This window comes from Dysidea avara, chromosome 2 (assembly GCF_963678975.1).
Source record: "Dysidea avara chromosome 2, odDysAvar1.4, whole genome shotgun sequence".
NCBI lineage: Eukaryota > Metazoa > Porifera > Demospongiae > Dictyoceratida > Dysideidae > Dysidea > Dysidea avara.
Window position 1 is genome coordinate 17,793,022 of NC_089273.1, and position 60,352 is coordinate 17,853,373.

Consider the following 60,352-nt stretch of genomic DNA (forward strand, 5'->3'; position numbering starts at 1 on the left):
AACACAAGCTTCACCACTAGTAGTATAAACATCATCAGGATCCACTAGTATGTCTACCCAGCCATTCTATACTTTGACCCTATAATGTACAGGGGTATATTATAAAGAAGTTAACAAACAGTGTTTTTAAAATAAATGCAAAGGTGACTGCTCTATTAGAGTATTTCTATCTTCTCTTCCAAGCATTTTCCAGGGAGTAGGGAGACCATTTCCCATTTTCAACACCTATGTAATCAAACAATATCATACAGAGAGAAACAGCTTACATGCTTACAAACAGCATGATTATAGACTGTATACTCTTGACTGTATGAAGACATTTAACAATCTAACTACTGCTTATACTACCTAGCACAAAGGCATGCCTCCGTTAAGAAACCTGGCTATCAAATCTTCCTTCTTGCTTTTCAATGGAGTATATACCTCTACAAGCCAACCATTACTTCAATTCAGGAATTTTTAATTTGCTAGACTCACGATCACACAATTAAGCACCAGGGATGCCATCTTCCCAAAGTTCCATTTCTAAAATTTTCCATAACAAACCATAACACTCTACAGTCTTGGAAAAAACAATACTACCACATCTCCCATCCCAATGTTATATTTTCTTGCTATGAAAATGCACTGTTGAATTTTTATAAGCAGAGCGATTTTAGGGATTTGTGGTTTTACTCCGATCCTTGTGATTTTACTGTAAATTAATATGAATTTATCCTTGTGAATTTACGCACCCATAGCTTCTTTTTCCTAGGAGATATTGATGATTATATCAGACCATGTAGTAATTTCACATGTATGGGACAACACTTTACTTAAAATTGGGTGATTTGTTCAGGTGTTGGATTAACTAAAACTTAGCCTTAGACAATAATGTAAAATTAAGGCATTTAATTGCAGAAAAGTACCAAGAATACTTCATTAAACTATCAGAAATGTCTTTTAAAATATTTTAGATGGTGAGAATGGAATTATTGGTAAACAAAGTGATTTGACACCATTTGTCACCATTAATCACTCACAGAACTCAATACATTACCATAAAAGTTAGTTTGTAATGTGCAGAACAGAAAATTGACTATATCTCAGGAATGCTTAAAGATATTAAGCTGAAATTTTAACACAAGATAGATGAGCACCCGGTTTCTCGTTTAAGCTACAAAACAAAAAATTGACCAATGTGCCAAAAAGGTAAGTTTTTCAAGATCAGGTCGGTCCTTAAATTTTCCTGCAGCATGAAATCCTTAGTGCACGCAAAGAGCGTATTACCTATTTGTTTGATTTTGTTCACTGTAATTCGCGAATTACAAAATTCGATAATCCTATGACCCTAAGTACAATCAACCTCCATGGCATACATCATTATTCTAGAACAACATTTGTTCTTTTGTACTCAACTTCATGGGAAGTATTCACACCTTGAGTGTGTGGCACATTCCATAGTAAACTAAAACACGCTTAAACTACAGAACTAATAATTTATGAATGAAATATCTTACTGGTAGAATCCGACGGACTCAGACATTTAATATCTGTGCTCTACCATGGTACAAGACTTCAGCTTTGTTTTTAAAAAATTCAAAAAATATTAAACTATGTGTCACATGAATCTACTTGAGATGTCAAAGGACCGAATTTCCAAAGGATTCCCCTAAATACATAGTATATTAAAAATTATTAATTTAAAAATGAAGAAGGGATCCAAGCGATAAAAGTATGAAACAAGAGATGAACGATGGTAGCTATTACAGCATAGTTCAATGAGAAATTCCTACTTTGGCATGATATAGCAATTATTCTGTGTTCAATGCCAAAGTAGGGATTTCCCACTGAACTATGCTGTAATAGCTACCATCATTCATCTCTTGTTTTACTACTTTTATCACTTGGATCACTACTTCATTTTTAAATTTATATACTAGTTAGTTTAGTTTTTGTTATTAAAAGCATACAGCTAGCTATAAACGTGTGATTGTTCTATTAGGGTGACTGCTGTATTAGAGTATCTCAAGTCAGCTAGCCTGCAAAGATGTTCGCTTGAAAAGGGTGTGGTCATCATGGTTTCGATTGATTATTAGAACATCCCGAGTCAGCCTACCAACTTGAAGGTGTGTGGTCACTAGCTATTCTGTAGCTAGCGTAAAAGGGGTGTGGTCATTGTGGTTTTAATTGATAATGTGTAGAATAAAGAATGGGCGTGATCCTGTGGCCTATCATGAAGATACAGGTGGCTATCTAGTACCGGTATCTCCGTACCATATAGTAGTGTGTAAGCGCCTTAAATAATCTTGTGGTGTCTATTATGCTGCTTAAAGAAAGTGTTGATACGGAAAATTAACGCCTCAATATGGTTTCGTTGACTGAAGAAGAGGACAAGCAGCCTAATTGAAGATAAAAGAAAAGACAAGTCACAGAGGGCACACACTCGTCAGAACCCCAAAAGGCACACCCTACTGGTGAGTTTGTTATTGTGGCATAAAATGGTGGCAGTACACTGCTTCGTTTGGCCTCTAGGCTTGCGACTGTGGTCGGTCAGTCAGTCAGTCAGTCAGTCAGTCAGTCAGTCTAAAATTTGAATTTTGGCGATTTAAAAAAAATTCTATATCCGGCCACCTGTAAGTATTTTGTTATATTTAATGTTGTATTATGTATTCTATGGACTAGTACTATTCCGTAAAGGTGATTTTCGTCTCGTAATATCTCTAGGATGGTTGACTGCCCTTTCTCATTCTTCTGGCACCAGTAGTGGCTGGCTTAAAGCTATTCCTTCAACCTCTCTTGGTTTAGCTATCCCAGGTCCAGAATTTATTGTTGGTTTGTGTCTATGGCTTGGAGTTTCTCTGCTTCCCATTTCCCCATTGTGTACATGCCTCTCTTCCATAGATTGCTTTGGTGACCATCTTTTAGGCTGTTCCCATGGTCCTATGAGAATCTGCTGCCATGATGCCTTAGTTAACATCCTTCATCATGCCTTATTACAAGACCATCCAGGAGTTGTTAAAGAGCAATGTGCCTCTTTTGATGACAGTTCATGTCCAGGAGACATTTTCCATCCTGATTATCAACTTGGTCATCCTGCCTATTTTGATGTCTCTGTCTGCAGCATTACTCAGCCTGCTCAAATTTCTTCCTCCACTTCCTGTGTAGGGTGGCTGCTACAGCTGGAGAGGTGGCTAAGGATGCGAAGCACCTTGCTACTGTGGAGAGGGCATGAGGTGATTTCATTCCACTAGTTGTGGAAAGTTTTGGGGTATGGACACCTTTTGCATTGTCAGTTCTTAATTCTATTGCTGATCATACCACCACCTGTAGTGGCATTTCACCTAAAGTGGCCAGAAGAAATCTACTTCAACAACTCTCTGTTTGTTTATGGGTGAATAATGCTCAAATGATTTTAAGGTATTGGGCTCTGCAAGGTAGTGATGATGACTTCCCCTATCCCTGTAGTTTTTCTTTGTTGTTCTCCTTTCCCAGTAGTTGTATTTTATTCATTGTATTTTAATTTGTTGTGATGATATAGTTTGTTTATAGATTCTAAAAAAAATCTAGAATGGTTTTCAAAGGCAGAATTTTTGGTGGCACACGAAAGTATCACCCGGATCCCTACTTAAACAGTACAACCGTACCATTTGATCATGTGATGACAATCAACTGGACTATGGCCTTTGTTGAACTTGTTCATAGTCATTACTCAACAATGTGCAGTATTATAGTATAACTGTCACAAGATTTTGCTATTTATACTAACTACTTGTGGTGGTTGGGCAAAAGTTGAAGATGACCAAACAAGGAATTGTGATGGTTTGGCAAATACATGCTCATGCCCACCCTCGGCTGCACCTATGTTACTAGATTTTGGTATGTATATGAAATTTATGCCTCAATGTGTTACCTTACAGAACATTACAAACAGCTACTTTTATCTCACCATATATAGAAATTGATGAATTATATGAGTGGAGTACTATCCCAGCTGCTCAAAAGGGAAGTGGGGTAGCAAGAGAAGACTTCAAAATGGAGAGGCACCATGATTAAACTTGAGCACAAGGTTATAATGGACAATACTGGCTTCTTAGTGGCTGATATGCAGCAGAATCAGCACCAAAAGTATTTAGCAAATTGTATCAAGCCATCCCATAGTGCACCACTGATCCTTACCAACATTTGCCACACATCCCAGAAAAGACAACTCTTAACTCAGTCTTGAGTAATCTGAGCAATGCTAAGGCATAGTGTGGTAGTGTACAATGTAGCTAGCTACCAACTATTATGTGCGATTTGGACCATTTTTTGAAAAATCTTGGTCACATTTGTTATTGTTATTCTGTATGCGATAGGACACCAAAGGGTTTACCAGTGGTTTCAGGAAAGCCCTTTGGAATTTTACAATGGACACAACTAAAATATGAAAGGACTGGAAAATAGACTTACAAACAAGCTGAGAGGAACTTGCCTGAGAGCATTTATTTTCCATAGTAACTCACTGTATAGCTGCTAGGGGAATACTAATTGCAACAATTGTCTGATGTAAACTTTTGAGAAAAATGTTACATCAAGCCCAACCTGACTGCAATTAAAACTAGTCTCTTATTTCTCTTGTGTTTATGAAATGTGCACACTTTGTATTATACATTACACATGGGAAGAATACAATACACAAGCTTTAAGGCTGTTGAGCATGTGATGTTGCTTGGATTTTGTGTTCAGGTTAATTGTTGTGAATACTTAGTGTAGTTTGGTGCACATTTTCAGGTGACAGATAATGATGGGTAGGCTTAACAGTATGTTGTAGTTAATCAGCCAGCAAGGTGCTTGCTACTACAAATACAATTATGTCATTTTGTTGATTTACACTTATGTACAGTACCAAAAGAGACAGCTTCAATATCAATTGCACTTTATTAAAGACTTGTTTTAAGCTCATGGTTTAATATTGGCTTGACCAGTTTTTGTAACTACACTTCCTGTCACATAATTTATGGAGGTTGGTGCAAGATGTTTGTTTTGGCTGTTATACTACCACAAGCCCAAATTTAGGCTATTGTGTTTGATAGTCTGTGAGTCCTTATGTTTTTGTCATATCCATTAACAAATTACTACTTGGAAAATTTGAAATTTCAGGTTTTCTTACATCTAAGATTTTTCGTGAAATACAACACAATAATAGCCTTTATCTTACTCTAGTTAATCATGGTTATAACAGCAACATCAGATATTAGTGCATTGATATTATAATCATCTAGGTACTCTATTGAAGCAGTCAGTTATTATAATAAAACACTTTACTACAGTACCGCTTAAGTGTAACATCATTTTGCAAGAGCATGAACAATTTAAAACTTGCTAAATAAAGGGTGTGGCACCTGTTTTGCTTTTAAGTACTCATCCTGTTTCATATGGGATGAATACTTGCAAGAGAAACAGGTTCCACGCCTTTTAATTTGCAAATTTTTTAATTGCTCGCACTCTCGCAAGATGACATTACATTTGAACAGTACTGTAGAATATTCAATTAATTACTTTTAGTGGAAACTCCTTTTCAGAATTCCAATATTCACCCATGGTATACATTTCACTACTTTGTCATTACATCACAATGATATAGATACACTAAATTCCCTGGGTAATAACATTTAATGTTGCTAGTGTAGCTGCTTGGCCTGCAAATGATTTATTTGTGCTGATGTATGTATACTTTGTAAAAGTCTCTTCATAACATGTTAATCATCTGTTACTCACAGGGCGAGACAGCACTACATTGGGCTGTTCATTACAACAAACTGAGTATCGTCCAGCTACTTGTAGAACTTGGTGCAGACATAACAGTGAAGGATAGAGTAAGTCACTACTGTGTTTAGTACTACTACTGTAGATATTAAGTGTGCTAGCAAATGTGTAAACCCAATCACAAAACCTATACTACTCTCAATTGTGTACATTATTGTATAACTGCTAGTACAAAACATACAAGACTTATTCAGTTATGTTTCTTTCATCTTGTTATATTATTGTGCTTTTTGTTGCTATATCCAATCATCATTAACTTAACCCTTCAAACCCAGAATCAATTTTGAGCATGAAGTAATGTGTAAGTGTAAACTATAGGCAGAGTGTCAGGTTTCTATTATATTACTACAAGTGTAAAGAAAAATTATTTGATTATGGATCATAGAAATAAAAAGTAGGAAAACAAGGACGGTTACTTACACCTGCAGATATACTAGTGGACATTGTCAATCCCTATTTCAGCCTATACTCATGACTGAATTAGGAATTAAATGTCCACTGGTATATCTGCAGGTGTAAGTGATCTCTCTTATTTCCCTACTTTTTATTTCTATGATCCCTAATTGAACTTAAAATTCCTCATACTTGTTTGTTTACATTTTTACTAACGTTATAGTAAACCCACGCATACTGCATCAAAGAAAAGGATGGCCTCAGAGTTGATGTTTTCATCTGAACATGTGTCCCAGGTATCAATTACTAACTTGAAAATGACATAGTCATTACACTTTGCTATAAGCTATGTTCACCCCGTTATACAGCATTATAGATGAAGAACAGTAGGAAAAGCACCTCTGCAATCAACCCAATCACCATGAAAATACAGACAATTCGCGAGCCCTAAACTACTCGAGATTAAACAGTGGCCATTATGCTTCAGTGTCACTTATTTCAATCTGTTACACAGTGTTGCAAATAAAGAACATTAGGAGAAGCATCTCTGCAATCAATCCAGTTGCTATGGAAAACATGGGTGAGATACCAACACAGCCAAAGTGAAGCCACATGAATTGACTGCTTGCCAGCATTGTCAGGAATAAGAACTGGTATGTAAAAGAGGACAAAGGCAAGTCCATGATGCGTGTATTGTACTGTACGTACTGCGGTTGGTGAAAGGCACTTCTTGGGATGAAGCGACGTTGAACAGTGAAGAAATCTAGCCTGTAGTTATATCCATTGTCGAGCTATGCTTGGCTGAAGGCATCGGTTAGTCAGAATAAAAATAATTCTGTTAAATTTTTTTTTTAATTCCATGGAAATTTTTTGGAAGGGTTTGAGGTTAGTCTAAAGACATTTTTGGGCTTGGCTGTGCCTGACCAATACTGCCAAGGTGTCTTGAAGACAAATTGAGGCTGGTTTTAGGGCAATATTTTTGCTGGAAAAACCGAGTTCTGCATGATCCCTATTATACAATACCACCATACTGTATGATATAACAGGATATTCTTATACATGAAATGAAACCAAATTTCCTACCTTATGTATATCCAACACTAAAGATTACTTTTAAAATGAAGCAATGAATGGAAGACACAGGTGGGTATAAAGAGTGGACTCAGGACCGGGGATCCAAGGATCCTGGGACCGGTGAAGACCCAACTTTCATGGGGATTTTGCAATGTTTATATACATTCTGTACTTTTACTAGACACTTCTGCTAGTCACAGTGGCTAATCTCTCATGGTAAATCCACTTTCTGTCTGTTGCAATTGTTTACACTGTGTTTAATTCAATTACAAATAACATATAAGCACCACTGAAAATTTCCTGCATTGAATAGGCTACTGTGCTACACAAAGAGCACACTAGCCTAACATGTCACCAGTTAATAAAGTTCAATGACATGAAAATGGATTCAGTGAAGCGATTACTGCAAGGTACACCAGCAGCTCGATAAACAATCTTTGTGCAACGTAGCTAGCACATGAAGGCAATGACCTGTTAGAAATAACCCCTTTTAGAAATAAGCCCTTGATTAATACATTTACTGAAGGCGTAAAGAATGAGTGGCCTACATACAAGGCACTTATAATTTCTAGGCAATGTACAAAGAGCAGTCCACAGGACAGAGAAAGAGTGGTCTAGGCTATTTCATACTAGCCATAAAGGTATCTCAGTAGTACAAGGATAGAAAGTAAGTATGTAAATTTCCTAAAAATTCCACAAAAATGTAGGATCCCCACAGGTCCTTGGAGTCCCTGAGTCCACTGTTTATACCTACCCTCTTTAGGCTTCCTTTCCTTGTGCTTTTATCTAATCCAAACTTCATTATGGTCAATAAGCTACAAGTCACATGATCAATTTGTGCTGTCCAGACAATGGAGGTGCCTGGATAATAGAGGTTTGGATAAGGGAGATTCCACTGTACGTGCATGTTACTGTACATAGGCTAGTCCCTACTAAACTTTATCACATGGTTTCAGTGATCAGCCAGTCCACCTTCAATAAACTCGATGAAAATAGAAATTCAGTACAGTAAATAAACAACCTTTACTCATTGAATAAATGTTTATTTTCTGTCGTCTTTGCTGGAATATAGTCTGTTGTATACCACTGGGCAATCGGAAACAGTGGAAATGGAAAGTGGAAATGGAAAACGAAAATGGTCAAATCGTCATATAAATGTATCCTAGAGTGAAACCCTTATTTAGTGGACACTTCTTAAAGACCACCTTCTTATAAAGACCACCTCTGTACAGAGACCACTTTATAATTAGATCTCCATGGTATACTGACCACTTCATGGTCACCTTTTATAAAGATCACCTCTTTGCAAAGACCACCTCTTCTCATTGCAATAATAGCTAGGTTCCAAACATCTTATGTCAGACCACTTTCTCAAAACAGGTAAAAGAGTATATAGGCTCTTTGTTGATACAGTAGATTTTAGTGTACTAGCTACATTTCACTTGCATGGAATATTTTTGTATGACACATTCGGTACCATAGTATTATCTATTCTGGTACAAACTAAGCGATGGTGGTATACAGAGTTGGGGGTAACTAGTTACTTTTGTAACTAAGTTACGTAACTGATTACTTTTAAAGTAACTAGTAATATAACTAGTTACTTGCTTTGTAACTAGTAACTTGTAACTAGGAGTAATTGTCTGAAAAGTAACTAAGTTACAATCTATATAATAATTCTGTAACTCTTTTCCGGCACTGTCCCGTCGTTCTTGGTCGGATTCCAATCGGATTGGTACCATTCAAATCTAAAATTTGAGGCGAATCTTTTGATCCGGGATTGGTGGCGATTCATTAAACTACGGGAATGATCCTTTAAACCACCGTAGCTACCCGAGGAAGACACGAATGTGTCCAAAACTTACTGGAGACCTTTATCGTGTTACCAGCCTTCCCCATCCCAGCTTACACCAGACGTTTCTCTCCCCCTGTGGACGACAGAACCAGAATAGGAAAATCAAGGCCATAAAATTTTTAAACAAAAACTCCTCCCTGGTTTTTCCCCCGATTAGCTTCAAACTCGCTAGACCAACTACCCGTCCAAAACAATGTGTCATAAGGTGGTTTTCGTGTCTGTCATTACCTGCTAACCTTGGTTGCGAGATACTTATCACTGTCAATGGCCATTATAAGTTTACGATACGCGTATACGGCGTTCCGGTATACACGCGTTGCCAATAGAAAATTAGGTGACGTATTGGTCTAAAAGCTTACAATGAAATAGGATCAATCACTTTTTCATGATTTAACCAATCACATCAGCGAATTTGATCATGTGATCTGGTGTGTACGCTATCATCTGGCAACTAAAAAAAAATTTTTTTAACACACCCACCAGTATAAAAGGAAACTTTCGTAGTGGGTGTGGCAAGTCTACGAGCTATGATCGGGCTACTTGACAGTCTACAGAGGGAAGATTCGCCGGGAATACACACTCTGCACCCTGCTGTGTTATCCACTACAAGAATAGAGAAGTGTCAGCTACTGCGACACGAATATAAGCAGGTCAGGGACTACAGACAGACCTAAAACGTAGGATTACCAGCAACACCACTGTAAGGGAGAAGGAAACAGTCGTAGTAGGGGTGTCAATTTAACGAGCTATGATCACTCCAATCAGGCTACCTAACAGACTACACAAGGAAGATTCGCCATTATGAGAGATGAAGAACGGAAGATTACTACGTTCAACTACTCTAATAAAACATACGTTTATCTTACCAGGATACGAATCGTGGACAACATCATGAAGTGACTGTTGCAGTCTTCAATGTGTAGGGAGACATAAGATACGTTTTCACTCCTTGGTAACTCCACAGGGACAGCTGAAACTTCTAGAAGCTCCGTTGAACTACCCTAATAGAACATACATTGCGATATCTACCCTAATAGAACACACACAACCTCTCTACCAACAGTCAATCTCTCTCTCAACCTCTCTAGAGTAACCACTCTTCATATGAAGAATTCATCTTGGTAATGCACCTTGATTCAGAAAGCAACAAAAGAACTCTTCTCTATCCAAATCCACATGGTTGTGTTGACCTTGCTCAGTACAGCTGATAAACTTGAATACCCATACTCAATACTGTACTGCATACACACTTGGTCATGCGATAAGTAAACATTACACTACCATGACTAGGATGTAGAAATAAAACTACAATTCAGTTACTCAAATTGACTACATAAATATACAAAATGAATGTGCCAAATGCAAGTTGAATTAGAACATAGCTCATTGTGGTGATGCACCAACTATTGGTAAATTGATCCTCATATCACACTCAAAGACTTTGTTAGTTCATGCAACATCATCAAAGTTGAGTACATCCCTGCCATCCAAAACTAATCTTTTTCATGTATGTGCATGGTTGTAATGGGACACATCTTGATACGCCACCTACATGAGAACTGTGTTCTGCATGAGTACTGTACAGATGTGCAGAAATTCCAGTGCACAAAGCCACCAACATTATAACTAGAACCTGTTAGTGCCACACACAATTGAGGAAATTATGTATGCACATCAGTAGCTATGTGTAATCATGTGTTTGTTGGTATGTAATGATGTGATTACTCCTTGATCATTAGTAATGTTCAAATTTAAGTGTATTCACACAATTGGACATAACAATTGTCTTAGTATCATGCGCATTTTGCGCGGGTACCACTAGTAGTAACTAATACTATAACTAATTCTGCTTTAAAAGCAAGAGCACTTCAATTATTGTGCCATATATGCTACAGCCACATTAAGTAGACAGATTCTGTGTACTGTTCTCTATGATTCAGCTTGAGTAACAGACATACCAATAATTATAATTGACCTGAAATAGCCACAGAATTGTTATTTTAAGTGCACATATGTATTGCATCCCGTAATGATGCATATCTGAGCAAAATTCATATTACAAAAGCTAAAAACAAGTCATAATTTATGCTAGGAAAGTAACTAGTAATTAGAGTATTTAGTTACTCTTTGAAAAGTAACTGTAACTGTAACTAAGTTACATGGGATAAAAGTAACGTATAACTAGTAACTAGTTACTTTTCTGAAGTAACTACCCCAACTCTGGTGGTATATGACTTGAGTGAAGTGTGGACAAAGAGATGACATTGATTTGAGCCATGAAATACATGTTTGAAGCTTACCAAATATTACCATGTAGTGAGGGTGCATGTGGTCTTAGTTATCAAAGGTGACCACAAAGTGGTCCTTAGCCATCTTTGAGATCTAATTACAATGTGGTCTTTGTACAGAGGTGGTCTTTATAAGAAGGTGGTCTGTAAAAAGTGGTCACTAAACAAGTGTTTCACTCTAGGGTACATTTATATGATGATTTGACCATTTCCATATTCCATTTCCACTCTCCACTTCTGGTTTCAATTTCCACTGTTTCCAATTGCCCTATACCACTGGAATCTGTAGCATATGAAGATTCTAATGGTGCATAGTTTAAGGCTATAGTACCAAGAATAATATTCCTTGTTTAATGAGCACTGTACAGCCAATGCAGACATTTGATAAAGAAGGCGGTTTTCTAAGTTGTGGGATCCTAAAGGTTGTTTATCTGTTTGGTGGCTTGTTTATTCTACTAGTGACAACTACCACTTGGTTGCTAGGTGACAATGCATTTTTAAAGCCCAGGGGAGTGACCGTGAATGTTCTGTAGTGATTTCTCCCTCTGCTCACTAAACCGCATAGCACAAACTGATAGAGATAACAACATTACTTGTATTTAAGTTAGTCACTTTAGGATACTATTAGTATGCAGTTCTTAGTTATGGACATTTCTGAGACATGGATGATAATATGTACCAGACCAGCCGGATGAGAGAGATTCCACTGTAAACAGTATAACAGGCCTTGTAAAAGTTTCCAGTTTTGGTGAAAGGGAGTTTCTTCCCTTTGTACACAATCAAAACTTAGAAAGCAGCATGAATAATTCTCTTTGATGTTGACACAATTAATGAGGTTATTTATACACTTAGAGACCTGAGGTTAGGGCTCTAAGTTTCATTTAGAGACCTGTTGTCACATGAGACTGTTATGGTAAATTTAATAACACTTCAAAGAGTTTTCTATGTCACTGATTTAATTAGTGGTTGTATGGTTAGTGAGATTTAGGTTTTTACCTTCATCAGCCATACCAGCACTTGACCAAGCTAGCTGTCAAGCCAAACAAGCCAGCTGCTCGATGCATATTACAGCTACCCCAACAGTGTTCCACGTTCACAACTAGCTAGCCATCAGTGAAACTACTGGTGTTGCCGAGTTTACAGCAAGCACATTTGTGTTCATGTGCTTGTCAGTACTGTCACCATTAGATCATCAACACACTTCAGCTGTGCTATTGCACCTGTTTGTAACATTTGTTGCTTCATGGCCAGTTGTAATAAAGCTTGTCACTTCACGGCCAGTTGTTATAAAACTTGTTGCTTCATGGCTAGTTGTAGTAAAGCTTGTTGCTTTGATTCGTGGCCAGTTGTATTTAGAACTTGTTGCTTTGTGGCCAGTTGTAATAAAGCTTGTGGTGTTGTAATCGAGGTTGTAATAAAACTTATGGCTTTGTAATAAAGATTGTCACTTTGCTGCCAGTAGTTGTAAAGCTTCTTGCTTTGTGGCCACCTTGTTACTTCTTAGTATTAGCTAGCTTGAAACTAAATAACAGCTGCTAAAACAACACTAAACTGGCCACAGAGCTGGCGGCACACACAAACATGCTGAAAAGGACCTTACCTAGCGTGACTCTGTGCTTCTTTTGTCAGTGTTGGTAATGAGCTGCTTTTTAAATAGGTTAGATGCACACTGTCATTTTTTAGTAGGTTGAAACCCTCATGCTTGGTTTGGCACCTCAATGGGAACTAATTAGTGACCTCGGCTACACCTTAGTCACTAATTATTGCCATGCCTCGGTGACCAAACCATGCTCTCGGGTTATCAACCTACTGAAAAACCTCCAATGGGTATCTAACATACACATAAAAGCAGCTGTGAGGCTTTGACAGGCTATAAAACAGTTTAGAAGATATTTCTAATAGAAATTTGTGGTTTAAAGTGGTTTGCTTTAGTTAAGCTTCCTTAGTGATGTATAACAACATAGAGTAATTGATGAATTATGACGTAATAATTATTGTTGAATATATTCAATTTTAATGTACTGCATGTATTGTTATGAAACAAAGCTACAATAATAGCACGTCGTGTGCTACATGTAGCTATTTCATTCAATTGGGATCGGAGAAACTGCACGTCGTGAGATTACCAAGGTTGTTCTGTCTGTGATTTGAAATGATATTCAAGCAGCTGCTGGTTCGTTACAGCTATGTGCTGGTCAATTGTCAGGGTGTGAAGCTGCTGTTCATTCTACAAGAGAGATATTTCCTCCCCTGATGTGGATGCAGTAATACTTTTGGATGCTACCAATGTGTTTAACTCTCTTAATCACCACACAGCTTTATGAAACATACAGCACCTACAGTATCTCCACCTTTTTCTACCATCTTAATAAACACTTACTGTAAGGAGGTTAATTTGTACATGAGAGGGTCAGTTTTACACTCTGAAGAGAGAACCACTCAAGGGGACCCCCTAGCAATGCCAATGTATGCACTAGGAGTGATTCCACTGATTAATTGTTTGGGTAGAAGTTCTGTCCAACAGATACGATGTGCTGATGATGCTACTGCTTGTGGTGGTTTGAAATAACTTCAGTCTTGGTGGAATAAATTGACATCTGTTGGTCCTGATTATGGCTATTTCCCTAATCCTTCTAAAACATGAATTGTTGTGAAGGAAGGAATGCATGATGCAGCAGTTTCCACTTTTCAGAGGACTGGGATCTCTATAGCATCGAATGGAAAGCGTCATCTTGGTGCTGCATTAGGCTCCCATTCATTTGTCGTCTTCTTTGTAGAAAAGCAAGTAACATCCTGGATCAAAGAATTGCAGCAGCTGTCAGACATCTCTGTTACCCATCCTCAAGCTGCATATGCTGCATTTACAAATGGATTTATTGGCAAATGGAACTTTCTAATGAGATGCATTCCTAACATTCAACCATTCTTGTCTCCTCTAGAAGAAACTATTCATTGTAGATTGTTACCTAACTTGACTGGTCAACCATCTTTTAGTGACAGTGAACGAAACTTGTTTGCTCTGCCAACCAGATTGGGAGGTCTGGGGGTTGTTAATCCCATCAGTTATTCATTGTTCCAGTTTGGTGCCTTCGTTAAAGTTACTGCTCCCTTAATTCACCTTATTTTACAGCAATCTTGTGCCTAGGTGTTGTCTTCACAGATTGAGGCAAGAAGAACAATTTTGGGCAATCATCACCAGTTTATCATAGACTCCCATGATACTTTGCTATCTATGCTATCACCATCATTATATAGGTCCATCATGTTATCTTCTGAAAAAGGCTCTTCCAATTGGGTAACTGCTCTACCTCTAACTGAACATGGTTTTTGTTTGCACAAAGGTGCTTTTCGTGATGTCTCGTGCCTTCAATATAACTGGTGACCACCACTGTTGCCTTCCAATTGTGTGTGTGTGTGGCAAGCGATTCTCTGTTGAGCATGCCCCTTGTTGCCCACATGGTGGTCTCCCTACAATTCATCACAGTGAGTTTCGAGACATCACTGCTGGACTATTAACACTGGAAAAAATTATGTATTTGTCTATATGTGCAACAGAGTACAAATGAAGCAATTATAGTTAACTATATGTGCATCATATGTGAGACAACCTGAATATGATTTGAATATTACAAAGATCACATGTGATATTTGCAACATGTGTATGCTAGTGGTTTTGTGCAGTGCATATAGTACCACATTTGCTACACATTTACTTCATCTGCAATCCCATGGCACATATATATGTACGTTATATTTACTAGTGTGGCCTATGTATGATACACATGATATGAATATGATATAAATATGAAGTGAATATGAATTACACATCATTAACAAACTAAGTACACTTTGCACTGTAGCTCACTATCATGTGAACAATTGTTTACAAAACTCACTATATTACATATAAATCAACTATACCAAACACATGTTGAGTTGTCATTTGTAAAATTACAGAAATAACTTTTTTACTGACAGATACACAGCAGATACACAGCAAGAACAGCCTCTGTTCCAGTGTTCAGTTGCCGTAAATGCACTTGATTTTAATCGCTAGTAGAAATGATGCTGGCTAAATGGCTTTTTCAGTGTAGCATACCTGGCCTGGTAGAGGCAGCAGATTTTCAATTCATTGTACTTTTGTCATACAAATTTCCTTGTATTCATTTTCTATCAGCAGATTCTGATATAACATACAGAACAGGCCACATCAATATACGGCCATCATTTCCAATCCAATATGCTTCAATGCATGTTGAGTGTATACCTCCTACCATGATGCTGTCTCTCCAACCACCAATGAATGGATTTGATGATTTACATGCTTAAAAAACTTAAGATGTTCTAAGGCAAGAAACTTTATTACTGCTAAATCCATGTAGTGAGTATACAGTGGTAAAGGTTTAACACGTAATACTGCATCACACAAATCTCTGCATGGTATAGAGATAAAATATTGGTAAGTTGCTTGGAGGATAGGTGTCTTGCTCTAGTAAAGTCTTAGACGAAGTACAAAAAGTTTTTTTTAATCAAATAAAGATAAGTTTATATCACTGTTTACATGTTGTAGGTAACAAACAAACTTTTCAACTTGATTATTTGTTTGCACATGGGGAAATACCATTACCGTAGCTCTTGAAACTACACAACCAGCATCCATATAGTCCCTCAGAATATCACAAATATTCATGTGTAGATGCATATAAAAACTGAATTAACAGAATCTACCCATACAGCATTTCAGTAGAAACAAAAACTGATACACTAAATCTAGGGTAGTAAATATAGCTAGTAGTTTACTCACTGATCACTTAGAATGGCTGAATTCACTGACCAAAACAACACCAACACACCTGAGACCACTGAATCCGTTATGAATTATAAACAGTGAGAATAATAGGTCCAATTTGTCCATTCATTGGCAGTTAATCTTGCAAATTAGATGAAATTTTGAGTGGAATTTGTCCAAATTTTGTAAGTCAGTGTCAGTAGGCTTCCGTGTCACAGGCTTTTGCAGGCCATGCTGTCAATTTTCTACTTTTTTTGCTTTGTATGCTCACCAAATCACCATTCTTAGAACTGGGCCAATCCATTGCTTCTTCTAACATTACGTCATATTGTCTTCATAATTCAGTTCTCGTCTACAGCTTGCCAGGACAAACAGCGGCCAGGCAGGCAAGATTTTTTTTTTACAATGGATTCGTTTTCAATTATTAGGATCACAAACAGGTCCCCCTTCTTCTTGTAAACCCAAACAGCAAACAATACCTCATGGTTTCAGCATAATTTTTGCTAGAGTGTGCCTCTATCCAGGCCTCCTGCTCCTTGAAGAAGAGAGTTCACGTGCTGCTTGTCACAGGAAAGCGCAGACGAGTGACAAGCAGGTGCTGTGTGAAAATCATTGAAGAAACCCAGAAGCCCTGTCACTCCTAGTATGCTTCCAGAGGAACTCCACTGAGAAAAACTGTCGCCCGTTGGATCCCATCATTAGGGCGGCCGTAATGTTCTATAAGTCACAGATGCCCAGTGGATAGAGCAGCGCTGGAGCTGGGGCAAGCCATTACCTGATTGATTCAGCCATACAGGGAGTCATAAGTTAACAACGTAACCGATTCAGTTACTGGGATATGTGATAACATTTCAGTGCTCATATTTCATCTCAAGAAAACCAACTTGTGTTGAATCTAGTACAACAAAAGGTATCCAGACTATAGACCAAAGACTTGCTCTAACACTGGTAAAGATGTGACAAGGACTGCTCACATACCAAGATACTTTAATAGTGTAAGTTCATTTTCTGCTTAAAAGTGATCATTCAATGATCATAGGAAGTTGTCCTTGACATCGTATTGGATGTTATAATTATTTTCATGTTTTAGTTTCAAATCAAATTTAATTATCGAATCAAGGTACGTAGCTTATAAGTTAAATTTGTCATGTGTATGCAACATATGTCTTATCCATGCACTTCAGATTCATGGCATCTATCCTGCATCTGTCCATGTGTGTGAAATTGTACAAATACAGTCCACATGTGCTGCAAATTCTGTTTATCTTCTCCTACACTCAACAACAAATGTGAAGCAAACAGCAAATTTACTCTAGATCAAATATGATGAGCACATAAGTGAATGTGATATTTGCTTAATATGCACTACATATGCACTGCAGGAACAAATGTGTTTTTTTCCAGTGTAACTGGATTATGTCATTGTGTCGAATCTCTACAACCATTATCAGGAGAATCTTTTCAGCATAGATTGGCTAATGTTGAGGATGGGGCCCATCTTGATGTTGTTGCCAATGGTTTTTGGAAACGTGGTCAGAAAGCTTATTTTGATGTCAAGGCATTTAATCCTTTTGCTCCCACACACTGTTCAGTATCTTTACCCCAGTATTACAGGCATGTGGAATTAGAGAAGAAGAGAAAATATGAAGAGAGGTTCGTGAAGTAGAACATGGGACATTTTCTACTTTAGTATTTTCATGCACTGAAGCCATGGGTCCTTTGACAACAGTGGTGTACAAGAGAATAGCCACTCTGCTGTCAGGAAAACATAGGCAATCTTACAACAAGACCCTGTACTAGCTAAAATGTAAACTGAGTTTTCCCTACTCTGAGTAGCCATCATTTGTTTGAGAGGATCTAGATCTTTCTACCACTGCTTTGGCCTCAACAAGTCTTCAGCTATTGACTTTGTGTGCGCAGAGGGTATGATCAGTTCATTTGATTGAATCTTTAAGTTTTAGTCTCTGCGTGTAATTTGTAATTTTGCTTGATTTTGTACAGACGGATAATATTTATGTTGTAGGTTTCATTCAAGTATTGTACATATTTACTGGATTCCTGGTAAAAAATACAGACTTGCAAATGTGTTATCTGGGTAAGATGAAGTTTTGCACATAAAGCAAAATATCAGTACAAATTTTAGTGTGTATGTGATAAATGTTCACTGAGCTTTCATCAATTATTTGTATACAAAAGACAGATCGTTTGTAATGCCTTCAGGGTAAACCAATTAGAATATTGAGTTAATACTCAGATTGTAAATGGAATAACCGTCATAAAAGTCTCTTTGGTAATTTTCAATAATAGCCATGAAGTTTTAATGAAGCCAAACATGTGTGTCAGGCACACAATCATAAAATGCACATAATCATGAAGTGCACATAGGAATTAGTATAGTTGGTATGTGTTCACCTGAGACCCTGCCAAATATAGTAGTATCAGAGAGGTGAATGTGTGTTCACTCCCTATGGTTTTGTACTGTAACAAGTGTGTTTTTATGTTTTAAACGTGTTTGCGCACCTGAATTGTCCATAATAAATGTATGGGATACCGAGTAGCAGGTTTTTATCACAAGGACTTTAATCTCGCATTTTGTACACTTTGCAATATTAAAATTCGTAAAATATTTTATCACGTGAAGTTTTGTTTATCACAAGGTTTTTAGCACCTGTAAAATTGTCGTGTTGGAATGTTCAACAACAAACCAGATGCTGGTTTGTACATAACAGCTTGCTGATTGTTTTGTAATGGCTCGATCAGTTGCTTGTTCCCCTACACAACACATGTTTCTTCACCAAACATCACTGAACACGGCTGTCCTACCAAACATACCGTATGCAGCTGCCGTACATGAACACTTATTACAATGAGTAATAAATTACACGAGGAATTTAATGTCACGAATTTGTTACCTCACGAGATTAAGTGTCACATGATTTTATTTCCGCAAGTAAATTTGTCTGCGATAAAAACCCGCTATACAGTATTTTTAAAGCCTTGCAACTCACTTGTTCTTGCCTGTATCAAAGTGCTTTTTTCATTCCGCATTTAAAGGGTTTCACAGTGTTACTAAACGTTTGAGCAGCTGGCCCTTGTAACAAGAGTCATTAACAAGAAACAATAGTAGAGTGGCTAAGCAAAAAAATTGTTCACTTTTTAATAAAAGCAGCAAACTTGGTACAACATTTGCTTAATTCATACTATTTCATATTAGATATGGTGCCATTAAAATTACCAATCATACCATGCTCAAAGAACCTGAAAAGTACACAGGAAAAGACACAGTGAAATTATTCATAAAAATTCTACAATAGGTTTTTTGCTCTGTAGAATAATTGCTGAATTGAACAGATTATGGCTGTATAATTCTGCTAGATTATTCCTGTTAGTATAGTTTGTTCAATTTGGCATTAATTTTACAGACGTATTGTAGAATTATGTGTATTATTCTACTATAACTCTACCTGTAGTAAAATCAACCAAAAATGTATTGGGGAAGTCATAAAAGTACTCTGAGCAGGCTCTATAGTAAATGTACTGAAACTTGGCATCTGAATAAACAAGCAAGGGATGGTCATTTCTAAAAGCTGATCAAAGCAGGTGTCCATCCAGGTCATTAACTTGCCATGTTAAGAAGCATGGAGGATCATGGTATATGAAGCCATATATATGTAATATAATATGATTTCTATTGGATTGTGCCTGTACTTTAAACACTGAAATATAAGATCCATTAGAAGTATCTAAAAACAGATAACTTTACCACATTTTGAAAGATTTTCTGATTGCACTTGTAAATTGACATACATTCATGCTATTTAAGCAAAAATGAAGTTTTAATGCACTTGTATGGTTTCATAACTACCTAGAAATGGGCTTATAACCTAGTTTACAAACATTCCCTAAGGCAATGATTTTGATGTAGCACCATATCTAAAATGATTTAGTATATCATACTCAACTTCCACAGAAAAGTTGATGCTTTTATCACAAATTGAATGATTTCATCAAAATTCATTGCTTAGCCACTCTACTACAAGGGCATAAGTAAACGCAAACAGACTACTGTATAGTGGGAAATTTTTGAAAGATTAAATTTTTGAAAAATTCAAAAATAGCAATGTTTTTTTGAAAATATTTTTTTGAAAATAGCTAGCTAGGTAGCTAGTACATCCCGGCTTTGAAGTGACAATCAAAGAAAGTATAGCTAGGTATATATAAATGATTTTTGCGAGTGCACGCATGCACAGTTTCTACTAATATCAATTAGCTATAGGCCTAATGAATTTAGCTAGACACTGGGCCACACACAAGTAGCTAGCCATATAGCTATAGCTACCACGTACACATATATGAGCGAGCACGAATGACATCACATGTCTTGAAGCCTATAAGAGCTCGACAGACCAGAAATTACTAGGAAAGACTGATCATCAGCAAACATCTATATGGGCTGAAAAACGCCATGTACTTAGCTATGGCTCAATCCGATGCTTGATCCACAGGCCACTGAGGCTAAGTCCGCCAAACAACATGGTTCAACCTACGAAGGAAGACCCTAGGGTAGCTAGACGAGATTCTATCAAAGCCAGATTGGGTGTTTATCTAGCTATTATTATCTAATCCAAAACAGCCAAGCTGTAAAAAAAGTGTGCGGCCCTCAGAAAGGCTATGGTGAAAAAAAAAGTGAAATCCAAGGTGGCGGCCAAGGTGGCGGCCAAGAAATGGCTGTGATGGTAGGTTAATGGTAAAAATTTTAATAACGACAATTCAGGTGAATTTTTGTGCCGCTTCACAAAATTTACCTAAATTGTCATTATTAAAATTTTTACCATTAACCTACCATCACAGCCATTTCTTGGCCGCCACCTTGGATTTCCCCTTTTTTTTTCACCATAGCCTTTCTGAGGGCCGCACACTTTTTTTACAGCTTGGCTGTTTTGGATTAGATTTCATTCTTTTTGTATTTGTATACCCCAAAGCCGGCCTATGGCCAGCTTTGGGACTTTTTTAACCTATGTTTTTTTTCTTTACTACAGGAAGAAGAAAAGATGAAGTAGATGTACTTTAAATATTTTATCAGTAAATGTACAAATTATATATATAATACATATGTGACCGGATTTGCGAAAAGGGGTCTTCCACACACATCCAATTTGCCAACTTTGACAATTGATAACTTCAGATTGAAAAGAGCTATTGCCTTGAAATGTGGGCAGTGGTGAGCACCACTATAGCTGAATATATGGTGAAATTTTCAGGTTAATATGTTTCTTGAACACTGAGTTATGGTCTCCAACGTTTACGGAATTGGATGTGTGTGGAAGACCCCTTTTCGCAAATCCGGTCACATATATTGATTGCAGAAATTTCCATGGTGGTTTCTTTGTAACTGAACACTCTACAAGGTGACTTCTTCTAATTGCTCTCTCTACAGGGTGAATTGTTTGTAGCTGAACGATCTACAAGGTAACTTCTTCTAGCTGATCTCTCTACAGGGTGATGTGTTTGTAGCTGAATTCTGTACAGGTAATTTGTTTGCAGCTGAGCTTTTTACAGAATGGTTTCTTTGTAGCTGAACTCTCTAAAAGGTAACTTCTTCTAACTGATCTTTCTACAGGGCAATTTGTTTCTGGCAGAATTTTCTACAGGGTGATTTCTTTGCTGCTGAACTCTCTACATGGTGGTGTCTTTGTAGCTGAACTCTCTACAAGGTAATTTCTTCTAGCTGATCTCTCTACAGGGAGATTTATTTGTAGCTGAACTATCTACAAGGTAACTTCTTCTAGCTGATCTCTCTACAGGGTGATTTGTTCGTGGCAGAATTCTGTACAGGCGATTTGTTTGCAGCTGAGCTCTTTACAAAATGGTTTCTTTGTAGCTGAACTATCTCCAAGGTAACTTCTTCTAACTGATCTTTCTACAGGGTGATTTGTTTATAGCTGAACTATCTACAAGGTAATTTCTTCTAGCTGATCTCTCTACAGGGTGATTTGTTTGTAGCTGAATTCTGTACAGATGATTTGTTTGCAGCTGAGCTCTTTACAGAATGGTTTCTTTGTAGCTGAACTCTCTACAGGGTGATTTGTTTGTAGCTGAAATCCCTACAAGGTAACTTCTTCTAGCTGATCTTTCTACAGGGCGATTTGTTTGTAGCTGAGTTCTCTACAGGGTGTTTGTTTGCAGCTGAATTCTCTACATGGTGGTTTCTTTATAGCTCTACAAGGTGACTTCTTCTAGCTGATCTCTCTACAGGGTGATTTGTTTGTAACTGAACTCTCTACAGGTGATTTGTTTGTAGCTGAACTCTCTACAAGGCGATACTTCTAGGTGATCTCTCTACAGGATTCCTTGTTTCTAACTGAACTCTCAACAGGGTGATCTGTTCATAGCTGAACTTTCTACTGGGTGATTTGTTTGCAGCTGAACTCTCTAAATGGTGGTTTCTTTGGAGCTGAACTCTCTACAAGGTAATTTCTTCTAGCTGAACTCTCTACAGGGTGACTTGTTTCTAGCTGATCTCTCTACAGGGTGATCTGTTCATAGCTGAACTTTCTACAGGGTGATTTGTTTGCAGCTGAACTCTCTACATGGTAGTTTCTTTGTAGCTGAACTCTCTACAATGTGACTTCTTCTAGCTGAACTCTCTACAAGGTGACTTGTTTCTAGCTGATCTCTCTACAGGGTGACTTGTTTCTAGCTGAACTCTCTACAAGTGATTTGTTTGTAGCTGAACTCTCTACATGGTGGTTTCGTTGTAGCTGAACTCTCTACAAGGTAACTTCTTCTAGCTGATCTTTTTACACTGCATATTTGTTTGTAGCTGAGTTCTCTACAGGGTGATTTGTTTGAAGCTGAACTCTCTACATGGTGGTATCTTTGTAGCTGAACTCTCTACAAGGTAACTTCTTCTAGCTGATCTTTCTACAGGGTGATTGATTTTTTTGCAGCTGAACTCTTTACATGGTGGTTGCTTTGTAGCTGAAGTCTCTAAAAGGTGACTTCTTCTAGCTGAACTCTCTACAGGATGATTTGTTTGCAGCTGAACTCTCTACATGATGATTTATCTGTAGCTGAACTCTCTACAGGGTGATTTGTTTGTAGCTGAAATCCCTTCAAGGTAACTTCTTCTAGCTGATCTTTCTACAGGGCGATTTGTTTGTAGCTGAGTTCTCTACAGGGTGATTTGTTTACAGCTGAACTCTCTACGTGGTAGTTTCTTTGTAGCTGAACTCTCTACAATGTGACTTCTTCTAGCTGAACTCTCTACAGGGTGACTTGTTTTTAGCTGATCTCTCTACAGGGTGACTTGTTTCTAGCTGACCTCTCTACAGGTGATTTGTTTGCAGCTGAACTCTCTACGTGGTGGTTTCTTTGTAGCTGAACACTCTACAAGGTAACTTCTTCTAGCTGATCTTTCTACAGGGTGATTTCTTTGTAGCTGAACTCTCTACAATGTGACTTCTTCTAGCTGAACTCTCTACAGGGTGACTTGTTTTTAGCTGATCTCTCTACAGGGTGACTTGTTTCTAGCTGACCTCTCTACAGGTGATTTGTTTGCAGATGAACTCTCTACGTGGTGGTTTCTTTGTAGCTGAACACTCTACAAGGTAACTTCTTCTAGCTGATCTTTCTACAGGGTGATTTGTTTGCAGCTGAACTCTCTACAAGGTGACTTCTTCTAGCTGAACTCTCTACAGAGTGATTGATTTTTTTGCAGCTGAACTCTCTACATGGTGGTTTCTTTGTAACTGAACTCTCTACAGGGTGATTTGTTTGTAGCTGAACTCTCTACAGGGTGATCTGTTCGTAGCTGAACTCCCTATAAGGTAACTTCTTCTAGCTAATCTTTCTACAGGGCGATTTGTTTGTAGTTGAGTTCTCTACAGGGTGATTTGTTTGCAACTGAACTCTCTACATGGTAGTTTCTTTGTAGCTGAACTCTCTACAAGGTGACTTGTTTCTAGCTGATCTCTCTACAGGGTGACTTGTTTCTAGCTGACCTCTCTACAGGTGATTTGTTTGCAGATGAACTCTCTACGTGGTGGTTTCTTTGTAGCTGAACACTCTACAAGGTAACTTCTTCTAGCTGATCTTTCTACAGGGTGATTTGTTTGCAGCTGAACTCTCTACAAGGTGACTTCTTCTAGCTGAACTCTCTACAGAGTGATTGATTTTTTTGCAGCTGAACTCTCTACATGGTGGTTTCTTTGTAACTGAACTCTCTACAGGGTGATTTGTTTGTAGCTGAACTCTCTACAGGGTGATCTGTTCGTAGCTGAACTCCCTATAAGGTAACTTCTTCTAGCTAATCTTTCTACAGGGCGATTTGTTTGTAGTTGAGTTCTCTACAGGGTGATTTGTTTGCAACTGAACTCTCTACATGGTAGTTTCTTTGTAGCTGAACTCTCTACAAGGTGACTTGTTTCTAGCTGATCTCTCTACAGGGTGACTTGTTTCTAGCTGAACTCTCTAATGGTGATTTGTTTGCAGCTGAACTCTTTACATGGTGGTTTCTTTGTAACTGAACTCCCTGCAAGGTGACTTCTTCTAGCTGATCTCTCTACAGGACGATTTGTTTGTAGCTGAACTCTCTACATGATGGTTTCTTTATAGCTGAACTCTCTACAAGGTGATTTCTTCAATAGCTGATCTTTCTACAGGGTGATTTGTTTGTAGCTGAACTCTCTACAAGGTAATTTCTTCTAGCTGATCTTTCTACAGGGTGATTTGTTTGTAGCAGAACTCTCTACAAGGAAACTTCTTCTAGCTGATCTCTCTACAGGGAGATTTGTTTGTAGCTGAACTCTCTACACGTGATTTGTTTACGGCTGAATTCTCTACATGATGGTTTCTTTGTAGCTGAACTCTCTGCAGGGGAACTTCTTCTAGCTGATCTCTTTGCAGGGTGAATTGTTTGTAGCTGAACGATTTACAAGGTAACTTCTTCTAACTGATCTCTCTACAGGATGATTTGTTTGTAGCTGAACTATCTACAAGGTAACTTCTTCTAGCTGATCTCTCTACAGGGTGATTTGTTTGTAGCTGAATTCTGTATAGGTGATTTGTTTGCAGCTGAGCTCTTTACAGAATGGTTTCTTTGTAGCTGAACTCTCTACATGGTGGTTTCTTTGTAACTGAACTATCTACAAGGTGACATCTTCTAGCTGATCTTTCAACAGGGTGATTTGTTTGTAACTGAACTCTCTACAAGAAAACTTCTTCTAACTGATGTCTGAACAAGGTGAATTGTTTGTAGCTGAACTCTCTACAGGGTGACTTGTTTGTAGCCGATCTCTATACAGGTTACTTATTTCTAACCGATCTTTTGAATTCTGTTCAGGGTGACTGCTCTATTAGGATGACTGCTCTATTAGAGTATCTCGATCTCACACTTGCTACACCAAGTTGGATTTCGTGTTATAACTCCGTGGCTTTAAGTCTGATTCTTCTACACCATTGAAGTGCCTTTCTAAGATGATTACTCCATCTGTACAGTGAATTTCAAAGCATTACCCCAAGCGGTTTATCTGGTAGGCGTGGCAAGTATTCGTTTTTTATTAGCTAATCTCGGTTGCGTAATTGTTACATACTGTTGGTTTTGTTGTTGTATCTTCCTGGTTTTTAGCTCGATTTCTTTCAAACCACAAAAGGTTTGAGGTTCAATAGTTAACCTATTCACCCACCGATTTTCAGCTTCTTCCCATACGCGGTTTACCCTGTAGGCATGACAATATATTGGTGTTATGTTTGGTGCATAATCGCTCATAACTCTTTGCTTGTTTATGGTATTCCAGCCAAAGTTGGTACCGAGATGCGCCTTTATACCCCCCTTCTGTGTGCCAAATTTCAAGGCAGTCGGATAACGCATTCGCGTTTTATAGCAGTTTTTGTAAGTGTGCGAAAAGAGGAAGAAAAATAAGAAGAAAAAGAAGAAGAAAAAAAACGAAGAAACTAAGCCAATTTTTAAAGTCGCATATCTCAGGAATTCCTGAAGCGATGTCGCTCAAATTTGGAATGTGGTGTACTGAAGCTGGAGGGAAGTACACAGTAAAATTCGTCTTGTTTCATCAAGGCAGCACAGAGCTACGGAGGTGCGAAAATTACGTTTTCTTTCCTCCTGTCAATATACTCACGGGGTTGCGCGCCGGCTTCTTGGGCCGCACGACACATTACCGTGTGTCTTGATACTGAACAATCAAAGCAGCAAATGTAGCTACGTATGTATGTGATCAACGCAACCACTGTTAGCTTCCTCCGTGAATTAATTATCTACAATGCAGTGCAGTAGAGACATTGTTTCAAAAATATTTTTTTCAAATTTCCAAATTTAACCTTTCGAAAATTTCTTGCTATATGGTATAGTAGGTATGTTAATTAAAACCATCTCACCGCCAAATTTGTAGAGCCTCCAATCTACTGCTTCTAAACTGCTATAACTTGTAGACCTTACAATATGTTATACATAGCTAAAGCACCGTCACTCATATGTATGGAAAATACAGTGTGAGGGTGTGTGTCAAGATGCTAATATAGTACAAGGCAAAGCCAAGTGCTGTATTTGTCTTGAGATACCCCGAGTGCTGTATTTTTCATATACATAAGCATAGGTACTGCTTTAAGTAATTTATTGTACTTCCTGGCTGCATTTGGTGTATAAGACTAAAAATTTTTAAGGGTGATGACACTAAGCCTGGGCGGTATACCGGTATCTAGTTGTATTATGGTATTAATAAAATAGTTGTGATAATAAATCAATTTACCGGAATGCGGTATTTTAGAATACAGAAAGTTAATTAGCATAAATGGACGTTTTCGATTAAAATGGCCGATTCTTCTAGTGATATCGTTCCTTCAACAAAGAAGAGAACATCGGTTGTTTGGGATTATTTCGATGTCCGAATTGACAATGAAGAAGAAATTGTTTGCCGAAAATGTCATCGCGCCGTACTTGCCAAGAACAGTAACACTTCGAACTTAATAACACATCTGAGAGTGAACCATCCTGCTCTGTATGATGAATGTTGACAAGCAATGGAACAGAAATCGAAGGACAACGAATCTCAGAAGCCAAAGAGTCATTCTTCAGCTCCCGTTTCTCCGTCACAGCCAACAATGCTTGCCACGTTGGCGAGATCCCAGCCATATGAGAGAAAAGGAAAGCGATGGGCCAAATTGACAAATGCAGTTACATACTGCTTAGCGAAAGACTCCTTACCTATACAAACAGTTGAGCGTCCTGGGTTTACAGCCTTATTGAAGGCATTTGACTCGCGTTACCAAATTCCCAGTCGTAAGTATTTTTCACAAACAGCACTGCCGTCATTGTACTCAACAACAAAAGAAAAAGTCTTTGGAGAGTTAAAGCAAGTGAAATTCTTTTCAGCCACTACAGACATGTGGTCTAGTATCGGATTGAAACCTTACATGGGTTACACACTTCATTATATAGACAGCCATTGGACTTTGCGAACTCGGTGCTTGCAAACTCATTTTTTTCCTGAATCACACACTGGAGAGAACATTGCTGAAGCAATGAACAGTGCTTTGGAGACTTGAGATTTGAAGGCTGATAATCAGGTTTGTTTGACCACAGATAATGGGTCAAACATTGTGAAAGCTGCAAATGACCTTGAGTGGCTTAGATTATCGTGCTTTGGGCACAATTTACACTTAGCTGTTACGAAGGCACTTAATGGTGACCAACGATGTGTTCGAGTTCTTGGAATTTGCCGTAAGATTATAAGTGCTTTCAGTCAAAGTTGGAAAAGGAAGCAAGAGCTCACAAAGGCACAGCTTAACCTAGGTTTTGACCAAAAATCTCTAGTCGCTGATTGCCCTACAAGATGGGGATCAATGGGTAAAATGGTCAGCCGAATCCTTCAGCAAAAAGAAGCCATTAGGCTAGCTTTTGCTGCCAATAGGTCAACTTCACATTTAATCCCAACCTGGCAAGACATAGATGTCTTGGAGTCCATTGACAAAGCTCTGTCCCCACTTCATGAGTTGACTGACGCATTGTCTGGTGAAAAGTACGTCACTGTTTCAGCTGTGATTCCAATGATCAAGCTTTTAAAATCCAAAAATTTAAAGGTGGATCCTGCTGACTCTCAATTAACTCGGTCCTTAAAGAATCTCATCAAAGATGATCTCAGTCGACGTTACGTGGATGACGAAGTGACAAGCCTTTTAGATATCACATCAGTACTTGATCCGAGGTTTAAAGTCAAGTATGTGAGAAAAGTAGATGATGTTTTAGCTAGAGTAAAAGAGGAAGGTGCTAATATAGTACACCATTGTCAAGAGCAGCAGCATCAGTCTACTCAGACATCATCTCCTGCTGTCAGTGTCACTGAGCTGTCAGAGCCTCCACGAAAGAAGAAAAATTTAGGAACTTTGTTCAAGATTTATGAAGATGAAGAGGAGGGATCTCGTTTTATTTCACCAGAACAGATCTTTGACACTGAACTTGAAAGGTACTTGTCACTACCTAAGTTGGACTCAGAAGAGGAGATTCTACCCTGGTGGAAAACATATAGCAGCCAATACCCACATATTTCACAACTAGCACAAAAATACTTGTGTGTGTGTGCTACGAGTTCTGCATCTGAGCGATTATTCAGCATTTCAGGAAATATAGTCACCCCCAGCAGATCTTCCCTAAAACCAGACAAAGTAAACATGTTAACTTTTTTAGCAAAAAAAATTGTAACATTTTATATTAGTACAACTGGACATACACTTTATATACTATGTTGTTATATTAACCTGTCAAAATATTCAATAACTAGCTATAGTTATATCACAATATTTTAATAATAAATACTGAGGTATTGTAAAAGTCAATACCGCCCAGGCCTAGATGATACCACAGGTACTACAAAAACACCAAGTTTAATCAAAATCCAAGAGGTGACACTAAATTCTTTGTTGATTTAACACAGAATGGCTTCCATCATAATGCCACACATGTGGCTCTCTTTCCACTGTTTAATCTTCTCACTGCATAGGCTCCGAGAAAATGTTTGAACAATAGATATCACATGCAAGGACCAGGCTTGCATCAATTATGCCAGCATAACTTTAGGCATAGTAAGGAATGAAAAACGTAAGGCATAATAGTGGCATAATGGAGCATAATTGCAACATAATAGAGTAAATTTCTGCTGCAATAAATATAGCTTCTGCTATAACAGTCACAAATTCAACATAGGATAATTTGTTTTGAACAGTGAATAATTCCTGACTACTAGTAGAAATAATGCACTACAGTCTTGCTACAAGTTTACACTCGGCAGAATAAAAGCTTTTCATTGTGGGCTTTAGATTTCTGGGACACATGTAGGCATGTGCCAACTAGCACAATGTTATCATTGTTATTGTTAATTACTGTGTAGAACTCACAGAAAGAGTATAAACACACAGATTATCATACATAAAATCAGTCTGTTGGGAAGAGGTATAAGGATAAATCATCTTTAAATTGGTTTAAATCATCCAGTTCAACTAATGAATCAGGTAGACAGGTAGAGAATTCCACAAATTGATAGCAGAGGGTAGGAAAGAATTTAAATATGTATCAGTTCTAGCAAAAGGGGTGACGAAACGCTGGTTGTGTCCATGGGTAGGTGTTGAAAGGGGTATAAGTGTAAATGAAATGTCAACAAGACCATGTAATATTTTGTAAAACATTATCAATTTTAAGAAATTTCTTTGGTGTTCGAGTAGTGGCCACTTAAGATGTTTGAGCATGGTAGTTACACTACTGTGATAGGAGAAGTCATTTTTAACAAAGCGAGCAGCACTGCGCCGAACCTTTTCTATTTGGTGTTTCTGATATTGAAGGTGTGGGGACCACACTGTAGCAGCATACTCTAATATAGGTCTCACTAAGGATGTATAACAATTAGATTTCACTGTTGTTGGACACCAGAAGAGATTGCGTTGTAAGAAGGCTTTTGCTTTGATGGCTTTACTACAGATGTCATTGACATGTTCCTTCCAAGTTAGGTGTTCGTCTATCACTACTCCCAGGTATTTGGCTGATTTACTTTGCTGTATTTGTTGACTGGATTTGATAACAATGTTTTATACATGTTTGTTTTTCTTGTTATAGCTAGGTGAATACATTTAGATGGGTTGAACTTCATTTCCCAAGTATTTGCACATTTTCTAGAGTAAAAAGATCATTTTGAAGGCAGATGATATCGGCTTCAGTTCTAATTATTCTGTATATCAAAACATCGTCGGCACAAAGTCTTATAGTACTAGTGATGGATTCAGCAATGTCATTTGTATAGATGAGGAATAGAATCGGTGCTAGTACTGAGCCTTGGGGCACTCCTGAGAGAACAGGGTGTGATTTGCTAGATTTGCCTCAAGTAGGACTGACTGTGAGCGATCTGTTAAGTAGTCTTTTATCCAACATAATAGGTTACCATTAACTCCATAATGTGAAAGTTTATAACATAATTTTCTATGAGAAACTTTGTCAAAGGCTTTGGAGAAATCTAGGAAAAGGGCATCAATATGGGTTCCAGCATCAAGATTGTGATGAAAGTCATTAATGGCTCCTAGAAGTTGTGTGTCACAAGATCGGCCTGTACGAAAACCATGTTGATTAGTGCTCAGGATATTGTAGTTGGACAGATGAGTTGAAATAAAGGAATAAATGATGTGTTCTAGTTTTTTGCTACAAGTACTGGTTAGTGATATGGGCCGATAATTTGCTGGTTCTGTTCTGTTACCTTTTTTGTATATTGGTGTAATGTTTGCTGATTTCCAATCTTGAGGAAGTTGGCCTTGGTCAAGAGAGGTCTGAAAAATTAAGGTGAGCAGTGGAGCCATTTGATAAGCTGTTTCTTTCGATAATCTAGGAGGAATCCCATCTGGACCAGCTGCTTTGTTGGGCTCGATTTTATTCAAAAGGTTGAAAACACCATCAACATTGACTGTTAGCTGAGAAATGTCAGGAGTTGGCTTGTTGGAAATATGTGGAAGAGGAGACTGATCTTCGTTGGTAAAGACTGAAACAAACTGATTGTTTAGAGCATTGGCTTTGTCTTCACTATCTGTATATGTTTCTCCATTGTAATGTAAGGTATTGATAGATATCTGCTCCTTTCGCATGTTTTTGATATATCACCAGAATTTTTTAGTGCATTTGTTGTGTTTGTCAAGGAGTGATGATATGTAATTGTTATGGGAAGTACGGCTAAGTCTTTGAATTTCTTTTTTTAAGATCACGATATGCTGACCATTCTTCATCTGAGTTCATTCTGCAAGCTTTGTTGTATTTATGTTGTTTTTTTCTCGACAATCTTTTGATGTTACGAGTAATCCAGGGTGGTTGATCAGTACAAGTCATTTATTGTGGGATCATATCTATACATGATTTACATAGAGTTTTAAATTCATCCCAAAGTATGTTTACAGGAGTATTAAGGTCATATGCATTAAAGAAAGTGTCAGCAAATTGGGCTATGTGATTATTGATAACTTCAAAATTAGCATTGTGCCATAAAATGATGTTTCTTGACTTGGGCTTGCTGAGAGATATTGAAGTGAGAGATAAAACTGACACAACTTCGTGGTCACTTATACCAGGGATAACTTCATAGGATTCAATAAATAATGGTTGATTTGTAAGAAAGATGTCTAGGATGTTGTTATTCCTGGTAGGGCTCTGGACTATTTGTGAGTATCCATAGTCAGATACAAAATCCAATATTTGGTCACAAAGTATTATCGGGTAGCGATTATCTGTTATTGAGTTGGAGGATCATTCTATGTTAAGAAGATTCAAGTCTCCTCCTACCCATATAGGAGTAGCAAGGTTTGCATGGGTTAGATCTTTGAGTATTGAGATAAGATTCTGGAGGTAAGTAATGTCAGTTGTGGGTGGCCTATAGATGGAACAAATAATGGTTTTTTGATCTCCATGTAACATGGTAGCAGCAATAACTTCACACAATTATTGATGTTAAGAAGTGGATATTCAATAACATTTAGGGTGCTTTTAAAAGCAAGTAGGACCCCACCATATCCATCAGATCTGTTCGGTCTAAAGAAATTATATTCTCTAGGGAAAAATTCGGCTGTGTTGACATTTGGAGACAACCAGGTTTCATTTCCAAAAATAATAATGTCTGGATGATGATTGTTAATCGAATTCTGCTCTTTTAGCCATGATGCTTTGAAAATTAATTACTAGTGATTTTAAGGGGATTTGATTTGAGGTGTTATGTGTATTGTAAGAATTATCAAGAGGGTAATTATCAGTGTGAGAGGGGGCGTCGACAATTACTTCTTCCTCTCCACTATTTGACCATTTTTTATTTGGAATTGTCGACCGCCTTTGTTCATCTCTTTAAGTTGTACTCTGAGGTTCTTGTTAGCTTCTCTCTCTTTAGTGGTAAGATCAGGTGTGATAAAAACTTTGTGTAGATCAGGTGAGAGCTTGGGATCATGGAACTTAGTGCAGTTACATAATATTTTGGCTTTCTCTACTTCTGTGCCAAGAGAAATCTTGAGCAGTCTAGGCTTAGCATCTTTCTTACCTATGCGAAAGCATTTGGTTATTGATACTTTGGTGTCAAGATGCTGCTGGAACATGTTTGCAACAAAGTCAGTGTCATGTTTCTTTCTTGCGTTACCATCTTCGGAAGCTGATTCAGGAATGCTGTGAATTATGATGTTTAGATGCCTTTTAGCTTTTTCTTTTTCTTCATTTATGTAATCAATAAACATTGTTTTAATATGCTTGTCAGCACTGGTTGGAAGTGGTGGTGGTCTAGGTGTGTCACCAGTGTCTAGCGCATTGCTGGACTGTTGGTCAGCAATGTCATTCTGTAGCATTGAAGGTTGAGCCTGATTGGTTTTCAGATCAGCAACTTGATTTTTTAGGCTGAGTATATCAGCAGATAATGTATTGACTAAATCCTTCAATTCCTTTATTACAAGGGCCTGATTACCTAACATACAACAGGGGCGGATCCAGGGGGTGGCTTTGGGGGCTGAAGCCCCCCCCCCCCCCCTTCATATTTAGGCTTTACTTGATCAATATGCTGAGTATTATAATGAAATTTTGTCTTAGCATAATTATATGATCACTAATAATACAAATACTCATAAAACCACCTTATAATCATCTTTCCAAGGTATTATCAGTGGATTTATGCTAAAGTTTATGCAACAAGGATCCGGATCAGCATTGGAGGTGTACAAGATCGAGATACTCTAATAGAGCAGTCAGCTAACTACTCTAATAGAATATTCACTGGAAACATGTAGTTGGTTCTGTTATGGAATTTTTCCAAATCTGCCTGCACCTATACATACAATGAAGTGCATTGGCCTGTTTAAAGGGCTTCATTCATCTACTTGTGTACGTAGTTAATATGTATGACAATACTTAATTCAGGTACACAATTTCCATTGAAAATGCTCTCAGATTCAATCTTGTATTGTTCAAATTTCAAAATTTTCCACTTTCAACATATTATTATTCTAACATGCACCTATTCAGTGTTGTGCAATTGTGAGAGGGGTGCATCATGTACTTGGTTGCCTGTACCTACCCAAACTTTTCCATTAGCAAAATACTTCAGAGTCAGAGAGCCATACCTATAATCTAAAGGCAGTATATAAAATATCTACAGGCAGAAAATATTATGAATTTTATGTGGAAATGTCTCCAAATTGCAGTATTTTAGCATCTATTTTTCAAAATTTTCCTGGGGGGGGCATGCCCCCAGACCCCCCTAGTTCCAGCATGCTTTGCATGCTGGGAAGTGTGCTTTGCACACCTCTACTCAAGAGATTAGTACCTTGAGTTAGCCCCCCCCTTTTATAAATCCTAGATCCGCCCCTGTACAATGAGGGCTTATGTAGGGGGCGTCCTCTTCAGTTAGTGCTTCATATTGCTGTTTACTGAGGCCAGCACATTTTCGGTGAATCCAAGTGTCACATTTACCTTCACAATACATGGCATCGTCTCCAGGTTCACCTTTGTTGTGGTCGCCTTCAATGATCATCTCGTTAGCAGTCGACGGCGTTAGCCGATTGTTGGTTTCTCTTATGTTTCTTATTTCTATGGGAGGATTTATCTTTCGGTGGTGTGTCATATTCAGGAATTGGTCGCTTCGATGCCATCTCCAATTAGCACTCTACACGCAAGAGAAACAACAAAGGTAATGACATTGCAATTTAGTTGAGCTTCATTCACTGAATTTGGTAATATCTAACATGTAACACTATCTGAATATTGAATAAAATGTGATACGATGATTATGATTATTGGAAGACAATAGTTATGATGGAAGCTCTTAACTAGTGAATGTCTGGACATTGAAAATACGTACTTGAGTTCATGCAGGAATGCAGTGAGACTGAGGTTAACAAATAAAGATCAAGATTCTCTAATAGAGCAGTCATCACTCTAATAGAACAGTTATCATACGTGACTATGAGAACCATTTAATCCAGGATACTATTATGTTCTTGGCATGGTGCTGCAAATTCCAGATACAGATTATACTTGCTGTCCTTTGAATACCAACTACTACAACTCAGAAAACCAATCAGAATTATTAAGAATCCATAGCTACACACAAAATTACCATGATATATGCCTATAGCTTCTGAGGGACTATAGATATTCCCACAGATCTCCTGCTCTAATATATCTACTAATTCTAGAGCACACCCCCTTTTCAAGGTATTGCCATTATTTTGTGTGTTGCAGTTGAAGTGACATTTCTCCATTCACATTTTGTCATAATTATGAAGAATTTCTCTTCACAAAAAAACACACAAAATAAAAATATAATGCATTTCTGAAAAGCACAAAGACAAGCATAACAGGCAGAAAATTAGGAAATGCCAAAAACATTAGAAGCATAAGCCTAGCAAGGGCAATAAGATTATGGGTGCTTCTGGGGTTAATACAGATAGTTGCGGTCTGTTGCATGATGGTTTCATGGCTTCTCATATAAAGGTATGTATTTCTATGTGTGTAGCTTTGGCTGATAATTTCAACATAACCCCAAAAGTGGGTACCTCCACCCCCTGGTTTAGATGCCATTGACCCTTGCTGTGCCTGGACACTACAACCTTGGTTGGCCACTCAAGGTTACTGTATAAATCGCAAAGTTTCCCTCTACTTGGTGTCTAGTAACTACATTGTGATTAAACTGGAATACTTCATAAATTTCTGTAATTTGTACAGCAAATGCTACTACCAAATTAAGTGGATTACAGTCACACTTTGTCTGCTGTTCTCTGTCACTAAGGTATGTAAGGCTGTGTAACAAGCATAGCATAGCTGAAGCTGCTGACCTAAGGTGATACATAGCTTGTGCATAATTAATCTTCGATAAATAAAATTAATCATTTAATTACTTTGTTACTTGATACACTCTCAGACAGAAAATAACGGTTACTATAACAAGTTGCATGGGATGAATGTCTTTTGTAGATAGTGACTAGTCCTTTTTAATGACCACAACTCTGTAAGTTTGTAGAACATCATTTCTTGACTAAATAATACTGTGGTTGTACTTCCACATAAATTTTCAGGCATGTAGTTAGCTATATAGTTTCAGTAATTTGTATTGGACCTTATTCTAACTATACACATCCATGTATTGACCACGTAGTAAGATGGTCACTTACTTTTTAATGTCAACACTTTTGACTCGGAGGCTCATAAAAACTAAGCTAAGCAGCCTCAGGGTAAAGATACAGAAATAATACAGTACAAATAAGTATGTAGTGTATGAATGCTGATATTATGTTGTCCCATTATTATCAAAAATAGCTTTTTGCTCAGCTAGTAACATATTTGTTATATATTGCATGTGACTGTTTACAAAAACTGCAAGCTTTAATGTGCTTGTTCCAGTAAAAGGTCTTGTTTGACTAATGAAATACCTGCCTAACTATTGTGTTGTGTAGTAATACAGTATGTAACAGTTTAGCTATTTTGTACTTGTTTGTTGTAATTGTAAAACATCAATATTTGGTTTCATCTTTTATTATTTCATACCACAGCTATTTTGGCCACATGACACACCACACAACACACTGTGTGTTTTGATTTCAAACCACAGCATTTTCACACCTACGTATATATTTATAATGGTGCAAATATGTAGACTCTATACTATGATGATTAGTAAGGAGGATACAAAATTCTAGAGTACTTCTGTGACTTGTGTTAATAACCATTCCATTTAATAGTTATCACATTGTACTTTATACAATATTTTGTACTTTGGTCCACATTAATTTAATATGATATTTGTATTCTGTATTGTTTGCAAGTGTAATGATCCACTTCTATCATATGTAGTATGACAGGACTCCCTTGAAATTGGCTGCAGATGGGAATTGTCTTGATATCATGTATTACTTGAAGAAGAGTTGTAAACAAAACATTTCACAATTTTCACAGGTAAGGAATATCTACAGCAACATGTTACAATTGTGACATGTCTCTGAGGTAACAGATTTCGATGCATTTAAGTGTGACTACTGTTACTACATTAATGAATTATTGTGTAGTATAATCCATAGTGTTGTTGAATCTGGTTCTTACTAAGGCTGGAACAATATTATCTGATATCCTGATATTACTTCAGTATCCAGACAATAGTTTGAAGCCAGGAGAATAATTGTCAATAATTTAATTAAAGCTGTTTCTTGTTAACCTTTCTTGCTTTCATGTTAATCATAACTACATGCAAATTTGATCACTAGAGAAATGTTATGTTGGTTTCTGATCTAAAGTGTTAGCAAATACACATGCTCATTCATAGTAAGTGATAATGTCACTATTCGTACAGTACCATAGTATTGTGTATTAGGGATCATGTAGCTATTGGCTTCTTGGCTTTCAAAATCACACGAAAAATATCCTCAGTTTACCTTCAAAACAGCTTTGCAGTATTGGTTAAGCATAACTAAGCCCAAAAATTCCTTCCGGGCAACCCCTAGCCCTTCCAACAAGTTTATATGGAATTTTAAAAATTTTCTATTCAACTGAATTTCTACTGACTAACTGATGCCTTCAGCCAAGCATAAATCAACAATGTATAAGGCTGCAGGCTTGAGTTTCGTACTGTTCAACGTTTCATCCAGAGACTACCTTGTGTACTGTATAGCTACATGTGGGTTGTATAGCGTAGAAAGTTGTTCTAGGTATTTATTAGTTTGTATAAGGAATTATGGTTTATTTATCATATAATATTTACCTGGTAGAATGTTTACAAAGTATTCTGATCACAAAACTAAGCCATGGTGTTCAGTAAATAAAAAGTAGCAAGATAACTTGTACAATGTATATAGTGTCCACTATAGGTACAGTATAATAGGCCAGATCAGTAGTCCATGACTTGCTTGGCTACACATGAGCATCCCAACTTCAATGGCCGTATTGCTACTGTGATTGGCTACATAATATTTTAGCTGTACCCCTGTGAACATTTCCTGAAATGAAATGCTAAAGCATTGTGCATTAATAGTTTAGCAACAAATCACTTAAGTTGAAAGTCTGCTGCACATCATGAATACCCGACGAGTTTTGCAGCAGCTCTACTGGCCTTAGATTACAGTTAACTACCTACATACCTATCTTCAACAGCAAATTAATACAATGCTAGTCTGGCATTTGTACATTAATACACTATAAATTGTGTGTGCTTCCTGTGGCATAATTACTATTGTAAAGCAGATATAACTGTGAAGTAGCCATGAATAAACTAACATAGTGAATACAACACTCATTGCTAAAATTAATCATCTAAGTACCACACCCAGTGCTATACATGACATCACTCCAGGTCTATCATAAATGAAACAGTAATATAAAACAGAAACACAAGTTCATATGATGTTTTAAGTGTACTAAAGTGCTTACTTTACTAGCCATTAGTATACAATGCTAATGGCCAAAGTGCCACCCAAGTGTTATACATGACATCATGCCAGGTGTATAGTGTCAACCAAAAAAGCAATATAAAATTAAATCATTGGAACAACTTCTTGGAAAAGGCCTTGTGAGCCCAAAGTTGCTTAGATAAAGTGTGACCCAGTCTGGGATAACTGATCTTATTGCCTATTTAAAAGTATCAAGAAGTGCCAATTATAAGTATTCAGTGTGATGTAGCTCGCCAATGGATGAAACTATACATGTACCAAATTTTCACATGTTTTATGCTAATTCCTCATCTTCCAGAGCATCCGCTGTACAAGTACCAAACAGCTAAGTTTTCCACCATTTTAGACTAGGGTTGACTGCATCAGGCAAGTTCCAAAAGGGGTGGGAGGCGAATTCAAAGTAGCTGTTTAATAAAATTTAAAGAGGAAGGCATAGAGATGAATTAGGCCAAGTTATGGTTTCAAAACTGGCTAAAATTGAAGGACACTTACAACACAGGTCTGCATTCAACAATGTGGAGCTGTACAGCCACATACAGCAATCCCCAGGCTGGCCAGAGATCCATTACGACCCCAGAGCGCTCGTACGGATCACCACTGTGCTTGGTAAAAGCAGTCAGCAAAAGCAGACCACTCAAGTCTAGCTGATTTTGATTATGAAATTTGATAGTTTATTATTGTAGCTTTGTGTTCTTGGTGAAAATCAAATCTGCGGTCATGGGCAATAAGATCAGTTTCCCAAAGCCAGTCACAATTATCCAGCTCAGAAAAATTACTTGAAAAAAGTTTTGCACAGGGGGTTTGGGGCTCAGCACTCTGGAGAGACTTAATTCTTCTTAAAATGCCTCTAGCTGTGATTGAGCAAGTATGCTTGCCTAAAAGCTAATGCTTAGTTAACTGCAGTTCCAATGATTCAACTAGAGTCCATCAAAATAGATATATTCTAATGGACCAATCGTCGTAATGGTACAGTCAAACTATTATATTATTATCAACAACTAGACTGATTTAAAGTGTCAACATTATCAGTTTCTACTACATGATTGGGTAGGTGATTAACTGCTGTAGGGAAGAAGGAATGGTGATATGAATAAATTCTTGAAGAAAGTGTAAGACTTTTTGCTACTACTACTACTACAGGTGTTATCAGGGTAGGTCTTAAGGATGTGATGACAAGGTATATCTACTTGATGATTAATAATTTTATAAAACATTACTGCTAAAGTTATAATTAATTCATGTAATCAGCTTCATTGTTTGCCAATCAAGTTGAGCTAACATAGCTGTAGCACTGGAGTAATTATTAATTACAAATCTAGTGGCTTTCCTTTATACTATCTCCATTAATTTTATTGTATGTTAAATTGTGTGTAAGGGGACTAAACGACTGCTGGATACTTGAGAATGGGTCATGTATATGTTTAATAGTATTTGGTTTATACATCTTGTGCATACAGTCCAAAATGCCTCCGAAAAAATTCCAGAGTTGAATTTACTTTACCAATGACTTTTGAGATGTGTGTAGATTAAGACAAATTCTGATAAATAGTCAAACCAAGATATTTTGTAGATGGTACTCTCTGATCTTTCAACAGGTAGTGATACTCAGAAGGGGGAGGCTTGTTTGTAACTATACTATTAGATGTTCGCACTTTGTAAAATTCTAAAGGTAACTACCAGATGTTTGACCACAAAGCTAATTTATTAATGTCATTTTGCAAGGTTTGGGCTGTTAACGTTTTCATAAATCAATACATCATCACCATAAAGCTTCAGTACAGAGTTAATATTGATGAATAGAAGTAATTATAGAAGGGGGCCCAGCACAGACCCTGGGGTAGACTAGAGGGCACAAGAGATGGAACACTAAACTTGTTGTCTACAGGTACTTAGCTTGTTGAGTTCTATTGGTGAGAAAGTCTATAATCACATTCTAAACATGCTCCAGAAATTCCATAGTATCCAGTTTCTGACATGAGGCACTTTGTCAGAGGCCTTTGAAGAGTTCTGAAAAAGAATATCACCTTGGTCTCCAGAATTGAGACATATGGCTATGTCATGTATAGCTGTTAATGAGCTGTGTCTTGTATGAGCAATTCTTCCTGAATCCATGTTGGACATCACATAAGATAGAGTTTGTCTCAAGGTGTTTGTACACTGAACTACTGTACATACTATGTACTCAATGATAGCAAGACCGTAAAGATTGGAGTGATACTGACAGTTTTCCAGTCACTGGGAAGATGATGTTGATGTAGTGATACTTTAAAGCGATATTATAAGTAGTCCATTTGGGATCTATAGGCTCTATAGCTTTGTAGCTCCATTAGCAGTTTAACCACGACATTCACCATGTGATAATAGTATTGTATGGGGATGCTCCTAGGTCTGGTAGAGCACTTACATGAAATTTTCAATTTTTTTTTGTAGGAAATGTTACAACATATGTTATTTACAGTATACTGGTTTACAACAAGGTTTGTGTCACAGCGGGGCTAACTCTGTCACGCTGGACTTTACTCATAAATAGTTCACTGAGCTTTGACTAACAAAAACTAAACTTTTATTCATTGATTCAAAGTATTTATAGGTACAAAACTATGCACAAAATTCTATCCTATATTACAAAGCATGCATGCAGAAAAACAAACAAAAATTCCTAACCTTACAGTACACAACAACAAAATCAAAATTCCTAAAGCAACATTACAACACCTACAAAATGTGCCTACTCTACAAGTTATGCAACTACAAAAATCACCATTACAAAAATCACACTAACAAATAAATCAGTTCAATCTCTTACAGTTTGATATACAGTGGAATCTGTCTAAGTCAGTCACCTTCAGGTAAAGATTTCTTGGCATTAATAGGCAGGTTGCTGATTTAGACAGGTGGATTAGTACTAGTAATAGCATGGGTAGCAGTGAAATTTGGGATAAATACCACAAGTGTTGTATTGGAAATTTACTATAAATTTACTATTTCCAATACAACAAGAGTGTATTTATCCCCATTTCACTGCTATACCCATGCTATTCCCAGTTAATACCATACTCACTACATATTCGCATGCTGTGCATTAGCGTTGCTATGTACGCAATTTGTCACTATGTACTAAACACGTATCACTAATTGCCGCTACATTGTTAACATAAATTCTAGCCAATGAAATTGCAATTACAATTTTTTCACTGCTACCAGTGAAATACGAGATAAATTTCACTGCTACTATTGTATGGGCAATGAAACAGGTATAGTATTAGTGTATAAACTTCTCACTAGGGTAATTTAAAACTGGTATTTTAAAAGAGGTGGCCTTTCTATACAGGTGGCTGCTAAGACAGATTCCACTGTAGCAATAAAAGAATATGACTGGAAAATTCAACACTGACAATTCCTATATAGTTTCATGCTGATTTTTGGTCCAGAAATGTCATTCTTTTCTGTTGGGTTAAGAAAGAGTGAGAAAAAGTGGCAAACTGTGTGCTATAGCACTGGGATTTATCTTAAAGTTTAGTTTATCGAGTCAGTGCCACTGCACAGGCATGACACTCACAACTGTTGCATGACTATAGTACCAGTATCAAGTAGTTACTATGTCGGGCTAAAAAGATGCTTGTCCTGTCCAGAAAGTAAGCTATTAAGAAGCAAATTATGAGTGCTAGCATTTAGATTTATCCTTTGAGTTTATTGTGTCAGTGCCACACCATGACGGACATTGGTACTGGACACCTAGCTGAATGCTGACAATGCCTGTCTTATCCAGAAAGTAAGCTAATAGTAAGGACATTTAGTTTTTGGATAAATGTAGTATACAACCACCAGCGAAACCACAGGTTACTAATGATTTAGTAACCCTGTCACAAGTTTTTATTGGATTTAGTACCCTCTGACATCAAAGGAAATATTACTACAAGTATAGCGATTAGATGTCCACTAGTACATCTGCAGGTGTAGACAACCTTCCACTATGTACTTTTTGATTCTACCTTAATGAACCATAAACCATAACATACAATGTACTACATCTGTGTGTTTGCTTTTAGTCATGACTAGAATAATGAGTAATAATCACCTGCCCAAGTCAGCTTACAAAAATCTGAGCAAGAATCTGGTAATCAAGTTTCGTTGACCTAAGTAATGTTCAAAAGTTCCATTTGCTGTCTTGGATGAGTACACTTGATAGTCTATTTTGCTAACCATCAGTGAACTAAGATTAACCAGCTATGCTAATTATAATACTTAACATAACACAAAAATTTATTATAAAATACCACTAAAGTAATTTCCCCTGTAAACTGAATTAAAGCAGTATAAACTGTTATTATGGTACAGATATTAAAGGAATTTTGTTAATGTGTGTTCTTTGTACTCTTAATAATTTAGAGCAAATTAGAGAAGTTCCTATTAAAGTTGTGACAGTTTAATAAACCACCACCTCTATTATTTTAGTACAAACAAGTATACATAGGTAGAGTATAAACATTATATAGAACTTTCTGAGTTGTCTTCTATGGAGCGTTTTCTGAAGTATACTTGAACTGCTTCAGTTATCATTCCTCAGACCATTAATAAGTGTTCATATAATGTTGTTTCTAGTTGTAGGACTAGCAAATAAGATTAGTTTGGCTAGTTTTGATGTTTTAAAGTGTGTTGTATGTGATTAAGCTAGCTATATATCTGTAATTACTAGAGTTGTACTGATAATCGGATTGGTAATCAGTAGAAGCTGATAAAATTAGCTGTAATTACCATAATTGGAAATCGGTTGTAATGGGCTTAGGCCAGCAGATTATGGGCATCTGGATTCAGCGGAATGGAACGGTGGACTGGAATGGACTGGAATAGAATGGTGGAATGGAATGGAATGGTGGAATGGAACAGTACTTTGGTAATTTCAATTGGTGGTCACCTCTTTATAAAGACCGTTTTACTTTAATGTTTAAAGTGCTGCTATCTTGTTGTTTTAGAGTGTATCCCCATAGAATGGTCTTATTGATCAGTTGTGCGCCACATGCCTAGAGTGATATCTGATTGTAATATAGCAATATACCCCATGCAAAAACAGTTTGGCTGTATGAAGTGATGTCCCCATCAAACTAAAAGTAACTGACAACTAAAGGAGCTATTATTTGGGTGAGGCCAAGAAATACTGACAAATAACTTGCTATAATTTATAAAAATTTGGTCCATCATCATTCACTCATACAGTCTTGCTGCATTCCTAATTAATTCCCTGTAACTCTAATTGGCTAGTAATTTATTATTATCAGCACTTTACAGTGACCAGCACTGAAGGTCTGACAGCAACATGTGCTGCAGCCTTAGGATTACCTAACCTAATTTCAGGGACTTAGAACTAGCTGCCTTTTTTCTCCTCTACAACACCGGATTATTGAGAAAGGTACCAATTTACTAGCCAATTAGATTTGCAGGGAATTAATACAGTCAGACTGCACAAGTCAATGATAAAGGACCAAGATTATTGTAAATTATACTTAGTTGCCAGTATATATTGACATTCATTTCTAGATATGGTGCCAGTTGCTTTTAGTTTCGTGGACACATATTTTTTTGTATAGTCAAAGTGTTTTTTGTATGGGGTATATAGCATGTATTGTATCATAAATCAGATATCACTGGCTTTTCTAGGGGACATAACATGTGACACACAATTCATTAATAAGACTGTCTTATATGGCTCTAAAACAACAATTCAGATATTAAAGTAAAGTGGTCTTTGTAAAGAGGTGGTCTTTGTTAGAATGTGGTCTTTTAAAAGAGGTGACCACTAATTGAAATTACCTAAGTACCGTTCCATTCTACTATTCCATTCCATTCCACCATTCCAGTCCATTCCACCATTCCAGTCCACCATTCCATTCCACTGAATCCAGACGCCCGCAGATTATTAGTCTATTCAGCTTCAGCAGCTGCAATACCACTGGAGGGCTGGTGTCAAAGGCTCTGGTATGTACTTGGGCAATTACTACAAGTATGTACTTGGTGTATGTACTTGGGCAATTACTACAAGTATAGCGATTAGATGTCCACTAGTACATCTGCAGGTGTAGACAACCTTCCACTATGTACTTTTTGATTCTACCTTAATGAACCATAAACCATAACATACAATGTACTACATCTGTGTGTTTGCTTTTAGCCATGACTAGAATAATTAGTAATAACCACCTGCCCAAGTCAGCTTGTAAAAATCTGAGCAAGAATCTGGTAATCAAGTTTCGTTGACCTAAGTAATGTTCAAAAGTTCCATTTGCTGTCTTGGATGAGTACACTTGATAGTCTATTTTGCTAACCATCAGTGAACTAAGATTAACCAGCTATGCTAATTATAATACTTAACATAACACAAAAATTTATTATAAAATACCACTAAAGCAATTTCCCCTGTAAACTGAATTAAAGCAGAATAAACTGTTAATATGGTACAGATATTAAAGGAATTTTGTTAATGTGTGTTCCTTGTACTCTTAATAATTTAGAGCAAATTAGAGAAGTTCCTATTAAAGTTGTGACAGTTAAATAAAACACCACCTCTATTATTTTAGTACAAACAAGTATACATAGGTAGAGTATAAACATTATATAGAACTTTCTGAGTTGTCTTCTTTGGAGCATTTTCTGAAGTATACTTGAACTGCTTCAGTTATCATTGCTCAGACCATTAATAAGTGTTCATATAATGTTGTTTCTAGTTGTAGAACTAGCAAATAAGATTAGTTTGGCTAGTTTTGATGTTTCAAGGTGTGTTGTATGTAATTAAGCTAGCTATATATCCATAATTACTGTACTGCATCTACCACAAAATTGTTCTTTCTTAGTTATAGAGTATTAGAGCCCTCACTACTTTATGGCTAACTAAAGGCATTCTTTGGGCCCTTTAATCTTCCTACAGTGGAACCTCTCTTATCCGGGCAGTCTGGTGGATACTATCTCAGAAATGTCTGTAACTAATAAGTGGATGCTAATATGCTGAAGTAACTGTTTTAAATTATTATTATTATTGCTGTCAGTTTGTATTATACAGTTTGTTGTGTAGAAGTCACTACAGAGCATCTATGGTCACTCCCCTTGGCTGTAAGAATGTTTTATCACCTAGCAACCAATTACTACTACAATAAACAAGCCACCAGACAGGTAAACAGCAACCTTTAGGCTCCCTCCTTGTGCTTTCATCTAACCTAAACTTCATTATTGTCAATAGATTACCAGCAATGTGACTATTTTGGGCTGTCCAGACAACACGGGCGTCTGTATTTAGCGGATAACGGATCGGCGGATCACGTGATATGCATGCTCAACTCGATTTTGAGCACTGGGAAATTTTTATACCCTAGTGTGACATACAGCATACTGTAGAATTTATATTTTATCCACAAGTAGGAAGCCTGAAGAGATTTCAATCGATACTATATAACTATAATAATTAGAGCGCGCGCGTAAGTTATTAAAAATTAACACACGCACAGAGTAAGATTATTTTAATTCACCTTAAAACTGAATCACTGATGTATTCTTTACACCAACACAATACTCAATAGACTATTTCTGTATTGCAAAAACAAACGACAAAAGATACACGCCAACATATTAGAAGCCTATTCACACGTGAGTGCGCTAGAAGCCTATTCACATGTGAGTACACTATATTTAGAACTCGCTTATCCTACTAGAGTTGAATACAGGGAGTCAGAAACATACAGTTCTCTGAGTTACTTGGCTTCTAATATGTTGGCGTGTATCCTTTGTCGTTTGTTTTTGCAATACAGAACTAGTCTATTGAGTATTGTGTCGGTGTAAAGAATACATCAGTGATTCAGTTTTAAGGTAAATTAAAATAATCTTGTGTTAATTTTTTAATACGCGCGCTCTAATTATTATAGTTATATAGTATCGATTGAAATCTCTTCAGGCTTCCTACCTGTGGATAAAATATAAATTCTACAGTATGCTGTATGTTACACTAGGGTATAAAAATTTCCCAGTGCTCAAAATCGAGTTGAGCATGCATATCACGTGATCCGCCGATCCGTGATCCGCTAAATACAGACGCCCAGACAACACAGGTGCCCAGTTAATAGAGGCTGATAAGGGAGGTTCCACTATACTTGAATGTCAGCAGTAGTGACTCTTAGTTATGCCAGCATAACACATGTGATCCTTCATGAATACTTTCATAGCTGGACTGTATCCACAGAACTGTCCTTTATTAGTCACAAGTAGAAGGAAAATTCAGGAATTTAACGTTTGATTAGGGATCAAAGAAAAAAGTTGTGAAAGAAGGGAATAGCTAAAAAGTGGTGAGACAAGGAAGGTTGCCTACACCTAGTGGATAATAATTCCTACTTCATTCTATACCCTTGACTGAATTAGGAATTAAATGTTCACTAGTATATCTGCAGGTGTAGGTGAACTCCCTTGTTTTCCTACTATTTTGTTTCTATGATCCCTAATCAAACTTACAATCCCTAATTTTACCTAATACATACTGCAATAAAAGAAAGAATGGCACCAGAGTTAATGTTTTCATTGCCCCAGCTATCAATTATTCATTCAAAAGTGAAGTAGCCATTACTCTTCGCTTTCAACTATACTCAATCCGTTACACAGCACTACAAACATAGAACAGCAGGAGAAGTGCCTCTGCAATCAATCCAGCCACCACAAAGAGTACAGACGATTCTCTCATCCCAACTATCAATTAGTGACTCAAAAGTGAAGTGGCCATTACGCTTTACTGTCCATCTATTTTCAGCACAATATACTGCGTTACAAATGAAGAACTTGTCTGCAATCAATCCAGTCACCACGGAAAATATGAACGATTCCCGTTTTCTGTTGATTTCATTTTCATTTGAACATTCTGTCCATGCAGTGAGTTATTCCATGGTAGTTTTTTAAAAGTAAAAATACCACCAGTTATTGGTTCACAACCACTCATAATAAAACCACTGTGACAATGTAGTGACAAAGCTAAGCTGAAAAAAAGGTTTGAGCTTCACCTCAAACATAAAAACAGAACTTGTATCATGGACGGAACTGTTCAAACGAAAACGAAATCAACAGTGCAAATGGGAAGCCATGTATTGTGCTACCCTGAATTGACACCTTTTGCAGTCACCAAAAGAAATGATACACAAATGAGGACAAAGGTAAGTCCATGATGCATGCATTTTATGTACTGCAGTATGCCAAAGGCATGTCTAGGGAGGCAGCTAATTAAAGAGTGCAAAAGTCAAGCATGTAGTTTTAGCCGTTATCGAGTTTTGCTTGTCTGAAGGCATCAGGGAGTCAGTCGGTCAGTCAGTAGAAAATTCCATTGAAAGATTTTTTTTAAATTGGCTATCTATTGGAAGCATTTACAGTCATACTGAAACACTTGGGCTGGGTTAATACTGTTAAAGCACCAAGATGTTTGTGAAGCTGGTTTTTAGGTGATATTTGGCCAGAAAACCTCAAACCTCCGTGGGCCCTGTTGTTTAAAAATTATACAGCTTCTTTCATTGTCTTTGATGAGTAGACTTAAGTCTATTATACTACCTATTACTGTTTTGGGTTTGCTAGTTACATCAACTTGTTATGCTACATGATAATATTGTTTATCATCACACAAATTTATATTAAAATACTACTTAAGAAGAGTTTCAGTAAAACTGTTATTTTGCAGACATCATTTACATTGTTTTGTTAATTTGTTCCTTTGTATACTCATTAGAAATTTAGAGCAAATTAGTGTTGCTTTGGGAAGTCTCTGTTAAAATTACACTTAAGGTGGTGGTCAAGTGAACAATAGGAACCCTAGCTATTAGAAACATTATAACCTATGAAGTGACTGTTGTGTAATAATAACCCACAAATATACATGGTTAGGTTAGCAATGTGGGTGTGCCTTGTACTAGCACAGTCATGACAGTACTGTTGAAGTGTTTCACATGTAGAGATTATATTATAGCAACCACACAGTACAAGCTGTTGTAGAATAGTAACTCTCACAGAACGCTATGTTCAACATGCCACTGTGAAACCCACTAGGTAACAACATGTAACTCATGCAATTGAGTGCCCATTCTATCACTACACCTGCTAAGAAGGTTTTTTCACAACAGCATGTCGTAACAAGCCAAATTATTAAATATTAATTGTGGACAGATTAAGTAATGTTCCCTTGTATAACCATCACACTGTGATTAGGTGTTTTACCAGTAGAACTATTTTTCCAAGCCTAGTGTGAGTTTTGTGTGTTCTGTAGTGCCAGTGTTGATGATATTACATAGGAACATAAAAATTGATAAGAATCACTGGTTGCCAAAATTAGATAATTATCGCTTTGTGTTTATTTGTATACTTACTTCAAGTGGTATTATGGAATAGTCTTATAACATGGTGCTGATAATGAAATTGTCTGCTTTACACAACAGAAACATAAGTCCATACCTCCTAGTTGTTAGTTTGGGTAGAAATACCCTGAACTCCATGCAGAAGGAAAGACACAGCACGTCAAAAAAGATAACTAACAACAATACTGGGAAATAGCTGACAGCCACTTGATGGCAACCTTAAAGAATAAACAAGTTTACTAAGGATAATTGATACCTGACATTTTACTACAAAACATCCCCATTTGATGCATAGAGCACCTCTGCAGTGACTGCAACATGTCAGAGGGGTGTTTAGAAAGACACCCTTGACCTCCTAGTGCTGTATTTGTATACACACAAGGTAGTGCTTTAAATGTTACATATGTACTGCTTTTTGTGTCATCATCTTAGGAGCGTTGATCTCAAGTATTCAAGCTACTTTAGTTCTCAATCATCAGACCATCCAAACAATCTGTTTGTAGTCATGGAACTAACAATAGGATAAATGAGACTAATTTGAAATGTATAACTCATGCGTACAAGCTAGATGTTTATCCATTAATACTTTCAAATCTGTACTGTATATCTACTACCATTTCTATCCCACTGAAACCCTACATCAAAGTAATAAAGTAAGAGGATATGGTAGGTCAAATCCGGGAATGGATCCCAGAAAATCGGAATCATTAAAATTAATATGAAGGACAACTCAGCAAAATTCATGTACAATTACTGCATTTACTTTTTCCATCTATGTTTCAGTGTTGGAACTATCGGTCCAAAAATTGTACCTAGACTCAGACACAACAGACCACAGATCTTGATACTGAATAGAATACAGATTTGTGGTCTGTTCTGACTTGGTATAGGGAGATTTATAGATTAGTAGCTGAAATACTGGCTAAAGACTGAGTTAGTTTAGGTAGTATGGACCTTATCTGCAATAACGTCAAAATTGACAAAATGGCTGTGTTTAGTGTGGGCACTTCGTATGTAATCACTAAATTGAGCTTTGTTTGTGGATTTCACAACATAAAACTACTGGATAGTAAAGGTAAGAGGCTAGTTAGCGTGATGTGGCAATGTGAAACAGTCCCACCATACAAAACCAAACTTAAGTTTTGGTATCGACGCAAAACCACACGTATTTGTCTTGTAATTAAGTCTGCATGCCTCACCTTGCCCCTTGCTGCAGTATGTAAACGTTAACATAGCGAACCGCCATCTTCCACAATACCCTCTGTACAAAAGTGTCCACACTATCAACCGCCATTTTGTACTTTGACGTCATTGCAGGTAAGGTCCATTGGCACACTGTTTTTACTGTACGAGTTGGTTTACACATTTTGTTGGATCAAAGGAAATATGAAGCCACATCATATAAAACTGCTAGTACATAAAAATTGAATCCAGTGCACAACTTTACTAGCATCATTGTAGTTCAAATGCTTGGATAGAAAGTATGTCATAACTCGTCATCAATACCTTAATAGTAAGTAATTGTCACATTGCTTATGAAGCCAAATAGTTCAAAGTGTTGGATAGAAGCCAGTTAAATCAACCTACACTCATAGGATATCAGTTATCAACACCTCAGCCTCAGCTTTGTCTCAGCCTCAGGTTGATAGCAATGATATCCTACTCATGGTGGGGTTTAACTATAACACAACTGTCATAAAGAACACTTGCATTTTATCACTAACAAGAACACATAAAATGGAATTTTCAACTGGAGTAGGGACCATAGCACGTTGATAAAAGTACTGGAGTAGGTCACGATATTAAATCAGTGTAAAACAATAAGAAGTGTTATATCCCTACTGTGTTCAAGATACCATAATGGAAATGCACAGTAGGGTTATATATAACATTTATCGTTTTACTGTGATTTAATATCATGCACTACTCCAGCTTATTTCATTACTTTCATTGATGTACTATGGTCCCTACTATAGTTGAAAATTCCATTTTTTGTTTACCTGTTTGTCAACTTTTTTTGTAAAATAAATGATGAACCCACACGTACCGTATCATAAGAAAGAAATAGTGCCACACTCCCCAGCTATCAATAATCATCTGAAAAGTGAAGTATCCATTACGCTTAATTGTCAGCTATATTTAACCTGTTACACAGCATTACAAGTCAAAAGCTGTTCGAAAAGCAAGTCTGAATCATAGTAGCTACTATGAAAAATATAGAAGATTTCCATTCTGAAGGGAAGCCATCTCATGCTACCACCAAATCGACTCCTTTTGCTGTCAGCAAAGATAAATGGGATGCAAAGGAGGACTCCAGTAAGTCCATGAAGAATGCATTGCACGTACTGCGGTATAACAAAAGGCATATGTCTACCTAAAGCAACGTCAAATATTGAAAAATTAGGCCCGTAACCTTAGCTGTTATCGAGTTAAGTTTTTCTGAAGCCATCAGTTACTCAGTCAGTTAGTCACTAGAAAATTCTCTTTAATTTCAATAGGAACTTGTTAAAAGTATTTTGGGTTGATCTGAAGGTTTGTTTGTGCTTAGTTTAACTTAACCAATACTGCTTCATTTCGTCAGGGAAAAACAAGGCTGGTTTTTTTTCATGCGCCACACCCAAACCTTTGTGGTCTCTACTATACAGTGTATGATAAGGCACTCTTTGGTACTTTGATCCCCCCACACAATACCATACTGTATAAACTCAACACTGGAATTGAAATTTTAGTAATCTTCACAGTAATGGTGGTCCATCAATTATTTACCACAATCATATGTAACCGTCTCAGCAAAAACCCGACTTGTTTGCACAGTTTAAATTTTTTTCTGTATTATTTGCAGTGTCCAAGGAATGGATCACCAAAGTTTCAGCCTTCTGTGGTGAGCAGTTTTGGAATTATAGTGATAGACAGTAGGAAGAGCAAGATAATCGATTTGTACAGCGACTATACTGACAATAAACTACAGGTGCTTACATTTGCTGCCACAGCTTCTGTTTGGATTGGTGTACAACATTGGAATTTGGCTTAAAATGTTCACCATGGATTAGCACTTCAGTTAAGGTATAGTGCTAGCCCTGTAGTCACTTGTGCATAGGCAGTTTAGTAGAAGAGATGACAATCTTGTTTGCGTTTACCGCATTGTAAACAAACGCATGTGACAAGCATACCGTTAGAGCTACAGAATCAAAACAAAGATTTTTGAATTTTCCTTGAGCAAAGGAATAAAGTGTATAGTTTTAATTGATTTGAGTCTTCGTTCTTTGAGTACTAGCCCAATAAAAACTTTTGTATTTTTCTTGCAACATGCATAATTTTATGAATAATTTTTAAATTCCATTTTTCTCAACATGCATGCTTAGCTTGTGTGAACAAGTCGGGTTTTTGCTGAGATGGTCACATATAGTAAATGATACAGATGTTGAATAATTCAAATTGAATAGATGATTTTGCTAAGAGCTTTTTTATTTGTTTAGCAAGTTTGTGAGATTACTTCTACTAGGTTTGATGTTCTTTATAGTGGCTATACGCTACTATTATAATTCTTAGGCTTAGTGATAGAAATAATGGCAACTTAATAAACCCAAGCTTCATGTATAGCTCTTATTGGCTATTCCTACAATAGCAAGAAATGATATATGTTTCTTAATTCATTGTACTTCAAAAAGATGTATTAGTAATGGTCATAGTACCTGTGTGCTATATTAATTGTTGGTGTATGTTTAATACAGGAAGACCAAGCCAAAATCAATGACATGGTAGCTGAGTATGAGAGAACTCATCCTGAAGAAGTTAGGATGCAATCATCACAAGGTAAGATGTTGATTAATTTCAATTGGGGATCAGCCCATTATACTAGCATAATTTATGACTTAATAGGTATGAGAAATCGTGAGACGTAATGCTAGCATAATAGGCAGAATGATAGGGAACTTGTAGTCTTTTGACATGTCTATGATTGTATAATTAATCAATACACTGTAATAGAGTAGTCAGTCATTGTAATAAACCAACTTAACCATACACAATCTACAGACTTGTGTAATTTGAGTGCAAAAATGAATTAGCAAATTCTCTACTGAGGAATTTTCTATTTATAATTTTATAATATTAAGTGTAATGTGATATGCAATATCGCTAAAACAAACATGTCTATGTTATGTTAGTCATTCTAGATATTAGAAAGTTGTCAGTTTAAAATGAAGTAGGGATTTATGCAATAAAAAGTAGTGAAAGAAGAGATGAATGATGGTATTACAGCATAGCTCAGTGGGAAGGTCCCACTTTGGAACTTTGCATAGACCCTACACAGACCCTACTTTGGGACTTTGCTATGCTGTAATACCATCATTCATCTCTTGTTTCACTTACCGTATTGCCTCAAACTATGGCCAGTCTCGTATAAATTCCTGGTTCCGTTTAGTCACCAGGGGTATAAAGCAACATAACAAAAATAAATGCTGGATCTCAAATAAACATCTAGTGCAGTCATTATTTTATAGAATTCCGGGCAGTGTTACTAATGATGAAGTGAAGAACGTTTATAGAGTTCCTTTAAGCTTGAATCTGTGAAATGTGCTGATGGAAACATCAAGGAGAGTCCAAAAGAGTACAACACCAAGGTATGAAGTTGACTCGTGAATGCTGATCAGGTATATAAATGCCAGTCTCGTGTAGTCGCTGGTCTCATTTTGTAGCAAAGGTAAAAAGTTGCTTGAAAGAAATAAACACCCGGGCCGTAATTCGAGACAATACCGTATTTTTTTTATTGCATAGATCCCTACTTCATTTTTAAATTGACAATTTTTAAAATACTAGTTTGTGTAGCATTTTGTTGTAGCACAGCTAGCTACAGTGCAACTTGTGACTGCTCTATTAAAGTATCATAGAAGGACTGTTGTTGTTTGATAGGTGTTTATGTACAAACCCATTCACAGATGATATTGTTCATATATAATACATATGATCAGTTATTACAGGCTAAAATGGTTAATTTTTATTAAATTTTAATGTATTTCATTACAAGCAACTATAGCTGGACTTTTAGAGTTGCATTTTCTGTTGGCAAACTACATTATATACATGTAATAAATTTATACATTTAGTTTACATCATTTAGTAATTGTATTTAGTACAATGTATACTTTGATACATTGTCATTACAGTGGAGCGTAAAGTACAGGTTGGCGTAAAAGAGCTGCAAATCAGGGACCATCAAGACCACCAACTACTACAACAAATACAGCAAGTTGTAACACAATTACAAGCAACTGTTTCTGCTGAGCAGCAAAAAACTGTCTCCCTTGAAAGAAGATGTCAAGAACTAGAATACAATAACCAGCTGCTACAATCACAGAATCAAAGCGTACAAACATCTTTATCAGCTGAACAACAGAAAACAAATGGTTTGCTTGAAAGAATTAAAACTTTGGAGGACACTGTTGAGCGATTATGGGCAATATCACGGGAAGAGATCCAACTGTCTAACAACATTTTGGGAACTGGAGGATGGGGTTACGTCAAAGAGGCTACTTTCCGAGGTCGAAGAGTTGCTGCCAAGTGTTTACATGAAGCCATTGTATCACCACACAACCAGGATCTGTTTGCCAAAGAAATGAAGATATCAGCAAGATGTCGTCACAAAAATCTGGTGGAGTTTATTGGTGCTGTTCCAGATCATCCTGCCATCATAGTCATTGAAATGATGGATTGTACTCTGAGGTTGGCTTTAACCAATGGAAGAGCAACACCCAATCACATTCATCCAATTTGTATTGATGTAGCACAAGGTCTGGTCTATTTACATGGTGTTCAGCCTAACCCCATCATCCACCGAGATGTGAGTGCTCCAAATGTGCTACTGAAAGCTGTGACTACAGGATGGATAGCTAAGCTGTCAGATCTCGGTTCAGCTCAGTTTGCTAATATAGCACAAACCCTAGCCCCAGGATGTGTACTCTATGCAGCACCTGAAGTACAACAAAGAAATTCTGCTCGTCACCAGACAGTTAAAATGGATGTTTTCAGCTTTGGAGTTCTACTTATTGAAATGCTGACCCGTGAAATGCCCACTGGTACAATTGCTGAGCTCATCGCTACCATCCGACCATTGTGGCCACGATTTGTTCCTCTCATTCAACGCTGTACTAATAGCAACCCAAACAACAGACCTTCCATGAGGGAGGTGATTACAACACTGAACACTATTGTGATGTGAACTGAACTGTGGTGCATTGGAAAGTCAAAACTTTTACTATTTAGTTGTTCTAATTTTTGATTGAATTGAGTTTAGTTTTTTGTTACTTATTTTCTAATGTACATTTACTAGTGATGCAACTAGGCCTTTATAGTATTTCTATACTAGTAGCTGTTATTTCTGTTTGATTCAATTATAAGATATTTGGTCAAAGAGAACATACATCATAGCATATTGATGTCTGTAAAAGTTCAGAGGGATACTGTAATATTATTTTCTTTTTTTCATTGTAAAATAATTTTTGCATGCAAAACAAAAACTTTTACATAAGATCAAACTACTCTAATAGAGCAGTCATTTACGTAAACCATACAAAAATGTTTTTACATGAAAATAGAGCTAACTATGGTAATTGTGACATTATGCAGGGGTTGATCTAGCCATCCAGGATTTTGCTAAGGAGGGGGAGGCACACTGCAAGAAGTGACTCCAGAGTGTGCAAAGTACACTCCATGAAATGTGAAGCCTGTGCTGCTTGGGATATGTCTCTCACGAAATTATGAAAATTTATGTTATGAGATTGAATTAGGTGGCAATTTTGACTGAAATAATATAATTTAACACTAGAGTATGGATGATAGAATTAGCTAATAATTATAGTACTGTAGAAGTTCTACACTATATGCTCACCAAGGAAATTTTGAAAAATCAAACTTCTGAGATTGAATTATATATATAAAGAACTTCGTATGGGTGGATCAAAGCAAAAAAAGTATTCTTTATTTGCCAAACAAGCACAAGTGTTCTATATCTACTAGTTAAAGCACCGCTGCAAGAAAAAATAGCACGAGGGCGTGGGTGAGAGACTAATACAGCATGAGGCAAAGCCAAGTGCTGTATTAGGTTCGAGCGAGGGTTCGAGACCATGCCCAAGTGCTATTTTTTTCTATATTGCACGAGCAATGGCGGTGCTTTAACTGGTTTATTGTACTAAAGTAGTGGCTGCAAAGAGTGGGGTGACGCCAAGTAGCAGGAGGTAAGTGCCTATCTGCGTAAGTTCGAGACCGTGTGCATTGCAGTGATTCAGCATGATGAGTTTTCAATCACTTATAAAAAATGTGCATTTTGTGTAATTAAATCCATGCAAGGGTATCATAGAAAGGCTTGTCATGATACCGCACACTACCTATTCATAAAGAAACAATATCACTAGAATTAATTGCTCATGACCCAAGCTGAAGCAAAACTAATGGTTGCTGGTCACTTGGTAGTTGTATTACATAAACATGTATGTAGTCATGAACTTTATAACTGTTGTCATAATGGCAAGGAATTTTTTTTCAACAGTGCAATGCACAAGAAAGAATCTACGTAACTTTTGTAAGGCAGATATAGACCCTCCTGTGATAATCAATGGCACATATATGTTTGTCATTATTCAATGGGTACTTCATATGTTTCTGTGAAATTCAACTTTAACCCACGCTAAATTTGAAATAATAATGTATGACTTTCTTAAATTGCTCAAATTGTTCTTCCTATGCCAATTTTGTCATAGTACTTATGATGTAATACAGATTAAAATGATACCTTGCCTATCGCAAAGTAGTGATGCTAAAATTTGTGCTACTCAGAAACATCTCTCCTCCCTTCAGATACTGTACACATGTCTAGAAGTGTTCTTCTTGAACATCAAATTAAAATGCCTCTTTCAGACCTATAATTTTACGGTATGTGTCTAACTAGTATCTCAGTGTCTTTTCATAACTTTACATTTAGTTCTCTGTCTTCTTTTAATTCTTTGTCTACCTGCAGACCCGTTTAATTTCAGGTCCAACTTTGTAGCTACTTTAATATCTCTGATTCTGTTTAGTTTGACTTCAACTACATTAACATATTGTTTTCTAACTCTTAACTTAGTGAGCGACTGAACTTTTTAAAATTCTTGTGCTCTGTTTTCTTTTTCCACTTATACATTATAATTGTGCAGCATTTCAGAACAATTTATTTGAAAGGGACGTACAATATTCTGAAATGTTTCCCAACAAAACAATGTAATTTAGATTTGTAGATGTGCTCTCTTTGTAAGCCAATTTTGTTTCCTAAAAAGTGTTTTGAATTCTGTATAATGTTGCCGTCTTCACTGCCCTTTTTGAGGGCTAAAATAGACAAAGTCAATATTGATGTCATTGTGTTTAGTTTGTTAATAATGCCATACAGCAATAAACCAATGATGTACAGTACACATGCATTAACCAACAACTTCTCTCCACTGTGTATGGTTTATTTATCCATTATAATATATGCATTGCTCCTGAGAATTCTAACATATCTCAATACTTGACAAGCCTGCAAGCCTCATGTGTACCTTAGTTGATGGTGCCTGAAAGTTAGTGTATTTTAAATTACTAACGCTCATCCAGCTTACCATTTCTAATGTAGCCAATTCTCCTCTTGTTTAGATATACCCTCATAAGATTTTTCATTGATTCACCTTGCATTCTAAGCTATTTCCCCTTTGGTAGCTCTATTGTTCATCACCTCCAACTGTCACAGCACATTTTTTTGTATTCTTTGTCTATATAAAGGTTGTTATTGTACAACCATTACAGTGGAACCTGTTAATCAGGACACAATAAGGACATATGTATAATCTGGACACTTGGTAACAGTTCTAACATATCCCCTTAGCAGCATATGACCATGAAAACTAGGATACCTTGATAATCAGGACAATTTGGTCAGTACATGATACACAAAAATTTTACTGTAATGGCTAAAATTAAACAGATGCATATAATATGATTAGCTGTTGAAACCAATATTATTATTAATATCGGCTGTGGTATCATATAAATGAGTTGTGCCTGAAACCATATCAGATAATGCACTGTATATGGCAAGTGATGTCTTAAACCATAGATAATAGAGTAAAGGGATAGGAAACGCAAGCGATTTCCGGTTTGATTTCCGTTACGCGTGACTTGAAAGGACAAGACAGTTTTGTGAGAATTAGTGTTCTAAGCAGCGTAAATAGTAATCCAACAGACTACAGTAAGTATTTAGGCCTATGTGAGAGATTTTGGCGAGAGAATTCAGACCGTAGATTTTGTAACAAAGCGTATCGCATTAACCGTGATTGTTACACGCTGTCACACTTTCGCTCATCGTACCTTCATGCCTCTTCCATACCGCTTCTTTTATAGCCGGTTCCACTTTCGAATCTTGTGGTAAGCTAGGCGTGTCACCAACACAGTCTTTTACCGTTGCGTTGTACTGCAAGGTGGTTAAAACTTTTGGTTAAAAATGGAAGATACTTAGTCGTTTCTTCAAGCAACAGTTCCTGTTTTGCTCCGATATTTCCTCTGGTTCCCTCTGTTAAATGGTAAGGAATAGGTTTATCACAGTTAAAAGGATAGAATATATTTACGAAGAAAGTAAAGTGGTTTAAAGTAATTTTTGGGCCGTTTTTTTCACTTTCAATCTCCTTTACTTTTGCGTATAACTTCCTTGAGGGTTGGTACCATCCTAATTCCCTCGATTACTTACTTGAGTTCACTGTAGCGAAGTTTCACAGTCGTTGGTTACAAAATTCTGTCGTTACAACAATTTGTTTCTCTTTGATACAAGCGCAGCAAGCGTAACGAGTATGTTCGTGACGTACTACACGGAATTCCAATAGAAATGTACGTATTTTGTGACGTCACGTTATTGCGTTTCCTATCCCTTTACTCTATTATCTATGCTTAAACACAACGTTCAAGACATCCAGGGTCACTTCATTGATTGTTGACCATCAACAGGAGACCAAAGAAAACTGCTTATACCCTATAGAAGGAAATTTTGGCAGGAGTAAACTTTGGCGAATAGCAAGCTAAATTGCATTTGGCAAAATAAACTTTGGTGAATTCAGGCTCAATCTATAGCTTCAACAACCAGGTGCTATGAGGAATTGGCAGGTTAAAACTTTGGTGAATTTGTAGTGAATTGCCAAATTTGTCAAAGTTTTCTCACACCAAAATTTCCCTCTATACGGTATACTTGAAAGAAAGTTATGCCAACAACGGGCTTGACAATAGGTTTATGGCAAAGTAGATTATAATGGTCAGCCATCGGATATCTACTGACCAATTAGCTTGCAGACCACCAAATTATCTACTGAATTGGTCAAGGATGGCCGAACACTTTCCCCCAAACAAGATTAACATGCTCTAATAGAACAGTCAGCTACCCTAATAGAGCAATTAAAGAGTTCTGTACCTAAAAAAAAATCATGTTACTTGGGGAATCAATCCTGCACCTTTTGATGAAGTGTTATCTGTACTATTCTATCAATGGTGTCAATTTGGCGGTAGAGTGTGATGGCTTCCCTTCGTAACGGAAATCATCAATATTTTTCATAGTGGATAATTTGATTGTAGAGGTGCTTTTCAAACAGTTCTTGATTTGTGATGTAGTGCAACAGTTTGAACATAGCTGACAATGAAGCGTAATCAATACTTCACTTTTTGTAACAAGCTCAATGTAACCTCAATGTAGCAAACTTTGTGTAAACTGATACCAAAAGTAATTTTGCATGCTGTTTTATAGCGTTGTTGTTCAACATCTGATGGTCATTCAAATCTGTAAAGTAGTAGATAAAGAAATAGCTGGTTTACAGTAATTGTTTGCTTTAACGTATTTCTCCAAACATATTCATAACTGGATTTAAAAATATCATTCAAACTGGAAATTTTTGGGTGATGCTACCTTATCACATCACACAAAATCATTTGCAGAGGTTTGTATTGTATTAGACACTCTCCTCTCCACTATTAACTCTTGATTGCATGTAAACCTCCATGATCCCTAATACATGCATATTGTACTTCGTGTGGGTAGATCAAAGTGCTGCTATGTGTTGTATTTTCAGTATGTACAGTTATGCATGCAGTTATGTGGATAATTGGGAAAATACTGCAAACACAGTACAGTTGCGCAGAACAGTTATGTAAGGAATGTTACTAAACAACTCCACTCAAACAGCATGATTGATTACCTGCATGCAATGTAAATCACTAAAACTACCAGTTGGTTCTACAACTAAAAATAATAGTATGATCACTGAAAATAGAAGAGTTTTAGGCATGCAAGATGAATGCTCCAAGCAGGAAGACCAGGAAGTACAACATAACACTTAAAGTGCTATGCTTGTATGTAGAAAAAATACAGCACTCGGGGGAGTATCTCAAGGCAAATACAACACTCAGCTTTGCTTCACGCTGTTTTAGCCACTTGACACATCCACTCATGTGCCGCGGCGCTTTACTATAACACTGTACTATGGTCTACATGATTTTGCTCAATGCCATAGTATATACAAGTTTAACTCAATGGGGTAGGACATGATGTCTTATTTATTTGCTTATATAATTACCCTTGTTGCCTGAATTATTTTTACAAAACCACAAAAACTGCAAGAGACAAAACAATAACCGCTTGTGTGACTTACGCATGAAATGTGTCAAAGCCATCTTTTAATTAATGCTAAACAGTATGTACCATTCCAAAGACCTCTTTACCTTACACAGGCATCTAAAAAGTTTCACAGTAACACACAGAACTCACATGCTGCGAAGCAAAAAGATTTGGTCCATCTTGAACTGTTTCTTCTTCGTCATATGGAGATAA

The 60,352-nt window shown here is 37.0% G+C and overlaps 1 protein-coding gene across 1 annotated transcript; it reads left to right on the top strand.

Moving 5' to 3' along the window:
• Positions 1-5,752: 5,752 nt before the first annotated feature.
• Positions 5,753-54,922, top strand: LOC136246764 (dual specificity protein kinase shkE-like). Its single transcript, XM_066038331.1, has 4 exons — positions 5,753-5,837; positions 36,540-36,641; positions 52,218-52,299; positions 53,652-54,922. Exons 2-4 carry the CDS (start codon positions 36,591-36,593, stop codon positions 54,701-54,703), a joined length of 1,185 nt encoding a protein of 394 aa, XP_065894403.1. The 5' UTR covers positions 5,753-5,837; positions 36,540-36,590; the 3' UTR covers positions 54,704-54,922.
• The last annotated feature ends 5,430 nt before the right edge of the window (positions 54,923-60,352 follow it).

Excerpts from the sequence above, each read along its gene's own strand:
- LOC136246764 (XM_066038331.1), top strand. The coding sequence starts at position 36,591 with ATGTATTACTTGAAGAAGAGTTGTAAACAAAACATTTCACAATTTTCA. Across the intron at positions 36,642-52,217 it reads ACATTTCACAATTTTCACAG|GAAGACCAAGCCAAAATCAA; the intron begins GTAAGGAATATC and ends TGTTTAATACAG. Across the intron at positions 52,300-53,651 it reads TAGGATGCAATCATCACAAG|TGGAGCGTAAAGTACAGGTT; the intron begins GTAAGATGTTGA and ends TTGTCATTACAG.